The sequence below is a fragment of the Lepeophtheirus salmonis genome, chromosome 5 (genome assembly GCF_016086655.4).
Source record: "Lepeophtheirus salmonis chromosome 5, UVic_Lsal_1.4, whole genome shotgun sequence".
Taxonomy (NCBI): domain Eukaryota; kingdom Metazoa; phylum Arthropoda; class Copepoda; order Siphonostomatoida; family Caligidae; genus Lepeophtheirus; species Lepeophtheirus salmonis.
In genome coordinates this window covers 61,638,526-61,710,614 of record NC_052135.2, presented here as the reverse complement: position 1 = coordinate 61,710,614, position 72,089 = coordinate 61,638,526, and the positions used below count along the sequence as shown (strand labels likewise).

The 72,089-nt window shown below is 31.4% G+C and overlaps 1 protein-coding gene across 1 annotated transcript; it reads left to right on the top strand.

The window, feature by feature from the left end:
- Positions 1-44,764: 44,764 nt before the first annotated feature.
- LOC121117598 (uncharacterized) lies at positions 44,765-66,511 on the top strand. Its single transcript, XM_071888880.1, has 4 exons — positions 44,765-45,471; positions 64,199-64,697; positions 64,758-65,011; positions 65,083-66,511. The coding sequence occupies exons 1-4, from the start codon at positions 45,409-45,411 to the stop codon at positions 65,713-65,715; spliced, it is 1,449 nt and encodes a 482-aa protein (XP_071744981.1). The 5' UTR covers positions 44,765-45,408; the 3' UTR covers positions 65,716-66,511.
- Positions 66,512-72,089: the final 5,578 nt, after the last annotated feature.

The window sequence follows — 72,089 nt, the reverse complement described above, 5'->3', positions numbered from 1 at the left end:
AAATATATTCTTAAAATAGACTATTTTATATTTGTTCATGTCTATAAAGCACAGACAAAAAAAACTGCTAGTGAAAACCATTTTAAATTAGTTTTGTTCCCTACAGAGTGATTTAAAATTTTATTTCTAAATTTGTTTTTGAGTAAAAAAGAAGTTTTGTACAAAAGCATGAAAAATCCGACAATAACCTCATATTTTCAATATGAAGAAATCATTTTATTAAATTTATTCTTCTTAATTTTTATTAATGAAGAAAATTACATTGATAAAACCTATGATTTTAGTAATTTTTTGTGCCTAACTAGCTTTTTTTATCCACTCTCAACCTCGACAGTCAAAAAGGAAAGGAAACATTTGAAAAAACATAAGGTTGTTAGGCTTCTGTATTTTCTTGTTGCCGACTATTAATCATTATTTAAATAATAGTTATTAATTATGTACGTTGATTAGATAATATTTATTACCAATGAATGCGTATTAAATGACACGAATTCTAAACGAAGGCCCTTGATTGATATAAATTAATATAAAAATCCTATCTAATACCTTTCTTTAGTTCATAATACGTAAAGTCAGCTGTTCTAAATAATAGAAGAATCAATTATTTAGAGTTAATAAAAACAGCGAAAAGGGAAATACATTATATCTTTGTTTGTTTCCAAAATGAGCCGTGGAGCTCTATAGTTTATCTAAAGTATGCTATTGGATTTTTTTATGTTTTTGTCCTTACAAAACCTCTTTTGAACTCCAAAGACTAGTTCATCTTTAAATTTTTTGGAATCTTAGTATATTAAAATATGAAGATCTTTAGTGAAATTTTCTTTACTTTATATTAAAGTCTAATGACTTAACTTTACTCCAAATTTTTATACTTAGCAATTAAATTATTCACAAGAAAATGAAAGTCCCATATAATCACCATATTACATCTTGTTCCGAAGTAAATATCAAATAAATCAATTATATTTTTTTTAAATTACAAAATCATCGTAGAAATACTTTTAAGTGTAATTTCATTCTATTTGCTTTGTTAAAAGAACAAATCAAATTTCGTTACTCGAAAAAGGAAGTATTCAATTGAAAAATAATTTTTCCTAGTTCTTGGAGTAACATTATTAAGGAGATAAAAGTTTTTGCCTTCAAAGAAAGAAAATACTTTTTTTGGTTACGCAGCGTAATTAAGAAAGGAAATGTTGATATAGCTAAATATATGCTCGTTAATATACTACAAGTTCCAACAAATCTTTAAGCTATCATTATTAAAATATTAAGAATGAGAAAAAATATTTCATTGAAATCATCTCACCTCCGTTGGTCGATTCGACGAACAAAGGGATGTAATGATTCCCAATTTTCTTTTGAATCTATGAGTAAGGCCACTTTGCAATTAAAAATACATCTCACAGGTCCCCAAAATCTTTTTTTAGGGAAGGAGCTTTGAAGAAAAAATAAAAATATGGAAAGTCTTATCAAGTGGCCAAGAACGGAAGATTCCTTCCGAAACTAATTGAAAGAAGACTTCAGAGACTTGGGCACAATTCAATTGTTTTCTCTTTGGATCTTTCAGTAATAATGAAGAATCCCTTAATGTTGGATCTGTAGCTTAGTCCGACTAAGTTCTTACAGATGTACAAATTAGTATTTTGTTAAATTTTAGCACCTTTCCTAATGGAAGTGGAGAGCTCATTGTGGTCACATAGTTTTTAAAAATATCAACTTGAAAAAAAAATATGTTAGCGTATACAGGATTATTTATTGGTTTTGACATAATAGAACTTATGTCGAGATGAACTTTTTATTGAATTGTGAAAGCTGTTATGAAAGCATTGTCATCATTTGCAACATTGACTTTATCAAAAATGAAAATTTTGGAGCTCCCTTATGAATTTTTAGTAGGTGACCTTGCATCAAGGAATGATAGGGATGATTTCATTCAGGCATAAGAAACAATTGGGTATCTTAATGTTATTAAAGACCTTACCGAAATGGGAAAAATATATTGGGGTTTAATAACGAATGACGAATCACAGCTCTAATTTATATTACTAGAAGCCTGTATGAGGCAAAATTTTATTTCAATTTAGGCTGTGTTTTTGTCCTCTGTGCAGCTATGGGGGAAAAATCGATGCTTTTATGACAGATGCCGTATCAAAAAACTCAGGATAGAAGATTAAGTTCTCTTTCAGCTCAACACCAGTTATATAGCTTTACACTGACTTTGTAAGTTTCATATATGTTAAAGACTAGATGCCCATAACTTGGCAACCTTATATTGTCTATAAAACATACTAAATTTGAAAGAGATGATAATTAAGAGAAAACTTGCACTTAGAGCTATTTAACGCGTAATAAATCGGTTACAAAAACAGCATTTATAGCGCTATTGAAATGGGTCTTCATTGAAGGTGATGGAAATAACAGTTGTAGTATTACTCGGAAAATAAACTTTAAGAATTACAAATAGATATTTTTACTAAGGCAATGTACTAGATGACAATATTACTTTTCCATATTATCACCATATAAATATAATAAAATAAATTAGTTTAATAAAATATTACTCCCTTGTGTGGTCTTTACTTTTTATAAACATCTTAAGGGTCAAAATAACCCGCTTTTAAAAATATCCCACAAAAAAGTCTATGTTTGAGGTTTGAAGTAAATTATATCATACACAATTAGTTAAAACCCTAATAGCTTATTTTTCATTTAAATACGTATTAATTTTAAATGCAAAAATGAGCATCAAAATATTAAACAACACGTGGTTTATAAATCTAAGTCACATGAAGAAATATATTCTCCTATGTGATATAATTGAACTTATTCGAAGAATAATACAAAAAATACCTACTACTCTCTGCCTCCCCTAGGGTAGATGTTGTAGATATCAACAGCGCAAAGTAGATTGAAGGTTAGTCATATACCAGGTTCTCAAATTCTGGCCATATCAGCGAAAAACTTTTGAATTTGTCACTATTATTCTTTGGGGCTGTGAATAAACAAAATATTGAATTGATGTCCGAATGGGCCATGGCATACTTTGAAAAACAAAAAGTAATAGTTCTGAGTGGCACTTCATTTTGTATTCTATCTGACAGTTTTGACAAAAAATGTATTATTCCTTTGAAGGTGAATATAGTAGTGGGATGCATTTTTTAAATTAGTTTTCTTCAGATATATCTTTGTCGAATTCTTGATCCTGAATTATCCTTTATCTATGATATTTTTAGTACGTTTATTCTGATTTCAATTTGTTACCTCAATAGCTTATTAATGATGTATTTTCTCATCACCAAAATATGTCTTTATTTATTTGTCCAAAATGTTACTTATTTTGAAATATTGTGACTTTAGACAAATGCAGATCCATGTTTTCGTCTTATGTAGATCAATAGTTTTAGGTTACCTTTTTGTAAATAAATATTGTGTTTTAAATATCTTCACAGATCTAAATCTACTTTTTCTTAGATTACAGTGATTTTATTCTGGATCCATGTCTACATAGATGGTCGCATTTAGTATACGAAAGAATATGTATTACTATTTCATAAATTATATTTGTGTACCTTGAATTTTTATAATATAATTTATAATAACCGGCTAAAAATGATCGTAAGACGATCTTTGTAGAATTTCATTTTTAGCAAAAATTGAATAACCAAAATAATAATTTTTCATTATCCCATTTGTTCAGATATATTTAAGAAGAGTAAATAAATTTTTGGTCTAAAAAAATCAATTTTTCGTAGTTTAAAATTGAAAACGGGTTAATTTGACCCGTAAGACGAAAAAAAAGGTTGAATGTTCAAAAGTGTTGAATATATCTTGCGGACATGGAGGTATATATCTAAAAAGACACTCATTTGTGTCGTTTTGGATATAAATGAAACTGTAAATCGTCCAGTTTAAGATTTCATTTGTTAAAATGTTTTGACTAATTGTACTCCAAATACAATTCGTGATCATAATCAAATATAAATCGATTTGATGAAAGGAAGTCCTAATTCGAATATTATATTTTATTGTATTCCTTTCAGACAGAACATTTAATCTCAGATGTCCTATGATTATTGTGTATTCAACGTCATAAAAAAAAGTTCAAACAAAAACTTAAATTATTTTAGAAATTAAGTATTTATCTGTATTTTAAATTATGACTTATATTATTGTCATATCAGAGAAGGACATATCACAATGTACATATTATCATTTTCAGAAAAACTGATGAATTGAACAGATCAGTTTCTATTTCTAATTAGTCAGTTCATTCCTGTAAAATATATTATTACGATGTATTTATACATCAACTCTCTAGAACAGACTCCTCCGTCTAATTGCAACCTTTTTTTTAAATGATACAAATTGTAAATTTTTTTTAAAATCAAATTTGGGAAATTCAATTCATAAATAGAATCAGGGATACTTGATTTACATTCTCAATCAATATAGCTACCTTTTTCCTTAGTGATTATCCCTTAAGCTCGTATATGTATGAAACTTCATTGTCCACTTAATGATAAGGAATAGAAGTATAATACTAATTAATTTTAATTTAATATCATACATCACATAAGAATTACACAAAAAAGTAGAAAGCACAACCGTACAAGCTGATAGTGTACAACCTGTGGGCCGGTGATTTGTCATAGCATATTAGAAGAGTTCCTTGGTGCTTAGAAAAGCGGCGACGCACAGTGCTTCATATTAATATTGTTTATTTATATTTTTTTATACATCTAATAAAAATGTGTATATATTTTGTTGTTCAGACATTAAAAAACAATTTAATGAACACTAAAATTGTTTTTTCTATAACTGAATTTGCAAGTATATTATACGTATGAGAATATACCTAAAATATTATATAATCAAGTTCCAGTTTGAAGGCTATTTAGAACTTCATTCACAATTTAAAAAAAAATATGTTTATTCAATAGTTGAAGTAATTTTTTCGTAAGTTTTATATTTATATATTATTTGCAAAAATATTTTTTATCTGCTTTTTGAAAATTTTACTATTTTTATGATTTAAGTACATAAAATTATTTATATACCTGATATTTTAGTATGGAAGAACAAAAGTGCAAAAAAAAATCACTAATGTTACACAGGATACATCATTAATGAAGAGTACGAAAAAAAAATCTGCGCCTATTTGCGCACTCTAAAATAAGGATTGTTTACTGCAAGATTTAACAATCTAGAGAGCATCATCAAAAAAAAGAAAAAAAAAAATTACGAGAGCAAAGATTTAACCCTGACAAATTTGTGTCTTGACAATAGTAATGTATAAATATATTTTTGGGGGACCCCCTCCAGACCTCGACACTCAAATGTCTCCATATGAAGTAAAAAAAATTTTTATGCGTTTTTGGATACTCAGGGAAACGGCAACTGAAGAATTTAACCTACTCCGGGCCCATATGATTATGTACACAACTTATGGGCCTGGATGTATTATAGCATATTCGAAGGGTTCTTTAATAGTTACAATTTTATAGAATTAGAATAGTACTCAACCTAAGGGATGAGGTGCATTTTTTAATATCAAAAATGTTGTTTGATGCCTAAAAATCTGCAGCGATGGAATGTTACCTACCATGGGGCCCAGCTTGCACAGCCTGTGGTTCCGGCTGTGTTATTACATATTATAAAAGGGTCATAAATGTTAAGAAACGCCATGTCGGTGGAGGTTCAAAAAAAAAAAAAAGTAGTTTTTTTTTAGAATTCTGAGTTACGTACCTAAGGCCATATTTCATTCTGATCAGACCATATTCCTGGACTCTGAGGGCCAAGTTTGTAATTTTGCTGATAAGTTGATTTTTTTGATAAAACAAGATGGATTCTCCGTTCTCAAAGCATCTTTATATTATGGATTGTAGATTCGAAAATGCACCAAAAAAGGAAGAAGAAGAATTGTTTTAGAACGGAAAAGGGGAGAACATATATATTGAATACTAATTAAAAAAGGGAATTGAGAAGAGGATTAGTATGTATCTTCAATAGGGTTGAAGGAAGAAGATATTTCTAATTGTTATGTTGTTTATTGACAAGTTTGATTAAATTCTGGAGTTATTTAAAGTATTAATAAAATAATTTGATTTAAAATAAATAATACGGGTACGTCCTAGTGTAATATAAAATAATTTATAATATTAAATCAAAAATTGTCAAATTTTTAAGTTTTGTCAAAAAGTCCTCTCTCTCTCCTTCACAAAGAATAATTTTATTCATAACCCTGTACATCATCTAGAAATTGAAATATCTCAGAACAAACATGGCCTTGCGGTCCCAATATATTTCTTTGAGTTACTTTGCGTATTATTGAAAAATAAGATATGTATGTTTTTACTATAATGTTCACATCCTTCTGAAGAAAGAGAAAATAATTGATTTAAATATATGTACATATTACATTTTTTTACATTTCAAACTATTAAGCGGTATATATTAATACAGGCATAATACTGATGAATAACTAATTAATGATTTAGCTTTGATTAAAAACTTTAAATTGAAATGATCCTTTTAATAAGTAATGATAAAATTATTGTATTTTATCTAAATAATTTTATATATATTATTTTAATACATCAATATAATATTTTTTTGTATATACATTGTACATAATCTCTAAAGAGGGGATGTGTGTAAAGAAAAAACTAAATATAGCAATGTGTTAACATTTCCCTCTTAAATAAGAATATTTGCCTATTTTTACTGTAAATTGATTTAAAAATGCACAATAAAATAAATTTATAAAAATTCCAATATAATTATAATATTTATCCTGCATTAATGCTATTTTAAATGTAAAAAGGTGTCTTCTTTAATGCAGTAATTCATTTTCCCCCTCCCAAATCATAGAACAGGCAGTTGATATAGATAAAGGTCTTCATTCAGCCTTACAGTATGTCTCGCTCCCGCCTTCTCCTCGCGTTCTTACAAAAAAAAAAAAAAAAAACAATCTCAAATAGTCTTTATGAATATGGAATAGAATGTATCTTCATTTGTCACACTCTTTCGTGTAGATTAAACTCCTGTCTGGTAGCTTTTACACTAGTGGCTAAAAATTTGCCACTAAAGAGTTATGAATACTCATAGATGGATATGAATATATATTGAATAATTCATTTGATTGATAATTGCAAAATAAAATGAGTTTTAAATTTTTTAACTCACTTTACTCACACCAAGATGCAAGAGAACAAGCATTTAAGAGAGTCCAAGGAAATTAAACTAGAATAATCAGAGGTGTATAAAATATGTCTAAGAAAGAACGAGCAACTTTTTCTATTTGGCAATCTGAAATGTGTTTTTTTTTAATTTTCTAAGCTGTTATCATTATTATTTAATCTTGGAAGACTGAACTGAATAAAGCAATAAATAGTACATGTATTCATGAAATACGGAGAGTCACAATGCTGGTTTGCTCGGGAGTTATATGTAAGCGTAAGTCCTCATTGGACTCGGAGTAGAATTCAAGATCGACATCGGAGTATTTCCAGCGTTTATGTTCTTTCTATATACAGAGTGAGTTTTTGTTTATTTCCCTCCAGCACGGCAGCTTGCATCTGATCTAATAAAACGAGATGACAGCTAACTTCAAACTGTAAGAATTAACACGTTCATTTTCGATTTATTTTATTTTTACATACCGACAGGACATATTTTATGCATCAATTAGAATAATTATCTTTGGAAATGGGAAAATAGTCCTTCCCAGTGAGTGTTGATTAATTCAAAAGCATGTCAGTTGGTAAATTGCACTGCATTTTTATCTTTTTAATTCTTTCTTAACTCTTATAGAGGTCACTTCTGGTAAATAGAAGTTTCTAAATTACAAATGGGATCAAGCAATGCCTAAATTATATCATTTGTAATGAAAGAATGATATAAACTTTAAAATACACTGAAGGTGATGGGGAAACAGTAAAATTAGTATTAGACTGAAAATGAACTTTAAGAATTACAAAATGCATAGTTTTTGATTTGTTATTAAATTTAAGACAATGCGCTACATTATGGTATAACTTCTCAATATTAAAAATAATTATTTGTATTGGTAAACCCGTCCTTTCCTCAGAGTTTTTTTTTCTTCATAAAATTAGCTCTTGCAAAATTTTCCTTGCAATTTTTTTTAACATAATTTTTTGGTCTATTTAATACAATTTGGCTAAATAAGTAATATATTTTCGAAAGAAGTCATCGAAATTTGCACTTTTTTCTTAATTTATGTAAATTACAAATTTTGGTATGTATTAGTGAAATCGTTTTTCTATGATATAATAATGAATAAACTAATCTGCTAAAGGCTACATTTAAAATTGAAATACTATTATAGTCTTTGAAACAAGTAAATACGGATTTCTCATAAAAATTTAGTAGGAATATTTGACAGCAATTTAAATCTGTTAATTTTACTAAAAACTTGTAATGTTTAGTATCTGGATGATATTAAAGGAAAATCATTTTTTTGTATATTTAAAAATCTAAAATTTCTAAATACTTATAGAAACGATTCAAACTTTGTAATTTTTTTTTGTTTTTATGAAAAGAAACGCATTTGATCCTCCAAATTTTTACTTTTTCATAAAAAGTAAAATAATTGACAACCTAATCTACATATTATGTACATAATTATATGATGTATGTTACATATTGTCCACTTATTCTCATATATAATGCGTTATGTCACATTTCAAAACTATACAGATCAATGCATCTTCATTTATTTTACATAACTTTTGAAAAAAAATAATAATAAGAGTTTAACGTAGAGTTGATATAATTAGCACATAATCCTGCTTCATCAAAAATAATTTTTTTTAATTAAAATATTCTATTTTATTTGACATAAGAATTCCTTGCTGAATATTTATTTTCCAATTATTATTAGTAATAAACAATAAAAAATTAAATAATATATTAAATGATCTCTGAGAGCCTCAAATATATATTCAGTGGTATGTATATGCATATAAGATTTTAAATATTTACTTACTCACACAAAAACTATTTAGCTTATACGTACAAATTTGAATTAAGGAATGTATTTTTTAACTCTTTTTAAATGCATTGATTTTTAAAGACCAAGAATATTCAATCTTCCAATCCATTTCTTTTATTAAATTAGCTTAAATCCTTTAAATAATCCATGATAGAATCATTAATCAAACACAGAATGGAATATCTTTAAAACATAAGTTATCTTGTGAAATAACGGAACTTTAATACTTTATTAATCTCGAAACCTCATTTATTAAGTAACAATTTTGATGTTCCTATAATTTATGAAGGTTATAAATGTTACTAACTATAATGCAAAATCTATAGAATCAGATTGATATTCGAGTGGAATATGACTATTGAAACCATTAAAAAAATACATAGTATAATGTACACGTTCCCTTATCCCTGTTTCTCTTCGAAGGAAGCAAAAAAGTCCTATCAAGATCAGTTCTATTTCCGACATATTCTAACACATAGCATGTATGTACTTACATGATCCTAAAAATAGGGTTAATTCCATTCTATTTATAAAAAAATTCCCGTTCGTAGATTTCTTTTACCTGTAATGATGTTCAGAGCTAGATTGAGTGAGGGGGGAGAATGGAAGCTCTCACATTTACATTTAATGACACTTTTTTTTCTTACCCATATGTTCAACTCACTTGCACATTTATTTGTAATTAACTCTCATGTTTCATGACTCAGATGAAAAATTATAATTGCTGCTCCCCTATAACTCACCTATCATCATTATTAATTTCCCATGGCATGAAATTGTTAATTTTTATTGGACAAGGAATCAAATTTTATGGAAATTTGTTAATATCAATGCTAAGTTAAAAAATAATATACATACACTCCTTATATTATATACAGGACTAAAATAAGTAACTCATAATAAATAAATGATTGTATCATGGATGGATATTGAAAGGGCATCTAGGAAAAACCTCAATAATATATACTAGGAGCCTGAAGGGTCATTAGATTTTATCTTCACCTCAATAAAATGATTTGTCAACGTTTTTTTCCACATAATATTATACTTTCTTCCAAGTTTTTTATTCTTAAAGTCATTTATTAGGGCCGTAGTCACAGTAGTTTGGGACTGATTTTTCCTATAGTAGTATTTAATGGTCCATTAACAAGATTGTGCCCTTATCAGTCTAGCAGTCAAGCGGTTTTGGTTCTTGAACTGCTAGAACCGGAACCGAAAAAATCGAATAGTGACCCGATCTGAGACTGCAATATAACTCTTATCATTGACGGTTCTTGTGCTTCTGTTCTTATATAGAATATATCAAGAAAATACAATATACATTATAAAAAATATATTAGCTTTAATCAATAAGTCAATTTTTTGAGTTTTTATTTTGTTCAATTGCAGCGTTTTCCACTGACTTTTTATGTCGCCTGGGTGATAAAGTTGTATCTGAGCTCCAAATAGCTAAGGGCTTCTTATGGATCCGGAAAAATTGTTTTAGGGACCAAACAGTGTAAATAAAAGAGGGATGGGGTGGGGTAGATTATGGATCCAGGCCAGCTACTGAGCTGGTCAAGCCCCTATAATATGATAACTATAATATATCTTATGCAAGGGTTTCCCAAACTTTACTATACCAAAGCCCCCTATACCTATACATTTTTAGCTGAGGCCCACTTTATACAAAACAGGTTTACTATGTATGTGTAGACTAAACGCAATCCTCATTTTTTCAATCTTCCTGCTCTAAAACCCCCTCCCCAGCCTCACAGCACGGACCGCATTGAAAACCATTTTATGAAGAAAAATAGCTTTTGAGTCCCTGCTAGAACTTGGGCACAATGCACTCTGCGTATAAGTTAGCTGGGCCTGTTTGTATCTAATATCGTTTCCTGGTATCGAAATTTCTTGCGACGCCCCTTGTTTTAAGTGCCTGTTATCAAAATGAGCCTGTATGAACAAGAACTGATACTGATAAACTGAAGCAAGACCCGAACCGTTGAAATAAATGAACCGAGATCGGGACTGATAGAACCGCTGAACCGGGCACAATCTTGCCAATTAATGATAAGTCCTCCAGAGTCAATCTGGCCTTAATAGCCTTTAATAGGAAAACAGTGATTATTGCACTACTGTTTATGATGAGTCCAAGTTAATTATCAAGTCTTAAAAGATTAGCAAAGATCAAGTCTAATATCCCGTATACTAGTCCAAATCAAATTGCGAGTATTTGATTGCATTTCTAAGTCGAATTACGATAGAGAGAACAAATTCAAATCTTACAAACATTGACAGGGGTTGCAGGTGTAGGAATGACAACCCTACCCCTGACCCCATAGCTAGAGATAAAATACCTAAAGTGCTTATGCTGAACATAAGTATGGAACATTTTTTGAAGCCAAAAGTTAGTTGACCAAAACAATGGACAATATAGTTACTTATAACTCAATCAATCCAGTCATATCTTGTAGGGAATCAAACTTATATAAGAATTGAAGGATTCCATTAGGAGAACAATTATCAAATTTAAAATACAGAGAGGAAGATAAAAATATTTGATTAGAGTTCTCTATGTGGTTAACATACTTATATACAACTAACACAATTGCAATATTTTGGTCAACTACAGTCTTTTGTATTGACAGCCTCAACTTCATCTTCACTCACATCATCACTCTATGCTTTTTATCTAAATTCCTGATCCTGAAAATTTATAATATATGCATACATAGGGGTAGCAGGGGCGTCCGCACGGGGTAGGCTGTAGCACTCCCCAAATTAAGAAATTTTTGCTTAATTACAAAAAACTTTTAATATTTGAAATGTGATTTTCTGTGAAAAAACATGGATTTTGAAAAAAATTATTTCTTCAAGACTCCTCAACCCCCCACCCCACAAGAAAAAGAAAAAAATATTATGTATATATAATTCTGTGGACACCCCTGCTTAGGAGGGTGTTTTTTTAAGGGGATTTTTTGTTCAAACCTTTTGTATGTAGATTTTTAGAAGAGATATTCCTTGATCTTTTTTTTTAAATAGAAAAGTCAACTATGTATGCTACATACTAGTGACAAATTTATGTATTACTCTTTTTAGTAAAAAAAAAAACCAATTTCGTGAGACCTTTTAAAATAGTATTTTGTAATCTTTATCAAATGAGGTTTTTTTATATTAGAAAACACTGTCTGATCTTCTTTATTAATCTTCCCCGAACATGAATATTGATAGTTTCCATAGAATAGAATAGGGGTGGGGGGGGGTCAAGGACTCCCATTGCCCACTCCCCCGTTACCAATGCCTATGTAAACACATAAATACTGACCTGGTATGTTTTTATAAATAATCTAGCCCCTGAATACCAATTCCAACTCTTGGTTCTCTCGTATTCATTTTTCAAACTATGTTTTAGTTTCTATATTACTCATATAAACCCATGTAAAGTATAAAAACTCTATGAATGCTAGTAAATTATAACTTGATAATGATATATTGTTACATATTTATCAGTAGTTATAACAATATTGACTTTTTTTTAACTATGTGTCCTCACATAGCTTTTGCATCTATATTGAGACTCCCCTCTTGAAATTAATTATATTAGCCACTATGTCTTAAAATCAAAAATTTAGATTTTGAACAAAAATTGTTTGTAAGTCTCAAGAGGCGAGTCTTCTTCATGTCTAATAATTTAAAACACTAGTGGTTTTGGTAGTCTATTCGCTTTAAGTCCGAGTCGAATATAAAGAAGCCTTTGGATAAGAGTGAAGAGCGACCTGGGGCGTCTGCCGAATTTTAATTTGAGAGGGATTTAATTTTTTAGAAGATACAATATACTTTTTTCAAAAATTAAGCAATATTTTTTTACCTGTGTAGCCATTAAAATTTTTATAACAGTGCAATAATTTGGGGATGGCAACTACGGAAATGTTTTGATTGTGAGGGGGGTTCAACTTCTCCAACTCCCCCGGGGCAGACGACACCAATCTGAGTACCCAGTTCTGATAATTAATCCCTTTACGTATTTATTAATGAAGAAGGGATTTGTGCAAAGAAAAAAGTTAGTATAACGATTAAAAAAGGAAAAACGGTTGATACGTATGCACTTACTTATCTTTTGTATTCAGGTGTACCATATGTCTACCTCCCGCCTTTTTCTCCCGCTCTTACACAAATCATATTTCTATTTATTCATAATGCACAAAGGTAAATTGCATATTTGTGGTGTTTTTAAATGTATCCTTTGTGGTTAAATTTTATGTTTGGTCTATTTCTTTTTATTATTTTGCCTCAAATCCTATTTTTATTTATGTACCTAGATGTACAAATGTATTGATGTATACGTTTAGGTATAGTATGATTGTATGTATGTACTTATTGTATTTTAAAGGATGATGATTCCTAAATCTTCTTTTGTCTTGGATGAAAAGAAATATACAATGAATTCTTTTTATTACGGATGTTTTTCTGAAGGTTTCCATGAAGAAAATACGTATTTTTAATACCATACACATGTGCTTCAAACATTTTTCTGACGGAGAGTGAAAACTCTCCGTCATTTCATCATTTAAATCAAATTTATGTAAGTGCCGACATTGTCACACTCATATATTCAAATTATTATTCAAATCCCTTGGTCTGAAAGACTTGTGACACATGGAGTGATTATCCTCCTTCTTCCCCTAAGATCTCTCAAAAATACGAATACATGATTATTTCATGGTAAAGACTATCAGAAGGTGTTGAAATTGTTTTTCATATTCTTTTCTGCAGACACTTCATTGTTACCTAGGATTACTATTGTCATGTCTTATAAATTACTTTATTAGGTCAGTGAAGTTCTTTCCTTTATACATTCTCTTTTGTCACTTTATAACGATGCTAATATGTACAAACACATACAATATACATATAATAATTATATCAGAGCCTTTTAAATCTATTGATGATTAATTAGTGAGTAGTCTTCTTTACCCCTCTGGAAACAGTACAAACAAATATATATTAAGGCCGATACGGACTTCTGTTTCTATAAAAAAACCATCATCCATCATACAATTTCTTTATTTTTGACTCATTAATGACAATAATATGTTCCCAGTCGTAGATACAGGATACATATTTCAAGAATTGAATTAGGTGAATGTGCGCGTAGAGTCCTCGTAAGTTAAGGATCAATATATGTACAAGAACTCTTAATCCTTTGATTACATCTTTCGACTAGACTCAAAAAGGGTATGGCGCCATCTCATATGTACCTTTTTACTCTATGTACATTAGCTAACGACAGTTGTATCCCTTTTGAGTACTACATAATATATATATAATTGATTCGCTCGTCCATAGTGTCTTACACTCTAGCTTTTTTCTTCTTGCAATCTAATTATGTTTATTTAAAGAATAGTACTTAGTTGTTATGTACATTGAATTGATAATTGAATTAAGAGAAGTATCCATGAGAGAGTATGAAATGACACGAACTCTAAACGAAGGCTTTGAATCGATATAAATTAATATAAAATTCAAATCCTATGTAATACTTTTATTGAGGGCATAAATCCGTCCCCTACTTTAAATCATCTAAGAGTCAACTTATCCAAGGAGTGCTCCTTGACTTCAGAATATTTATAAAAACTGCTTATAAGAAAATACACAAAATCTTTGTTTATTTAAAGAAAGGACCTGTGATAAGGGAGCGTCAGCAAGGAGTAAAATGCTATCGGGATCCCTTGCTTCTGAGCCATCGAGTATCACTCAAACTATTAGAATAAGGGATCTGGATCTTTGTTTACATCCCTGCTCTTCCCATGAGGCTTTATAAGTGATGATGATCATGCATTGTGATATTCAAACTTTCTAATAACGAAGTCTGATCATCAAAAAGGATGTCTTGACCGTTTTGTTAACCGAATTTTTTATTTGCAATTTTTCTTATTTGTACAGTAATTATTAGCTTCCTTTTCCGTCAATGAATAAATCCTAATCATGTCTATATAATATATAAAATGCCGGTTATCATTAATTGAAGCAAGCAAACTTTCGTGGCGTAATTACGTTGATTAAATGCAATGAAGAGGAAACCGTGATTGCGTCGCTAAGCCAACAAAACATGTAATGCATACTGTATCGTCGACGATTCTCTTCATCGACATTACTCCTGCTATTCAAATAACATTTATTCTATTGTCATTTCAATAACAGAAATAATTTATACATCTTATTTTTGAAAAGAAATCTTTTTTTTTAACTGTAAATTCTGAGCTAAAAATAACTCTTTCTTTTATGGAGTCTTTATATTGTCCTATCGACATAAAGGAGAGGAATACAAAAGGAATTAGGGATACTCCGATTGCAAATGCTGAGAAAGAAAATATGTCTATTCACGGATTGGAAACGGAGTGCCGTTGTCTTATATCTTTTTTAATCCTTTAATTTCGTCATCCATGTACATATTATGTGTAGATCATTTATGTATGTGAATTGATTCTTTTTAAAAATATTTAAGATTTAAAAATATTCATAAAAAATATATAAATATAACGAACATAGCAATTACTTTGAATCTACTCAGGCCCTAAAAGTACATACTAACTAAAAATAGTAGACATTGACTAGGTTTACATTATTATCTATCTATGTACATAGCTTTATTTCATTTCATTTAATCAATAAGTTCATTAATAATGTATTAAATTCTTTTGACTTACATATGAAGGGTCGTGAATCATGACATGCCTCGATGGAAAAATAAAGTCATTCCTTGACGCAACATATTAGTATATAATTATGTTTATACAAAAACAAGTGCATTTTGTGTGTTGCTTCAAATAATTCCATGAAGCCCTCTTCCTCATCCCCACTTTACATGCTAAGGGAGTCAAAAAATTTAACTTGGGTGTTGTAAAAATATTGTAAGAGCTCTCATGCATCCCTCGTTTGCTTTCGTGGCAAAATCCAAATGGTTACTATGTACGACTATGTAATATTTTCTCAGTGATGTATCTACACAAATATGTACGATTACTATTTACGAAATCGAATCGTCATTTATGCATGGATTATAGTTTATATCCACCCCTCCTCGCTTAATTCTCCCTCCTTTATAGTCTCACTCCCTTGTGAGTTTCACATCTCTTCCCTCACAAACAACAATTCCTCAATCCCTCCTCAAATCTCTTATGACAAAGTAAATCAATCAAGCTTTGTAAGACAGGTAAAAAGCCCTACATTTCAAATATTATGTATCTACTCAATGAAAATCAATGGAAATCAAAATTGTCTCCAGTTTTTGACATCCTCCACTTACTACCTACTAGCTCTTTGTTTTGTTTTTGCATTGGCTTTTCTGAAGGAGTGAAATTTTATTATTTATGTACATAGGTCTAAAAACAATGACATAACTGAAAAAAACCAAGCCCATACGTACGCTTAACGCGGCCTACCCCCAAAAATATTTTTTTAAGAAAATGTTTGATACTAGTGATGGGGAAATTAATCGGAATCAGGAATGCGGTGTTTTTTTTTCTAAATCAGCATCGAGAAAATAATGTTTAATTTGCGATTCCAATTCTTATGTAATATTGGTATTCAACTATTTGTTACTTTTCTAAGTTATGAAAAAAAATTATTAAATATACCCATCAAGATATAAAAAATGACCTTGTGAATTTTTTTCTTGGGTCTTATAATTGTATAAAAATTGTAATAAAATAATTCATGATAAAAAATGCTCGAAAACTGAGAAGAAACAAATTGAACACTGACTAAACGTGAACATAAGTGTTCTCAACACATGCGGTCGGTGGAGATATTGTTATTTAATGTTTATTATTTATTTTTAGTTATGTAAGGGATCTAGGAAAGCTCGCCTTTGTGAAATTTGCCTATAAAAAGCTTGCCGAGGGATTACTCGCCGTTGGAAAAATTCTCCTTGGAAAAAGCTCGCCGGGCAGAGGAATCGTCTGTCTTTATCAATTTTAATTCTTAGAAATTCGTAGCAAAATGGTATTTCTTAACTAATATTTAAAATATTAAAGAATCGGAATTGACATCGAGATTTTTTTGGAATCTTGCCATTACTATTTGATACTTCAGAGTTCACAACTCAGTTGTTCGAAAAGTCTTGGCATGTAATTAAAATGAAAATTTAAGAGGATTCCTTGGCACTTTTTTTTTTTTTTTTTGTAAATATTTGGTTCGGGCTTTTAGGTGCGATAGAGTTAGAAGTGAGGTCAACTGTTTAGGAAAAATTGAAATACTCTTATGTGGAAAATAGATGGAAAAATAAAGGAATTTGCTGTTCTAGTCCGCACCGGTCACGAATGTCATGAACATACTCTTAGCCTGGAGGGTCAGGAAACAACTTGTGGTTGGAGGTAACATTGAAGAACCTCAAACTTGGTCGACCAACCAAAATAACACTAGAAGCTGGTAGAGAGGCCTTTGAAGCCACTCCAAGAATGAAAATGACTAAGTTGGCCACAAAAAAAGCCATTATTAAGTCCACAGTGTCGAGAGTCGTACAAATTGCTGGTGGTAAGTCCCTAAGGCTCCAGGAACGACATTCACTTGTCAGGTCCAAAAAAACAACTCTCCTCCAGCGCTTTAAAGGAATCCTAAATGATCTTGAAGTTCAACATAATGGAAGCAGGGTCATTTTCTTCAATGATGACAAAACTTTCACTATTGTCCCGGGAACACGGGATTCCGAGAGATAAACTCATTTCCTGACCCTCCGGACCGTCTGCTCATGATGTTGGTCTGACTGGTACGGACTAGAACGGCAATCTTCTTTCTCTGGCCTTCCATTTTCCACTTATTTAAACAGTTGACCTCACTTCCAAAACTATCTTGCCAAAAGTTTAGAACCGGATGTTTAAAAAAAAAAAATGCATACGAAGCCTCTTAAACTGTCATTTTAATAACATTACAAGACTTTTTGAACACTCGGTATTTGCCTCCAATATTGCACTAAATGCTACACTGTTCCCTTACACCACTGTCAAAATATAAAGTAGATTAAAAAAAAAAACAATATGAAGTTTTCCATGATTATGTTAACATTTTTATTAAACAGCCTCCAACCACCCCCACTTATGAATTGGTTTCGGCGTCCCTGCAATGAGAAATTGTAATCTTCGTTACATATTAAGTGCTTTATCATTCACTTTATGTGCTACTATGTAAATGAAAAATAACAAGAAATCATAGGGACTTTTACTGCTCTATAAGGTCCACAAACTATTTATGTATTTTTCTTAAATCATTACTTCATAAACGTATCTTGTTTCCTCCCTAACATTAACTCCTAAAAATTGTTCTCGTAAGGAGCAATTTACATATTATATCCTAATATAATTTATAGTATTCAGTATATTCGAGAATCCACACATTCTTGCAACTCATTAATGAACAAAAAAAATGTTGATCATTATCTGAGGAAATAATTATTCCCTACCTCCAGTCGAGTAACAACTTACTCAATTAAATTTGGAAAATGTGGACACATCGAGTAAAAACATTACACTTTGTGATACATTCTTGAGAAAAGGAATTTTCATACTTTCTTATTATATATATATAAATATATCTTACTTTGAAAATTCAACTCTGAGTATAATAATGATATAACTATGCGATTGACATTGTATTTTTTTATTAAAAAATGGTGAGTTATTGCTGTGTAATGATGAGACAGACAAACATATGGCCTTGAGCCTTTACGGCCACAAAAAATATTACTTTAGTAAACTGTGTAATCCTTTATGAGGATACAATTTCATAGCGATCTTCTAGGTCAGGGGTTCATTTAGGCAACTGTCTTAAAAGTTTGAAACCTAAGCCCATCCTTTCCTTTCCTTATGACTGATTGTGTGTAGCTTCATTTTTACTTTTATTTTCAGTGAAAGACAGGGGAAACACAATTTTTAAAAATACTGTAATTATTTGTTAAGAGTCCCACAAACAGTGGCTCCAGAACCATGGAAGCCAAGGGGCAAATGGCCCCCCTCACTCTTGGAAGATTTTATATTTAACGGGGGAAACAATCGTCGACTAAGTTAGAAAAAATTTTAATTTTAGAAAATAGTTTCCCTCCTTTCCAAAAAATAAATGGCTATGTTCATTTAATCTCTTTCCTAAAAATTTGTTGTTTTCTTCTAAAATTATTTCTCAAATTTGGAATTTTAAAAAAATGAGAACATTTTTCAAAAATGACCAAACCCAAAAGAAAAATCGTAGTCACGATACTATAACCCCTACCCTCCCCCGTCAAATAAAATTCTGCGGCTTGTCCCTGATGACGTCACCATTATATGTATAACTCGCCTCCCCATGGGAATACATTTCTGCGCCAGTGCCCACTAAAGTGATAGCTTTAATAGTCTGAACTGACTAAAATCAACTTTAAAACCCAAATGTATAATCTAATTTGACTTTCCAGTTCGCTTGAAACAAACATTCTTAACCTTTTTGTAAAATAATTAACTATGTTTTCTAAATGATGTAATTTTGGTTTATTATACAATATGTAAAAACATTTTTTTACTCTTAAAGAAGCAGATATGTTTCCATTTCGTGGATTTGTATATATATATATATTATTTTACTTTTAATGTATTAAATATCCTTTTGAAACAAAACTCTTAGTAAAATGAAATTTTGACTCTAAAAGGCTTATTCAATTTTACTATGTACATTGTACACCCATCCATTGATCAAGTTCTTGGCAAATCACAAAAATAAGTAGTCTTATGTAAATTCATTTTCGCTTTAGTATTTTATACCAATGAGTCAGCTTTATTCAATCTACCTAATTCATTTAACTTTCATACCACTTAATTATTAATAGTTGAAAAAAGAAAAAAGAATCTCTCTCAACTTTTGATTATGAAGGAACAATGGTTTAAAACTTCTTTTAAAAGCCATGTGTCCATCACATTTTCCTCATGAGTACATAATATAATAATTCATGAACCAACCATGGGATTTCATAATCCTGTACTGATGAATCATATTACACATAATGTATGGTGTAATTATAATATTTATAACGTCTTTGAAAGATTAATACACGTAAAATAAAGTAACATATTTTTGATGATAATTAATTTTATTTCATTTATTATTTTTTCAAGAGACGACCAGTCTTACTCCCTAGATACTTTGTTAAAGCAAACAATCACGAATCATTTTCGACCTTACAAATAAAAAAACCTGGAGGACAATGTTCTTGTACATACCTACTTATTCATCTCTAAAAGAAATGTCATACATCTTGCTTTGTTGACTGCTACAGACATGTATAAAGTATATTTAGGTGAAATTACGTCTTATTATTTTCGTAAGAGCGTACTGAGATTTAAATGATCTTGTGGGAAAATGCTGCTTTTAAATATAAAAAGAAAAAGAGTCACATACATCTCTATTTAAAGCAGAGGCTCTTAACCTTTTGAAGGTACACTTGTGATAGTCAAAACATTTCTGAGGCAGACGTTCCTAATGAATGAGTAAAAACTTCATAGTTTATACAAAAAAATTATATCGGGGCTGTATATATGTGTTGTCCCAATGTCAGCTGTAATGGCCAAAGTACATATTCTGCTCATTGAGGTGATACACTTGGATTTATAGCTGTAGAAATTATTAGATCAAGTCGTGGTGGTATGAGTAAGAGGCTGACACGCAGAGTAACATTCACAATTGCTTTCAGTTTCTTCCTTGCCTTTGGTTTTTGAGACAGTCACAATGGAAAACCATGACTCGCATAAATAGATAGTGATGAATGGTAACATAAATTATTTAGTTTTAGCTATAATACAAAGTAATTGAAAGAGCAAATTGAAGAAACAAAGCTAAAAAATATTAGCCTCCAAATATGATCTTTCATTTTACTTGTTTTTTCTATGATTAGACACATTTTGTAGGGACCACATTCAAGATAACTTAATAAATATTTTTCTTTTGGAGCTGAAATGTTTTTTTATGATTTTTTATTTACTTTAATTTTCAGTTTTATACACCTATTGGGGCTGAAGGTTTTAATGGTCATTTTTGTATTCTATGTGTCAAATAACATTAATTAATGCCAAAACTATTTACAACTAATTTTTCATGAGTCCGAGTCAAACGTCGAGTCTCGAGTCCTATCACTAATAGGCCATAGTAAAATGAATCTTAACTACCTCTAACTCCCTCTGCATTGCTGAGATTTTTTGAATCTACAAATCAACTCAGGGGTATCCTGGGGGGGAAGAAAAATATTTTTTGCTTTTGTACTAGCAATTTTTTTTACAAAAAATTTAATTTTTTAAAACTTATTTCCAAAATATTTAATTCTTCAAAACTTTTTCCCGAAAAACTTAGTTTTCTGTGTACAGCAATAGATTTAAAGAAAGAAAAAAAATAATATTTGAAATATAATTTACAAGAATTTAATTTTTTTGTGAATAGTTAGATTTTTGAAATTTTTTACAAAAAATTTTAATTTTCAATTTTTTTTCAAAAATATTCTAAAAACCAATAATCCTGGGGATGCCCCTACAACTCTTTGTATTTTGAAAGTTTCTATTAATCAAATCTTTTAATTTTAGAAAAGTTGTGTTGATTCTATGTCTTTACTTATTGAATGTTAACTCTATCCTAATTAAATTCAATTTTTTCTTCGACCAAGTAATACAAAAGATTAAAAAAGTTGTTGATATTGATTGAAATTTAAGTAATTACTCATAGTAATAAACGTTATTTGTTCTTCCCTCTCTGTTGATCGTACTCTCGATTACATCATTGCAAAAGTACTTTTAAAAAAACAACACACATTTTAGTTCAAGTAGTTGTTTATTGAAATAATACAAGTAAAGAAAAAGATGTTCATTGCATTACAAATTGCATTCATAACAAATGAACTTTACATTAGCTATGCATAAAATTAATACAGAAATCGTTTCTAACTGCAATCATGATTTTACCTTTCATCTATATAACTCTTGATAGGATACTTTGATAAAGATCAGACTTTTATTCAACTATTCACATGTTCTACATTACGAACGACGTGACTTCATTATGTGAAGCTGTTGTTTATAAATCATATGTGACTCATTATATGCTTTAATTCCTCATTGTAAGATAAGATTTTATAGCATACCATTAACATTAAACGCTAAATGTATGTTAATACTTTTGTGAATTACAATATATATCTACGATGTGTGCACTAAAAGTAAGTTCACCTTATATTTTCTGAAAAACAAATTTATTTATACGTCAATATTCACATTTGGGCAAACACTTTTTCTAATCATCAGAGCAATTTTCGGTATAACCTTAACAGGGGGTTTTAAGCTCTTCCAGCGATGCGGTCTTTATTTCCTCAATCGTTCCTCTGTCCTTTCATAGGTCCCTTCAGTTTTGGGAACAAGAAAAAGTCACACGGGGCCAAATCCGGCGAATATGGTGGCTAAGGCCTGATTGTGGTTTTTGATTTAAGGCAAAAAATCTTGACGGCTCTTTTGGTCAAAATTAAGCTGTTTTGGAAAAAACTTCGCTGACACTTGTCTCATGCTCAAAATGTTCGAAAAATTTATGGCACGAGTTAACTGTTATACACAGCAAATTCTTTAACAGTGATTTGAAGGTTTTCAATAACAATTTTCTTCATTGCTTCAAGGTTTTCATCTGTTAGTCACATGCTGGGGTGTTCAGAGCGAGGCTCATCATTGGCATCTTCACGGTCATTTTGAAAAAGTTTGTACCACTAGTTAACATTTTTTTTACTTGGAACACTTTCGCCGTATGCCACCATCAACATTTTAAGTGTTTATAAAGGACTTAATTTAATTTCTTACACAAAATTTGATGCAAATTCTTTGATCCATGTTTTTCAATAACAAAAAATCACCAAACACTCAAAATACTTCTAACTTCTATGCCTTTCTCAAACAAACAAATCATATTATTTAGTTGAAACAGTTAGTATATGTTCATAGTGAGTGTACTTACTTTAAAAAATCATAAAAATGGAGCCGCGAAATTTGAAAAGTCATCTTACTTTAAGAACATACCTCATTTATAAGATTTGCGTTGTTAAAGGCTCCAAACATTTTTTAGTCAATTCTTTTCGAATAATTACGAACGCAATATACATGATATAAAATTTCAAAAATATAAAATTTCAATTACTTTAAGGCTTTATGTATGTATAAATAAATAATATTATACTCAGTTTAAATATTTTTAGCTATTCTACCTCTTTGAATCTTAAAGTAATCGTTATTTTAAAACAATGGGGAGGTATTAATGTTCATATTGTGTTTTATAAGGCTGCAATTAATTTGACATGATGAGAAGCAAAGGTATTTTGTGTGAAAATATTTTTTTTCAAATGTAAATTCGAGCTAAGTGGGCTATATAGAGTCCGTTTCGTTTACTTACAGATTGACAAGATTGATAATAATAATAATTATTATTATCCTGCTACAAAAGTATATCTGAAGCTCAAAGGATTCATTGACCTTCCTTGCATCCATAAACTTCTTTGGCTCATGAATAATTATCATTATCTATCCCAACTCCAGTAATTTCTCAGACTATTGACAAGGCTCATAATAACTATCAGCTGTATGCTAATCTCCTATAATAAATAATGTTACAATTTCTTTTTTGACTCTTCAACAGCAGCTTCCTTCAACAATCACCATGTGAGTAGAAGGGCCATAAATCTTTTTTTCAATTTTCCCCCTTTTTGAGTACAAAGATTTAAATGAATTTATTTTAATTACACTACATTTCAACAATAAAATATATATTATACTCACTATATAATAAACGATTTTATATCATCTTAGAACATCTTCATGAAATCCATAGGTATTTGGGTGCTAGGTAATTTTGCCTTAACGCCATTTTGCCTCTAGGGTATTTCGCATTAACATATAAATAAATGAGATTTATAGGTTATTTATCTTATTTTAGGTTAAAATTGATGTTTCTTTCGATTTTTTTCATCAAAATATGTAATGTGTATTACTAAAAATCGCATTAAATGGTTATTTTGGAAAAATGATGGAATCATGCCTCAAAAATTCAATGCAAATGTCCACAAAATCTTACTATGTAATAAATTAGAGCCACGGCAAAGTAAGTAATCAAATTAGTTATGAAAGGAGTTCTGTGGTATCACTCCAAAGATGGATTTTCTCTCCCCCCTAACTATATGAGATGTACTGTAAATGAAAAAAAACTGGGACAAGTACTTCAATGGTTAGACGTTTTCTACACCTTTGCTCAGGGACCTAAAAACGGGGGGTGTCCCCAGAAATTGGGAACGTCTGGTCATCTTTACACATATGAAAGACTTAAAAGTTCATATGACGGATATTCACGATTTGGAAACACACATACATAAGTCATTAACAATTTACCTATAAAATTCAGTTTTAACCAAATTGGATATGATACCGATGAAGAGCGATTTTTTTGTAACACCAATCTAGAAATAACTTTTTTATGCAAAATTATTTAAAAGGTTGAATTAGTTGAATCCAACAAAAATTATAGACTTGTTTAAGATTTAGAGATCCTGTCAGTTTTTATTATATAGAGGGCACCCTAATGGCTATTCTTGTACCACTAACAGTCCTTATATTTATTTATCTATGGGTTATATACCCATCATTGTGGGGCGTCCGCAGGATTATCTTGGGGGGAGTGCACTTCGTTTTTGGAATTTTTTTAACAAAAAATTAAAAATCCATACCTATTCACGAAAATTAAACTTTTTCAAAAAAAATTTCAAATATTAAACTTTGTGTATAAAAAAAATTATAAAAACCAAAGCTATTCACAAAAAATTAAATTTTTTGGAAAAACATTTCAAAAATCATTAATTATTCACAGAAAAAATTAAATTGCTGGATAAAAATTTCAAAAATTTAATTTCAAATATTCATTTTAGTTTCAAATATTCATTTTTTTTTTTCACAAATTTAATTTCAAATATTCATTGTTTTTGTATTTCAAAAATTTAATTTCAAATATTCATTTTTGTTTTTTCCAAAAATCAATATCCCTTCACAAGAATTAAATTTGACGGAAAAAATAAATAAAAAATTTAATTATTTGGAAACAAATTTTTAGAAATTGAATTTCAAATATTCAATTTTTAGGATTTTTTTTGAGAGGCTATACAGCTATTAATACAAAAATTAATTTTTGGAAAAAATTTCAAATATTAATTTTTTGCCTTTCTGCATGATTTGCCAGAATGACGAAATTTTTTCTAGTAACAAGCAAAAAAATCCTTTTTTTTAGTTGGTGGGGGGGAGTGCTATATCCCGTCCATCTCATGACCTGCGGAATCCCCACATTGTCGTCATCTCTATCATTTAATCTGTAGAAAGATTATTATTAATACTATACATGTGACTATCATCATGGTTTTTTGAAGAGAAACGAAATATCTAATTGTTTTTGAATCCCTATAATTTAATCTTTAAAGCAATAAGTCTATGTACAAAATACATAGACTTATACATACATATGTATATAAACTCTTGATGATTCTATGTACATACATGTTAAGATGTATATTATTTTCTTGCTTCTCTCTCTCTCTCTCTTTCTATCAGGAGCATTATCAAATGATTGCACTTATTATTTTAAAAGCTTTGGGCGGAGAACATACTATAAGTCTTCATTACCCACTGCTACTTCTCTGCCACTAAAGGAATAAAATAAAAAGTAACATAACAACTTTTTTTTTCATTCTTAATGTTAATAACATCTTGTAAAGGAATAGACGAATTACTTATATATTATTATTATTATAAACTTTTAATATGATTTTTATCATTTTGAAGGAATGCCGACGATCTTGTTTCGTTTTTCTTGTAGATACATAATAATATGTAGAATAGAAAAGGGTGATGAAATCATTAGTTAAATATCATTCTAAAATGTTATTATTACATCCTGACGAGCGTTTTCACGTGACGTCAGCGTTAATGATGTCGGCCATTTTGTGAGTCTACGTTTTATAATAATAAATACCCCTTTTCATTGATATTTTGAAAATAGCGAACTATTGGATGTCAAAATGGGATTTACAAATAAACGGAGTTAAACCTTTCGGTTTATCAAAAATGTAGCCCTCTACTCCCTAGTTTTATTATATATCTGACCCCAAAATATATTAAAAATATTATATTACATCGTTATACAATCTTACTTCCATAGTGTAGTTACAAATTAATTATTACAATGCAAGAATATGTTGTTTTTGTCTAACTATTCTACTCTTTTTGTCTCTAATCGATCAAAAAAAATAAAAAAAATAATTGTACAAATTTAGACATTTCAAAGGGATTTTCAGTAGATATTACTTTGATTTAATTCAAATATCAATGTTTATCATTGGCATCAAGTATGTAGTATTCAATGCAACTGTTAAGTCTTTTTTATTCATAGTCCTTTGATAGAGTTTTAGGAACCTTTATTGGAAATTTGTCCATTTTATTTAGTTAAAATATCAACTTTAAGCCCCAAAAATGGCAGTCTCCTTCAGTTATAATTCAATTTATGACGTCATATGAAAATGCTCAATAGAAGGTTTTCTCGTGCGACATCATTAATGAAGTAGGCCATTTTGGGGGCCTAAAAAACCAAGTTTGATAAGGATAAAAAACCCTTTGTTATTAATATTTAATTAAATAGTGGATGTCAAAATGGGACCAACAAATAAACTATCAGCAATTTAAACAAATAACTTAAAACTCTATGTCTATCAAAAATTATACATCTATTGCCTAGTTGTATTATATATCTGGTCCTATAATGTATTAAAAGTTATATTATTACATCGTTATACTTTTCTATTTCTATAGTGTAGTTAGAAATTAAATATTAGAATGGAGAGAATAAGATATTTTTCTCTAATTATCATACTTTTCTCATCCCTAATCGATCAAAAAAATGATAATAATTGTACAAATTTATACATTTCAAAAGGATTTTTAGTACCTACCACTTTGATTACATTCAAATATCCGTGTTTATCATTGTCAAAAACTAGTATTCAAAGCAAATGTTATTCTTTAAGCTATTTGATGAAGTTTCATCAATATTTATTTGGAATTTCTTATATAGTATCAACTTTAAGCCTCAAAATGGCGTCTCCTCCAATTATGATGCAATTTATGATGTCAGTGCAAACGCTCTATTATTTGTAGTACGTATTTGTTTGTTTTCTCTTTTATATATAGACATATAATACATAAATGTAGAGAAATAATTAAAAAAAGTAATTTGATACCATCTGAACTCTTGGCAGTTCATCAACGTTTTTTTTAAAGACATCATTTAGCTATTATAATTATTATGGCTCGGACTTACTACCTCCTCAAGAGTTACTTGAGGGATATTAATTATAAGTAATTGAATTCTATACTTTATTATGAATTTTATTCTTTCTTTATTTAATGGCAAAATGTTTGACATATGGTCATTCCCTGTCAAGTCAACACTTCTTGGAAATTTACGCCATCATCATCAACAATTTTATTATTTGTTGATCAGGCTGTTTATCTCACGATATAAACAATATGTGGGAAATTTTAAACTTGTGAGGGTGTAAGAGCTCGTTTGGGAGTCCCTCGAAGTTTGGCCTCCTTCAAAAGACCTTCGAACTTCAATAAGCCATAATTCCATTTAGAATACACTGATTTCACTTTTTTTTTTCTCATTTTAATACTATAAAAAGTGAGAGCATCATCTCAAATTTTATAAAAAAAAATATATTTGCAAAAAAATACTAAAAACATTATTACAAAAATTAAGAAATGGCGCCGCAGCCAAGTTTAATGATTGATTTTGCCTATTTTTTATTGAGTTGAAGTTCGTATTTTTGAAAGTATTTTAATACAAAAAAGGGAGTTCATATACATAAAAATACTTTAAAAAGAGGGACCTTTATCTCAAATTTTTACGTAAATAGTACATGTGCAAAAAATACTATGAACACATTATTGCCGAATATATTAAATGATGCGCCCCATCCAAGTTTCAAGATCGATTTGGCCAATTTTTTTGTTGAGTTGAAGCTCTTACTCTTGAAATCATTTTAATGAAATTTAAAAAAAATGAAATCGATGTATTTTAAATGAAGTTATGACTTAATTAAGTTCGATATATTTTCGACGCGGGTTACACTAGGAGGGAATTCTAAACGTACCCTTGCGCCCCTATAAGTCTACAATTTCACAGATATTGCTTTTTTGTTTGGGGTAGACACCTTGGCCAAAAGTAATCAAAATCGGTGAGGTTGATGTCTTGTACACTTGATATGTAATCCCTCATACATTTTGTTAGGTCGGAGCATTGGTTTTTAAACATACATAATTATTTATTTTAAATATTTATGTCGTATGTTTAAAAAAAATCAAATACATAAATGTTGAATATTTACTAATTGGAATCCATAGGGTTTATATATTTTTAGTTGTGCATTTGTTTGTTGGCATTAATAATTATTCATGAGGGATTTTTTAGACACATATATAAGTAGATAATTTCATAGGAAATTTACACTTCTTTATCCGATTTATACAAAATTTAGTATATTAAATAATAGAATATATTATGAAAGACTCAAAAATAAAATGTCAGATCTGCAACTAAATCCACCTCTGTGTTCTGAGCTTCTTTTCGAGATCAAATTTGATCAAAAATCGTTTTTAAGACCCTTGCATTTTGAATTGTAGTTTGTAAACCCCTCATCTGATCGATAGTTAATATTTGATAGCTATGAAGTGAAGTTAAAAAATATTTAACATTATGTTTTTATTTACTCGAATAAAATAGTATTTTTGACCTAAAATATCAAAAAAATATAATATCCTGTGATTTTGATAAAACTTTTCTCCGAACAAGATAAAATCAATGAAGAAAAATAAAAGTGCAGGTCTAAGGGCTTGGGAGTTGTGCATGAATCTTCAAATTGTACTACCTGAATTGTTTGGCTATTAAAGTGGTAGCTTATTAATGGGGTTTGTACAATTAATAGTCAGTGGTATCAAGGTACTGATGCATTCAAAACTGTACAATATAAAATTGGTATTACAACCATATACCATGAAGCTCCATTATGTTCTAGAAAATTGGTTTGTCGATGATGTACAAATTTCTGAGTTAGCCGTTTTCTGTACAAAATTGTCCTTTATAAAAAGAAAATAAGCCTTATAAATAATATTCATCAAAGTTCTGAAAGATTTATAAATTTATGAAATATGTTCCTTTAAATGGCCTCAACAAATTTTTTGTTTCATATTAATTATAGTCGAAGAATTATCGGAATACCGATACCCAAGCATCATTAGCATCATTAAAACTAGATATGGGCTGATATCAAAATATTTTTGGAATTTGATCACGATATCTCTGAAAGCATTAGTTTCGTTAAAGGAAAAATTGGTTTCTTTCGTCAGCAAAGGGATTGATTCAGTTTTTGCTTAAAAAAAATATCAATGGTAACTTTTCAAAACCGAAAAATCAATGGAAAAAATGAAAAGAGAGGGACAAATTTGTTTTTGCCCAAAAAAATATTAGGATTTTTGAAATTTGTTTTTGGAAATAGATGCTTAAATAAAATAGAAGATAACTCCAGAGTGCACTTTTCTTTTTCCCAAAACATAAAAAGAAATTCAAAAATCCACAGTTATGAATTTGTAGATTTTTTTCCAACATTTTTAAAATTGAAACTTCTTAATCCCTTGGGAAAAAAATGTCGAATAAGAGTGTCAAATCGTCTCTATCTCGTTGAATTTTCGAAAAAAAATTCTAGTACATCATAAGGATACAATATTTTATGTATTAATTTATGTTCTACTTGATCGAAAGGGCTGACGCTTGAGAAACAAATTTGTTTGAATAATAAATATTGTACTTATCAAGTTGATCTTGGTTTTGTAAGGTTAGTGAAACGACCGTTTTATAGAAAGCCATTTTTTATGGAAGACATGCTTGACATGCCTTACTAATAAATAAATCTTATCTTGGATTTTCTGCCCAATGTAATGAACTGGAAGGAAAACTTTGTATAGCACTCTTTTTAAGAAGTATATAATTAGAGATGTAAATCCAGTGAATTTTCTAGCGAGCTCGTTATTTTGGAATTAATAAACTGAAGAATGAATTATATTTTCCTTAACGGTTGTCATTATTCTTCAATTCCTGTCATAACAGATGCATTCATTACTTTGTGTATTAAGCATTCCCTTGCCACAATTTCTTTTTCCCATTCCATCCTTTGTTTCTGATTGCATCATATATAATATTGGAACAAATATCGAAATTTCTACAAATTTTCTTCAATACCAATACGATGCAGATATAGGATAATTTGCCCAATTTATCCGCCCACGTCTTGTTTCAATACTAATACTGGGTACGTTATTTGAATTGGATTTTTAATATTTTTCTATTGATTATAATAGTTGCTAAAAAAAACTATACTTATTTCACGGCCTCACCTCACAAACATTAATATGTACACTGTATTTTATTGTTAGCTGTAGATTTTTCTGCTTCATCCCCTTATCAGTGTTTTAAAAAAGTTGATTGGTTGTTAAAATGTAAACAACAATAATTCCATAGTTGGAACTAATTGAACAACAACCAACTAATCTACATAGGATTCCACAAAGGGTAAGCTGGAGGGCCATAGCCAAGCAAATTATGGAATTTTTTCTACTTCAAATTCATTTTTCCCCCAAGAAAATGTATTTTTTTGTAAATAGATGTGAATTTTCAAAATTTTTGTAATATAATAAATTTTTGTGTGAATAACTGTGGATTAGTCATTTTTTTTCTTCAAAAACTCAATATATAACATGAAATTTTTGAACTTTTTTTCTAAAAATTTAATTTTTTGTGAATAGTTGTGAATGTTTGAAAACATTTATAACAAAAATTAATATTTGAAATTTCATTTTTGAAATTTTTCTCCTAAAAAAATTAACTTTCTGTGAAAAAAACATGGATTTTTGAATTTTTTATCAAAAACCTTATTTTTTCCTATTTTTTATCCAAAAAATTAATTTTCTATAAATAACGATGAATTTTGAAAAAAAAAAATAACAAAATTTAATATTTGAGATTTATTTTTTAAAATTTATTCCCAAAAAATTAATTTTTTGGGAATAGCTTTGAATTTTAGATTTTTTAAAATTAAAAAAAACCAAGCCCCCCTCCCCCCAAAAAATAATAATAATAACATATATATAATCTTACGCACGTCCCTGATTTATGGCTTATCAATTTCTTTTATGAGGGATAGTTTTGAGATCCCATAAGGGTATCGCCGCGATCCATTTATACACAATGTTCGTACATATTATTGAAGATATTTTTATATAATTTCTGTATTTGATTTAAATGAAGCTACAATCCCAGTACGAAGAACCAAATCAAAAAACTTTAAAGAAAGAATGAGGGAAAAAATAAAACTTTGTAAATTCAATTAGTCATGTCAAAAAATAAAAAGTACCAAAAATAAGAAAAGTAGGAAGAAGAATGTAACTTTTGTTACATTTATTTTATTTTTCAATTACGCTTATATAATATAAGTATTTATGTTCTACCAATCTACCTATGGTTGTAACATAAACTTTATTTGTATGGTTGAACCCTTTTTCTCTCTCTTTTTCTATCTACGTACAACTTCATTGCTCAGACGGTTCTGCATTATTATTATTATACCTATATATTAGTGTTGGTTTTGGGTTTGAAAATTCTAGACCAGTCTGATACCATTATGATTTTTATTGTACATAACTGATTCTGTCATTTTAGAATTTATGTCTGGACCAGTCTCAATGAAAAAATCGGTCTCACTTAAAATTCAACTGAGACCGATTTTATAAATGACGTCATGTGTGTTGGATAAATTAAATTTATAAAACTCATGAATCAGGATAGGCAAGTTAATATATTCATAGATTGAAGCAGTAAAAATTGCTATACATATTGAAACTGGACAAATTGATCTATATATATTGAGACTAAAAAAAAAAATAGGTCCATAGTTCGAGTCAGTAAAAAATGGTCTATATATTGATAGAGAAAAAAATAGGTACATAGATTGATGCAGTAAAAAATCAGCCCATAAATGGAGACAAAAAAAATTGGTCTATATATTGAAACCTGATAAAATGGGTCCATATAGTAAAAAATTGGTATATGCAAGCTTTTGCAAATAAATTGGGACTAATTTAACTCCTTCTTCTAGATCAATAAAGGTTGCAAGTAGCAAATAAGTGTAATGATTCAATTTATTCTTTATTTTAGGTTTTATTATCAGGTTCGGAGTCTTCATGCCCATTTGTGCTGGAGCAGAGTCTTATTGAAACAGGAACTGCGTTCCATTAGCCTCCTTGATCATCCACGGAATGACAATAGTTTTCAAAAACTCAAAGTATCAATCTGATCCGACCCGTTCAATTGAGTTTACGAAGAACGGGAGCGTCAATGCCCCATTGCTCCCCAGGACGCCCAAGGTCAAAATGGATGCTGGAGACTTGGTCTCCAAGATGTGAGGAACGGCGGACTTCTCATGGGACAGCCACCTATCATTTTTGTAGTCAGTCGCCTTCATTATAGCAAGAGGGTGGTTTCCCGCGCAGTTGAGTTCGACAACTGTTGACCTTTACCCCTGCTTCATCGTTATATCCTCTGATCACATTCAAAACTGAAACAATCAAAAGATAATAACATCAACTCTCAAGTGGTACATTCAAATGATATATACATGCTCTCTTTATTGATGTAGATGCAGTTATAGTCTGTCCCAATTTATCTGCAAGATCCTGTATGTTGAGACCAGATAAAATATATTGAGACAAAAAAACAAGAAAAAATAGGTTTATAGATCGAGAACAAAAACATTGCTCTTTATATTCAGACCAAAAAATCTATCCATTGATTTATTCAGTAAAGAATCTGTCCACGATTTGAAAGCGATTACATTTCGATCTACGGTCTGAGAAAAAAATCACTATTGACCAAATTAAAAAAATAATAGTAAGTAATTTAGTTTGTACGTGATTGAAAGTCTGAGTCATACTTAAAAAAAAAACAATTAGACATATTGCTCCTTTACTGCTATTTTCCATTTCTAATTTTCTTTCTCTCTCTTTCCCTCAATTATGGGAACAACCTCTTAATTTTCTTATTTTTTACCGAATAGAATGAAATTGCACTTTTTTCTCATTTCTTCTTCTTATTTTTTCTTATTCTTCTTTTACTTCTCTCCAATGTTATGGCATAGTATTATTTTCCCTCTCTGTATAATATATTAATATAAAAACCATTTCTTAACACATTTCAGTTCTCATTTCTTCTTCGTATTATTTTATGAGTAACATACATACATACAATATTCCGTCATCTGTGAATGACATTCATTTATGTACATACATACATATTTAAATAACATTTTATTTATACATATATGGATGTATAATATGTACAAGAAGGCCTCATACATAAATTAATCAAAATATATATGTGCTTATATTTCACTTGCTTGCTTTTCCCTTGCTTTTATCAGTAATTCCGCAGGATTATATATATATATATTTAATAATTTGGGGGGAAGGGCTGGGTTTTTGTAATTAAAAAAAAACCACTAACAACATATATATCAACACAATATCGTCTTACTCGACCTCTATATAAAACAAACTTACATCAAGCACCATTAGCCTGAGGAAATAGTACATATGTTCAATATTTGTCATAATATTTTCGCAAATTCAAAAATTCATAACTATTCACAAAAAGTTAAATTGTGAGGCAAAAGTTTAAATAATAAATTTGATTAATTAAATTTTTAGGGAAAAATTTAAACAAATAAATTTTTTATATTAAATTTTTAGGGAAAAACTTAAAATTCAAATTTAAATTTTTTGGCCATGAATTCATAGATATTCAAAGAAAATTAAATTTTTACCGAAAAAAAAACTCGAAAAATTAAATTTTTGGAAAAAAATTAAACCTTAAATATTAATTTTTTTTTTAACTTTAAATTTATATATTTATTTATTCATAAAAAATTGAATTTTGGAAAAATAACTTTGGAAAAAAATTACATTTTTTTCCAAAAAAATTTCATTTCAAATATTGAATTTTTTTGAAAAAAATTATAAATTCATATCTTTTCAGAGAAAAATTTCGAAAACTAAATTTCAAATATTAAATTTTTTTTGTAAAAAAATTCTTATATAAATCAAAAATTCTATACTTTTTTTGTGGGAGGAGGTACAGCCTCCCTAGCCAACCCCCTTAGGATGCCTCTTTTTATACTTAGAAAAATCAAGTGGCAATACTTTACATAAGTATATTTGTTTATACTTTGCATTTGCATACAATCATGCCTTTCAAATGGACTACATAATAATTTGAATACAAATACATTATTTGGTATAACTTTTGGCACTTGACGGACATATGAGAGGGGCACTGTCCTTACGACCTCAGCTAGTTACGGTAGTTGGTATTCAGACATGGCAAGATTGTACCTAAGTACCTTATAGTATGCCTCCTGGCCGATTTTCTGTTCGGTCTTGAAAAAGAACGGAGGCATATTCTTTCCATCAGAGACCACCAACACAAGGACAATTGTTTGGGCCAGATATTTGGTGTGAGAAACCCTTGGCCTAGTTCTTTTGTTTCTGCAAGCCAGCAGTCGTGCCGGTGGTTTTGGAATTGATCAACTGTAAAAATCTTCATGTCCGAGAAAATTTTAATAATTAACCCATTTGCCTTGATCCATGTGAGGATTTTCTTGCACCTCTCGAGCATCCTGGGGTTCATGCCCTCTGTTAGAAGTTGGATCTTCCTTTATATTCTTCTCCAAACTTAACAAGAACTTTGTATTCCTCTTTAAATGAGTCCCTTCACTTCCTGACATACTGGAGAGGTCTTCTGCATTTTGTTTTGATTTAAGACAACTTAAAAACCAGGCTCCTAGAATATTTAACAATGTCCATAATCTTTTTCACATCAACTCCAGCATCTATGAGATCTGAGATTCACTGCCTTTTTGCTTGTTGCTCGTTGATGAAGATGAAATTACTAAATATTAAGTATAGTTTATTTATTTAAAAAGGGCGGTGGAAACAGAATATCAAAGTATAATCTCAAAATCTTTTCATAGTAATGAGAAAATAAACATTAATAAACAGTCCACGTTTTGCTGCCCTGCCCTGTATATCTATATACCCTAACATTTCAAAGAGATATTTGGGTCTATTATAGGCTTTGTAAACAAATTTCTGGTAGGGCTTAAGATACCAACAAATTGTAGTTGAGGCTTAGAACATTTTTTTGATTTAAGAGATTTATATTGGCCCTAATATGGCCTTTCAAATAAAATCTATCCTTCATTGATTGTGACAATTAATTTAAGTGTTATTTGCAGCTCATTCAAAGGGTTGATAAGAATAAATTCTTGATACAAATTGGTCAAAGTAAACAAATATAATCCATATCCAATTTTGAGAATAATCATTCAAATTTACTTTTGTGCTGATGGGCCGCATATGATATGTAGATTGTCTATATATACCCAAGGCTCGTTTGCTAGCCCGTGGCTAGTGAAAACCCAATCGGGCTAGTGGGGAGTGGCCTGTATCTACGTAATGCCGTACCTCAAATACTTGTATCAACGTCTCATAGGTACGTTTAATAAATATTGAAAAAAAACGATATGGGTGATTTTTAAGCAAAGTATTTTTATGAAAGACAAATTTCAATTCTTAGTTGTACTTTTCATTAAGTATAAATTGTGTTTTGCGTAAAATATATTATTTTATTTTGTATTCCCAAAACTTACCTTAATTTAAAATAAAAGTACCTCTATACTAGTCCCTTGACTAGTATAAAAATAATCCAATATTTTTGTTATTCTAGGCTAGTAAAAAATAAAAGTTAACTAGCCCTGTTGGTTAGTTGCTAATTTTAACGATTATGGAGTCTTGCATATATGTTGTTTGCAAGCTATAACTTCTATAAGAAACTTGTACAATTTGCAATCAAAAAATGAGATAAAACATTTTTTTGAAAATTTGCAGTTCTTGTGATTAAGATAATTATGAAATATTACGAGTGCAATGATGAATGATTGATGTAATGTTTGACTTTTTTGAAATAAAAGCCATTAATTCTGCAACACATTATGTATTTACGAGTACTATTATTATGAACATTTGGACTTTATACTCACCAAGTAATTTTAATACATCAAAATGAAAGGATAGCATCCATTAGTAAATATAAATTAATATTAAATATGTTGTATTTAAATGTAGCGTTAACAGATGTAATATTTGTACGGAATTACAATTAATACTAATAGAAAGGACGTCACATCTAGGAAAAGAGATTTGATCTCATCAAAAGGACTAAAAACTTGCCTGTTTGAAAGATATGATAGCGATATGATAACTACAGAGCCATTAGGGAATACATTTTTACCACTACGATATATACATATCTATACTATAGATATTATTTACACTAATGGTGTCAATTGGGTATAGCAGGTGCCATAATATTTTGGCCTCCAGAAAACATTTAAATAAATTGCCTTGATGGAAAATGTACTTTTACGTCCTTTAAATTAGACGTATACCTTAATTTTTGCAGAATTGACGTATCTGATGTTCACTATTACTAATTAGAGTTGTAACTACCAGGGCCTCCAAATACTTGTATACTTATCAATGTACGTTGAATTTTATTCTACTAAAACTGCAGAATGTTGAATTCTTGTACCCATAAATCTTGCATTTTTAAATGCGCCTTCCCTACTTGTGATTCTTGTCGTCTAAATCCTTATTTATTCGGTCTAGTTTAGTCCAGTCTTAAGATAAATCTTATCAGTCCCCGGGATCGGTCCGTTGGACGGTCAGTAATGGAACTGATTTAAAAAAGAATAATTAAAGTTGAGTGACAGCATCAAGGACTGTACTTTACTTTACTTTACAACTTTTTAGGACTGATATGAAGGGCTGAATTAGACTGGACCAAGACTGAACTGGACTGCAGTCTTCAGTCCTAAATAAGAATCGACACTACACTAACTTATGACTACTGAGGGGTGTAATAATAACAGATATCAAATAAATGGTTATTTCTACATGAATAATAATATCAAATTGAAAGATTTTATGAAAAAATTGTCATTAAAAATTTTTAAGAATAAATATTTTAAAAAGTCATTTCCGTTTAGTCAACCCTGGATTAAAAATCCTAGTCATGGCCATATCTCCTCCCCTAACATTTGTAATGCCCTCCTTGGGTATATGTCTGGCAATGGGACTGATTATTACTACTACTAATACTATGCAACCATTTGCCAATTTGTTGGTTTGGATTGAGTAGAGAAAAAAGTAATTTATATCTTGAAAGTTTTCTAAGTTTGCCTACTGACGAAGAAAATAATGGTATATAACTATAATGGTAGGTTTATTTTAACAGTGAAACATATTAAAAGAACAAAAAAACTGTTTGGAGGAAGAAAAATGATGAGTAAATCCCAAAAACAATATCCCCACGGTCAAGCATGGGATTCGTAACATTATGATTTGTGGGTGTTTCTGTGCTAAGGGGAAAGGGCCACTTCACCACATCGAAGGGTGAGTGGACGAGTCCATCTAGCGGAAATATTGCGCAGAAACTTCTTTACCTCAGAGCAAAACACTAAAAATGGGTCATGTAATGGGTCTTCTAGCACGACAGTGACCCAAAACATACAACCATAGCAAATAAAGAGTGACCCATTAAGGGCGTGCAGTGACCTACCACATGACGACACAACACTAATATTACTATTACAATTCTCAAGGTTATTGGCTGGCTGAGCCCTATGGGGTTTGGCGCCAAAGCCATGGCAACAAAGGAGTGTCTTATTAAAAAGCAATTAAAACTCAATCCCATTTAAAGTCTTTATCAGTAGGCCAAACTTACAAAATGAGCAAGGGATCAAATACTTATTTCCTCGAATGTATGTAATCATTAATCAGGAAGGATTCATTCCCCAAGAGGTCATTGACCAGAAGTGCATAAAATAATCTAGATAATAAAACAAGGGATCAAAAATATCATAAAAAACTGTAGCATTGTTACATTTCTGCAAATCTCAATCATGAACGTGTCATATATACAAACATAAATATATTTAACGGTCCATGAGAAATGGATGATATTTCACTCACTTAAATACATTGATGAGGATTTGAATTTACATACATATGTATTTGAATGTTTATTTATTTGTTGGTGAATGCAAATAACCACCATAGCATCACTACATATTCTTCTTTCAAATTGACAATTTTACAATATAATTGCCTCAAGACATATCTTCCCTTTTACGAGATTTAGAGTTTGTATGTAGTATATATCTATGTATATAATATCCATTTATTATATATATGATTCACTTTGAAATATCGTCGTTAACATCTTCAAATATTGTTTTACGAGTCAGATTTATGAGGGGATGAGAAAAAGAGAGAGAGAAAGAGAGAAAACTTGATTATCAATAGAGTGTACATCAACATAATATCTAGTAATACTAATATACATATTATTTGCATACATACATTAACAGTTTTCTCTTGGTTCCTTTAATCCGCTGTACGTACAATTTATAAGTATTTGATTCCTTGCCGATTTTGTTAGTTTGTCCACTGATAAAGATTTGGTATGGGATTGAGGTACGGAGACTGGATTGACCACTCCATGGCCTTTATGTACTTCTTCTTGAGCCACTACTTTGTTGCGTTTGCCGTATGTTTAGGGGTGATTAGTATGCTAGAAGACCCATTACATGCCCCATTTTCATCCTGAGGAAATGAATTTGTTGGACAAGATTTCACGGTATCAGGTGATCCATTGAAATATGAACACTTACTAATTCAATAAATAATGAAAGTTGAGTGGATAAAAATTAATTCATATATCGATTTATTAATTTATAAGCAATTAATTACAAAACAAATCAAACCTGAACTCTCTAGCTTACGTATAAGTCGTGAAAAGGACACTTGAACTTGATCGACAAATTTCCATTTCTGCACTTCAAGCAATTGGTCGTCTCCAGGACAACCGTCTACGTCGTCAGCAAGTACGAAACGTTGGAGAGGAAGAAGGGATCTGTCAAAAAAGCCAAACTAGATCCAGAGGAGTCAAAGAAAACAGACCAAGCCAATACCCTCAAATCCACGAGGCCCCATGCAAGAGATCTCGGGGTTTCACATCCATCAAAAACTATGATAGAAGTTTGCGGAAAGAGTCTTGTGAGGATAGAGAGGCCCCTTTTAACAAGAACTATGAAAGAGACGCATCTCCTACGACGCAAGACTCTCTTTTGAACTCTTTTTTTGACACGTTTGGCTGTTCCACAGCCCCGATGCAAACCACATCGACTTCACCTTTTGGGTGGATTCCGAATAGAAGGCCTGTAGTGCCTGTCATCCAAACATTGAGGCTCTTAAAGTCACTTTCAGCCAGTACTGCGACGCCATGACAGAGGGATACATCCACAGCAGGTGCCAAGCCTTCTGCTTCCACCTGGAAGCCATTATTGTTGTATTGTCGTTACCCCAATGGTCATTGCTAGATTTCATCATTTGGTGGACTTAGTCCAGAAAATTATCAACACCGTTATATAGTTACTTATATAAAATGACTTATTATTTATATATATGATAACATTTTTGGGGTGCCCCTTCCTAAATGGGCTAGAAACCCGATTAGTCATCACTATATAAAATTATTGTTTTTTATAAAAATTTCAACTTCTGTTTGCTAAAAAAATAGATAATTTGGTTCAATTTACACGCTTGCAAATTTTTTTTGAAGTGAAACTATTTCAATAAAGTGTTTTTGTTTTTTTAAGTCCCCCTCCCCCCCAAAATATGTTTTTTTTGTTCATATAATACCTCTCACTGTTGTAATAAACCTACCATCACAATTATAGATCGATCTTTTTTGTATCAGTAAGCAAACTTACTAAATCGACAAGGGATCAAATACTTATTTCCTCAACTTTATTTACAGCTGTTATTGCAAAGAGGGATCATATTTTTGAGTCGCATAATAGTCAGGGGTTATTTCTTTTTTTGCAATCATTGTCATGATAATAGTAACAATAACAATAATGAAGATGTCAAACCATAACAAGGAGTAGACAAAATATTAAATGTACATGTAATGCAAATAAAAAAAAATATGAGAGGTAATGAAGTGTCTAAATAAGATGTATAAAAACAAAGCATGAGACGGCATGAGAAAATGCCAATAGTAGTCAAACCTGAGAAAAACTCGGCGTTTGCATGCATGCAATGAGGAAGAAAGAACGAACGAACAAATGATAAAAGAGTTATAATAATATGATTTTAATTATGAAGAATATTTAAAGTACTTACAATGTATATAATTTGTGGGATCCAAGACCTAGAAAATATATTATATTTCTAGTCTTGTGATTTAAAGACATTTTAAAATACATGTATATTACATACACATCCCAGAACCCTCGAGAAGATTGGAGCCTGGGATTGAATCTTTGAAACGATTTTCATATCTTTGTATTAAAAACAAGTCTATCAAGCCTATCCCTGTACCTTCAAAGTTTTGTCAAGGCATGGTCGGATTTTCAATTAGGATTGGGACTCATCACGATAATTAATCGTTAGAAAATAGCTTACAGAATGGATGACATAATCAATTTAGTTTGTACGTCATCAATGGTGATTTTTTACGAGTAAGAGTGTTAAGGGAAATTCTGGATTTGAGTAAGAAACTGAAAATCAACATGGTAACCCAGACAATTTGAAGAATGTTTAGAAGGAAAGTAGCTTAGCCTTTATGATGTTTCATTAGATCAGCTACAAGCAGCTATATTGAGGGAGGAGGGGAAAGGAAATAAACAATGACATTGGCAATAATTATTCCAATGTCGATCCTCAATTATACTCTTAAATTTGAGAGCTTGTTTAACAAACAACTTTTAGTTTGAATCTGCATTCAAGTGTCTTATTTTTATTCCGGGATATATTTTATGTTAATTATTATATTTGATTACTTTTTCTTCTTAGATTTCCTTCTGTCATATATTTTATCTCATGACATCATTTTAGGTATGTTGGAAATTGGGGCGGGGTACTATCAAGCACCTTCAATCCACTGTAGCACTCCTATTAATTAATACCCATTAATTTGTATCCCCTAGCATTATGGGATCTAGGGTTTGAATTATCAAAACTTGATAATATAACATGTATTCAGTCTGGTGATTTTAAAGGACTTTGAAAAAGTCATTCTATGAGTCAATTACATGTAGCAAAGACATATCGGCTGGAATTATTCTGATATTAATTCTCAATTATTCTTCGATTCCAACACGGACTTACTCTTATAACTCCCGATCAAACCCTCATGATTACTCTGTGTATCCCATGAGCACACACACTAGTTTTTACTTTATACATAGATGTTCTGTCTTTAAGAATTTAATAATAATGAAAACAGCTTTGAAAACAAAAAAATCCTCTTTAGATTGCCAAAATAAAAAGCCAGGAGGGGCTTTCTAGGACATGTTTTATACACTTATATGGATCATACAAAAAACTATACTCTGCTCACTATTATGCATAACGAGAAATCATTATTAAGTAGTGCTGGATCACCCTACAAAAATAAAGAGACTGTATGATTTTCAGTCCACTCCTAATTAAATTTTATCAGTCCTAAGAGCGTTCCTTATGGATCTTTTATGCTAGCTACAACAGCAGAAACGACATAGTTACTAACTATGTCATTTCAACTGTTCAACATAACCTCTTTCAAGAGACAATAAGATACCTGGAGTTTAAAGAAAGAGGTGTGTGGCTTGAACTGATTATTTTACATTCCAGCTATCATTTATTATTTTCTTCGTTTTTATATGATTTAATCCTAGCTATGAGTGAAGAAGAGCTATAGAGATAGCTAGGACCGTTGGAATGAAAGAGCGAGTTATGGTTTTTAGGACCGTTGAATAGCAAAAAAGATCGAGTAAAAAAAAAAAAAAAAAAAAAAAAAAAAAAAAAAAAAGACCTATTAGACATTCAGTCCTAGATCTGATCCAACACTATTAATAAGATAATTAATTTTCTTGTAGGTTACCCAAATAAACTCTTTTTTTTTATATTAACAAATGAAAAATTGGACAATTTTTGCATCTCTAAACATGTTCATTCCCAGAGAGGTCATCATTTTGATTGAGGAGTAGGTACTACGTCTACGATACGAGGGGGTGAAAAAGTATTGAATTGCTTCTGCTCTTCTTTGATTTTTTTTTCTCTCTTGCTGTTTCTCTTTCAATGCTGGTATATGTACTTAACTAGAGTGTTACGAGAAGTAGTACATCGACAAAGTACATACATATTCTTAGCTACAATATATATGTAGAAGAAAATTAGCAAAGTCATGGAATGAAATCACAATACACTCTATCCATCCATCTCTATGCATGTACCATCAACTCAACTCTTTCTTAGTAGTATACAATATGTACATATAATAAGAAAGAATTAAAGAATAAGAGAGAGAGAGAACCGTCTTATGATTATTCCTCCTATGGGATTTACAGGGTGAATCAATCTACTAAATAATATGTACATTATAAATTATAATCATAGTCATTCTTGGAAAAAAAAAAAAAAAAAAGATGAAGACGTCTTTAAAATCATACAGAGTAAAGGCTGTAATTAAGCACTCATAATCATGTGATATAAAATACACGTACCTAGTCTTTTATATTTAGTCAATTATATAGTTCAATTTATTTATTATTAGGAGAAGTTAACATTAAATATATATATATATTGTGTAGAATTCGTAGCTTCTATAAGCAACTTGTACAAGTTACAAACAAAAATGAGTCGAATAATTTTAAATGTAGGATTTCGAGTCCTTGGGTTGAGGAAAGGTCATTAACTGAACACTCCATGGATGCTTCATATATGAATGCTGTAAATTTTGTCTATTGGAATACAAATGACTAAAATAAAACTTCTCTGTTTGGACATTAAAAAGTTGTAATGCCTAGAGTTATATTACTTATAACTACATTCATAATAACCACCTAATTTGAATAGATCAAATTAAAATGATAGTGTCATCTAATAGTTTGTATTGAGACTGACTAATTTCGTAATTAAATCATGCATTTTAAACGAAGAAATTGAAGCTAGTAAAATTTGCTTATATAAGTTGCAACATGTACATAAGATATATATAGGATTTTTTTCTCTTCCAACTCAACTAAACTGTTTTTGCAATTTGAGACCCTATCCTCCTTTTTCTGACATCATTAGTCAATGTCATACTTAAGAAAGTGAGAGAGATGGAAAGAAGAGAAGACACGACAAGGGAACGCGAATAGCCTAACCCTTTTGGTCAAATATTCATACAAATCTATTAACCCATGCACAAATACATATTCAAACTCTTTATTTTGGATAAGCACTATAAATATCCTCACATAATAATTGGAGATGTGACAATTCTCAACATCTTTGTGAGTATACATTTAGAAAACAAAAGAGGTATCAGTTGATAATAAGTAAGATATTAATGTTCATGTCTTATTTGCGAGCAAGGAGCACTCTATTAAGTCCATAGAAGTTGCACTCACGAAGATTTATACATTTTTCACATCCCTACTCACAACCCTTCTTCCATGCCCAAACCGTATGTAATGTAAACTAACATACTGAAGAAAAAAAGCAGTTTACCACACAAGTAACTCCTTTTCTCAATGTATGATATATTTCTTTCTTTCTTTCTCTTGACTGCATGAAAATAAAAAAAATAATAAAAATGAGGCATGATCCAATAAAAGATTTTCCGCCATTTCTCCGTCGTTTACATCGCCGGCGGAAATACAGTTCTAAGAGAGAGAGAGGCATAAAGAAGAGCTGCTCTTATTTCTTCTCTGAGCTGAGTACTCTACACATACATATATAGAAATTTAAAGAGTAAGTGAGGAAACGAACGAAACGCCCGTCAGTAACGCCAATTTTTCTTTATTTCTCCCCCCCCCTCTCTTCTTTCTCTTTCTTTTACTCTTTTTTTTTATTTTGCATTTTAAAACCCTTAAGAAGAAGAAGAAGAAGAAGAAGAATCTTAACGAGCGCACGCTAAACTCCGCGGACTTTTTTTCCCATCATCTTCTTTTCCCAACACGGGTAACTCAGTTGTTAAGGAATTCCTATCGTAGAACCCAATAGCATACATAACAAGATATTCGATCTTTTATTTAGTCATAGGAAATTTGTGTTGATTTTTTGTTCATTCTTCATTTTCTGAAGGTTGACTCTCAATAAACGACGACGACAACAACAGCAAGAAAGTCAGTGCATGAAACTAAAACTGTGATTACAAAGTCTTTTTTTGTTCCATATATTACCTTATAATAATTGTTATTACACCAATCAGTTGAGTTGAGTTGAGTTCAAGATATTGTTGCTGTGCATATTATAAAGTACATATTAAGATGTGTGCGTGAATCTTTTGGAGGATGAGAAGTAGTTATCGTGGTTGTAGTATGTGAGAGAGTCTTCTTCTCTCATCGCCTCTCTTCTCGTCTCATCACATCGCAAGACTCACCTTAGCCCTGGAGAGTAGTGACAAATCCATTTTTCTACCCTGGGGACTTTCAGGAGGAACGCACCAAATCATGATGATGCAGCCCCAACAACAACACCTGTTGGACATGAATGCAATGACTGGTGGACAGGCTGGAACTCCCCCTCAGCCCTCTTATCTAGGACATTCGCCCAAGTCTCCAGGGCCACCGCCCCCACCACCGCCACCTCCTCCTCCTCCGGGAGCATGGGGGCTCCATCTATCAGAACTCGAAAAGGCCTATCACACCCATCCCTTCAGTAGTGCAGCAGGACTTCATTTTCATCACGCAGCAGCTGCTGCAGCTGCGCATCACGGAGCTCATCTTCCATCTCCTCTAAGTAATGGAGGAGCTGGGGAGGAGGGAGTAGAGTATCCTGGTCTCACATCCAGAGGACCAGAAGATCCCTCTCTCGAACAGCAACAACAGGTACACAATTCATCAGCAGTCCCTGTTAATAACAGCTCCAACTCCTCTGGAAATAACTCCCTTCACCCCCTTCAACACCCACCTCCAAATAGCTCATCCTCTTCAAACTCCTCATCCAATTCCACTTCCGCCTCCAAAAAAAAGCCAGTCTCGACGAAATGCCTGGGGAAATCTTTCATATGCGGACTTAATTACTCAGGCCATCAATAGTGCCCCAGAGAAAAGACTCACTCTAAGCCAAGTCTACGAATGGATGGTACAAAATATCCCTTACTTTAAGGATAAAGGAGATTCCAATAGCTCTGCTGGTTGGAAGGTAAGAGTTCTTCTACTTGTTTATTTACTCTTTTTTTTTATATAGATAAATCATTTGCAAAATGATTTGATTTATGGTAAACCCTAATAGTGATGAATTGCCTGCTTTTTCTACTTATTATGATATGTACTTTGAAATGTGTGTTGTTTATACATATGTGTGTATCTATCTGAATAATTGACACACAAAATAAGAGAAAATACTAAATAACATGTACGTATAAAAAGAAAGAACCTTTCCCTATCAGTAAAAGGACAGGCGTTCGTGAATTAATTAAATCTTAAGAGATTAATTAACTTCATCCTCCACCACGATACCTACTCATCATCATATTCTCTGTTCTTTTCCTTTTCATCTTATAATTATTATTATAAGTTTAAAGAAGACGTAAACAAAGTCGTTTTGACCTCCGCCACCCCTCTCTCCCTCTCCTATATATTTCTTCCTTCTTAGAATGTGCATACATAATAAATAACATCTCCTAAATGTGTTGATTTCATATTCAATTGAAGTTATAAAAAAAGGATTTATTAGTAACTCCAATAACTTTATATTATTCATCTGTGTGTCCCTTCTTTGAAGTCCCTTCCCTTGGTCACCTGATAGTATTCCATCAGGTAGACAACTCCTCAGGATAAGGCTAAAGTTTCCTTACTACGTATATATTTTTTACAACAATTTCTCTGAAGCATAACCACTACTACTACCAGCAAGAACACAGGGTGGTGGTTATCATCCATTTTCTCTACTCCCTCAGTTTCCTGAAGCGAGCAAACAAGCAAGCACCCTGAGGTAAACAAGTAAACAACTTTCACTATGGGGGCACCCTGTGATTTTCACCCTCCACCTCCACCTTCTTCTTCTACTTCTTCATCCTCGTCGTTTCTCTACCTCCTTATGTATAATATACATAAATGCTGCCCCTACTCAGCCCGTCCACCCCCGCATTATTTCTTTATCTTTGCTTCAGGGTACGTACCTCTCTTCGCCGCCTCCTTCTGTTATCTCTAATTCCATCTATCCCTATTCGCCAGCTAGAGCAGGACTAATGCACCTATAATAATAATTGCATTTCCTTCACGCTGCGAGACAAGGGGTTAAAAAGTGTGGAGGGGAAAGAACGCGGAGGGATAAAGAAATTCTTTTTTTAGAACCCTTACTAACAAATGTACCGTTAGGATGTATGTTGCTAAAAATAGAAGAAAGAGCGTTGACCCGTTTGGAAAAGCATTAGTTACTATCATCATTATGAGTGACCGACCGGCGAGCAACAATCCCTCCCTTTTTTAAAAAAAGGGTCACACATTTTTTAAATTAGACACAGGTGAATGGATAATAGCACATCTTCTATGACCCAGGTTATATATAAATATACACATACAAAATGGGTAATGGGAAACTCAATTTGAAACCCTTTCTCTCCCCCCCCCCTTCCTCTCTGTGAATGTAATTCAACGGGGTTTTTTATATGTCGGTAATTTTTTATTTATTTTTTCCATTCTTTCCTTTTCTTTCTCTATATATATAAAATGATATTTAATTCTTTTCCGCCAGTTGATGAAAGACGTAAAAACCTTCATACCGGCAAGAAATATGTAGTGTAGAGTCTTTATATGTAGGGCTTACATAAATATATGGTTTTAAGGAGTCAGTCATGAATTATTATGAGATATATTTTTTAAAGTTGGTAGGATCGAAAAGTGCAAGGATTACATGTCTGTTATCTACTTTCACTTTTTGCTGCACCAGTTTCTTGAAAAAAAGTCAAGTAACAAACACAGTCTGTATATATATGTATATGCAACACCATGGTACATATACCAAAATAAAAACAAAATCTGGATAAAAACATGTTTACTATTTTTATATAAAATAAAAATTGTTAAAGTCTGTTATTTCCCCTTTTATAAGTGGAGAGAACCAGAGAATAGCAACCCTACTTGAAAGAGTCCAAGGGGAGCTCTTATATATACCTACATATATACAGGGTGGGGATTTTAAAACTGGAACAGTTTTAATTCTCAATATCTTTGAAGTCCAGAGATCTATGTTTATAAAATGTACTCATGAGATTCAAATGACGAAACTGTATAAGAAATACATATATACAATTTCTTTGAGATGTTCTCCAAATACGAACGCTGTGATGGCATTATTGTGTGCCTCCATGCAGGGTGCACACCCACAGATATCATTGAGCTTACAAAGCTGCCCAAACCATCTGTTTACGATATTTCTAAGGCTTTCAAGGAGTCTGATGGGTTTAGAAGAATCATGATCGTTATGAGAGCAACAAATGCACTCCAAACTGTGGCTCCTAGCTCGCTGGACCCCTTGAACTACTCTGTGACTCGGAGAGAGAGTACAATAAACGGTCACATAACACTGTGGACTCTTTGTGGGATTCTATTCTCGAGGTAGTGGCCATCATGGAAAGGAGATCCATAAAAAGACCTGTGTCAGGTTGAGGCTGAAGGTGGTTGGTTTGAGTGATTGACTTCACTATTGATCCCTAACTGTAAGATTTGTGAGTTGCTGAATTATTTTTGGAAAAATAATTGGAATATAAGTTCTACTTAAATTTTCCGTCTTTAAACTTTTCATACTATATATATATTTGTAGTCTTATTGTATGTTATGCTTTATAGTCTACACACAAATAACACATGGATCTGCAAAAAAAAAAAAAAGATTACATACATTTGCGTATGACGATGAGTGCCCTTAGACAGACAAAACTTGGAATGCGTCAAAACATGTTGTTATGTGTTATTATTACTGTGTATTTTGGCAAACAAAATAATACATATTTGCTAAAGAAACTTTGTCTCTGGTCTCTCTTCCTGCGAGGTAGGATCAACAAGCAGTAGGTCCCCTCTTCTTATAAGAAAATAAAATAAAATAAGTACTCGTATAATGACCGCTCCAGCGCCTATTATGGGTATAAAATAGAAAAAAAAGAAAGAAAAAAGAAGAGAGAAAGAAAGAAAAGAAACTTGGGCGAAAAAAAAGCATTTTGGTTAGGGAGGAGTTTAAGGCATATACACTTGTATATTTAAAAAAAAGTAAAGTAAAAATATATAAACTATTATTGTATACCCCACGCCTACTTTTGAACTTTTTTTTTCTTTTTCTTTTTCTCCATTTTATTTTATTTATAGGGTACCAATATATAAATGGTGTCTAACTGTTGCCATGTCTGCAAAAGTCGCAACTTGTATAAACACACTCTAGAAGTTGCAATTTCTTCATCTTATAATGCATTATTTAATTGTAGAAAATTGGTTACTCTAATTACAAACAAGGGATACAAATATTTCATTTTGATCTTCTCAAATTACATAGATATTATGCTTTTAAAAGCAGAGTTGCATCGGTTCTCATTTAAAAGTCTAGTGTCCCTTCCAGTTCAGTCCTAAAACTTATAAAGTTTGGTACTTGAAGTCGTCATGCAACTTTATTTTTTCATATCGGTTATAGAATACTGATAGTCCAAAGGAGTGGGTATAATTGTCTGTATTTTAGGGATGTTTAAAAAACTCCAAAATCAACATGATAAGCCTGAAAATTTGAAGAATGTTTTGGAGAAGAGCAGCTAAAATCAGCTGTTACCTGGGGTGGTGAGGAAAATTAACAAAAACATTGGTAATAATTATTTTGATGGCAATCCCTTATTCAAGTCTGAGTCCAACAAGGACTGGACTGACAATTATAACACTGTAACAAATACTTAGTCATTATGAGCTTACACGAATGTTCAATCAGGTTTTGAATATAATTGAATCCAGTAGGAAATGAAGTTCACAACGCAGGAGTTAAATACTTATTCTTCTGATTACCAATTCCAAAAACAAAACAAAAAACGGTACAGCTAAAAAATACTCACGACTTACATCGTTAGTCCGAAGGACCGTTCCTAAGACTGCACTTGACCAAATAAATAAGAACTGATACATGACTATATATGAGTAATATAACTTTTGGTCTTGCAATTTTATCTTGTGCCACAGAGTACTTATCTTATCGTAATTTGTATTATCATATTATAAAATTACATCATTTATATACGGAACATACATGGAATATTCAATCATTGTATGATCCTAACAATTAGAATTTGCTTATACTATTTGCAACTTGTACAAAATTGCAATTTGTACACACATCAAATAAGAAATTCAAAATAACTTCCAAACCATTTTGCAATTAAACTCTTTTTCTTCTTTGTCTGACCTCATTTAGATATTTATTTTTATATGAAAAGGGGGTTTAATTTATTTTTTTGTTCATTTAATTGCTTTTTAAAGTATATTTATACTTTATAAATATACCTAAAATATATAGTGTGTGGATGGTGGTGGGTATGAAATCAATTCAAAAACTTTTATTTTCTCGTCTTTATTATTCTTCTTTTTATGTATATAATTAGATTTTTGTCGTCTTTTGACAAATTTCTTACTTACTAAAAAAAGAGTAAAAAATAAAACATGGTTTTCTTTAGTTGTTTTTGGAGAGAAATAGAGTTAGTAATTGGATCTATGAGTATGATTAATTAAAAAAAAGAAAATTCAATTTGAGAGAAAGGGGGTGAAAGAAGCATCATCATTTAAAAGACGTGGAGGGGCTGCGGGGGAGGAAGGAATATGTACATAGAATATACTTGTTAATTTCATTATCCTTTTTTTTTTGTTAGATTTATTCCTTGGACAAACTGTAGAGGATAGCAGCATGGATACAAAAAAGTTTGTCTTCTTGAGTCCTTACTTTAATATTTCTTTTCTTTTCCACTCCCCCCTTGTTGTGTATGTATTTTAAGAACAACCGATTAAAGAAAAGTAGTGTGTTCTCATGTTTCATCAATTTGCTCTTTCTCGCTCGCTCTTTGGAAGTTAGCCAGAAGTCTGGTTAAAGAGACTTGAAGAGCCTTTTGGGAGAAATTATTATTATTATTATTAATATTGGGACTACTTAGTAAAAAGAATTATTTCTTTATAAAGGATGGATGATAAATCTTTTTCCTTCTTTTTCTGATGTATAAGTATTAGTGAGGATGCCGCTTCTACTATGGTTGTACTACTACTTTTTAATCAATCATGAATGTTTTGATAGGAAAAAACACACAGCCACACTGTGTGGCTACCATTAGAAGGAGAAAAAAAGGATAAAAAATATGTATACATAATAAAAAGGAAGAAGTCAAAAGAATCGAGAAAAAAAAAGTATTGATGCAAGTCCTTTATGTTTGTATATATATATATATGATTTGTAATCAAAGATGTTTTAGGTATCTATATACTAGTATTGGGGTTCGGGTTGGAAGTTCTGGACTGTTATAATTCGGTTTGAAGTGTGTTCTGAATCAAACGCCTAGTTAAATTCAATCTACATCAAAATGATGTGTGTTTTTTTTTATAGAAAAGAAAGAAATTTTGTTACACATTGGTAGAAATGTATAAAGTATAATTTAGAACAATCCTGTCAAAAATTTTGTAGCTTGCAATTTGCAATAAGTTGTTTTTATTATTATTGAGGATATAACATCTACATATAAAGTAATGATCACTGGTGTCTGCTCTCATGAATGATGAGTGTCATACTGAGGATTTGTTGTGGAGTTTTTATTAGCTATATAATTGTGGGTACAGTTGTCAGTCCTTATTAATTCAGTCCAGTCTTCGGGCCGGTCCTTTGGACTATCTGTACTAGAACTGATTTAAAAAGAATGCATAAAGTTGAGTGACGTCATCAAGGACCAAACTTTATGACTGATATGCAGGAATGAACTGGACCGAACCGTGACTGAACTAGAAGGGACTGTAGTCTTCAGTCTTAAAGAAGGACCGATACACCACTAGTCACTTGTGTGTGTGCTTATAAATAAAAGTGATAGCAGCACAGATGATTTCCTGAGGAGTTGTAGGGGTACCACATCTATCCTCCTTGTACCCCTAATAAATGTTGGATTGTTATAATATAGACGGATATCAGGGGAAGGGTTGCCCTTACAAAGACTTCCTTTAATCAATTAACAAGAGTTAATTTATATACATACACGTATACGTGTACACGCACGATAGATGTGGTAACCCGCCTTTAGTACTTGTTAGACTCTGAGTAGAATTAAGGCTCAATATCGGAGTCATTCCTACCAATCTTTTTGTTGGATACGGAATGCCATTTGTATTTCCCCCCTTTTTCATAGCTGCTTGGAGTAAATTTGATGAAACGTCATGACAGCTAAGCTGCCCTCGTACAAAACATTCTTCAAATTGTTAGTATTATCATATTTTATACAACTCTACGTATGAACATCTTTTTAGGTCCACGATTTGAGACAGAGATATTAGTCTATAAAGAAATCACTTACGATCTAACAACCGTTAAAAAATCCAGTCTCGGACCGGTGCTCAACACTAGTAATTAAGTATATATATATATATATATGATATGACAAAATCATCATTTCATCGTATCTCACCCCAACAGAGAGAATAAATTGGAGGGGAGATATTTCAAAAGTCACAATAAGTGGTGGATCCTTTATTTAGTTGTTACACACTCTTTGCCTTGCAATAGAAGAAGCCTATCCCAGAATTTTGATGATCTTCTTTGTTTCAGGTCCCTTTTTCTTTGTATATATATATATATATAATATGGACTCTTCTCCTTATCCATTTCAAAAGGGGTCAGGTTTGTGTCTTCTTTTTTCTTCCCCTCTTCCTTTTTTGGTTGTGCGTATATTTTAGCACATCATTGAACTTGTATTTCTGGTTCATCATCCTGCTGCATGCATGAACTTGGTAGAGTGGTGGTGATGTTGTGATGATGATAATGATTTTACGCCGATCCCTCATGTCCGTTATGTTGTTGTGCCTTCCGGCAAATGTGCATCATACTTTGCACATATAGGCAGACTCACTTTTGTACAAACATATTTTGTAAATATGTATAAAAAGTGTTGTGTCAGGCCTTATTTATTCCGTCCAGTCCAGTTGATTCTTAAGGCCAGTTCTATCTGTCTTTGGGACGGCCCTTAAGGATGTCTGCCCTTCGGACTGTCAGTGTACTAGAACTGATTAAAAACAAAAAGAACAAAAAAAAAGTGTGACGTCATCAAAGACCGAACTTCATAAGCTTTTATGACTGATATGCAGGACTGAATTAGACAGAACTTCAGTTTTTGGTCCTTCATAAGGACTGATGTAACAACATGAGTTAGTATTGAGACTCTGTCCAAGACATAATTTTTTTTCGGCTCTGTGATTTTTTCTCGAGCGATTTGTGGAAATATTTTCTCCCTAAGCCGCGATCTCAGACCATAGACCAAAATTGTATTATTTTACAAATAGTGTACAAATATTTTTTCCGGTCCTCAATCTATGAAACAATTTTGTCTCCTATACTGATAATGATTTGTACAAATATGATTTATGCCTACAGAATTAACTTCCTATGACGTTATTGTAATACAACTGAGGTCATGCCCAATTCATCTAATGAATTGGTCTTTTCCTTTGGGATCGATCTGAAGTGATTTTTTCTTTGAAACCGGTACAGCGCGAACTTTTTTGAAGGCCCGAATTGGTTCCTTCCAATAAATGACTCAGACTAAACCAAACACGAATAGATATATGAAGGAATGGAGAAAAAGTGACTGTCCTCTTTTTTTTTTTTTTTTTGTGTGTATGTGTGAGAGGCTGAATTGGTGGCTCCCCATTCAAGTCAAGTGTACCTATAATTATTTTTGAGTATTTTTTTTTGCAAAAGACTCTTCTACTTATTATTCAAGGACATCTTGAAATGCATGGAAGTATTAGTGATGGTAGTTGCTTTTAGTTGGAATGTATTAGTATAATATTTCGGGCTCTTCTCTTCTGGCTCATCCCTCATTAGACAAACGAAGTTAACCGTTTATTTGCAATATGAAAACTTGTTTCTTTGAGCCTACTGCGTGCGTTTTTTTCTTCTTCTTTTAAAATAGCATCTGACCTTCAAGAATATTATTATGTATATAGAATGATTATTGCGTTTATTTCAACCAAAAAAAAAGCGCATCTTCACACAAGTGAACTTTGATGAAGATGCTCATACAGTGTGTGTTCTGTACTCAAATGCATATTATATACAATACACACACATAGCATCATTGTTCATAATCTCACACTCACTAACTCATGAAAAAACAGGTCTTTTTTAAAAGGGAAAAAAATTATGAATCCTCACGAACAGAGGTCTCAGTCTCTTAGCCCCTCACCGAATAATTGTTAGTTATAATAGCAGGCCAATCCAAAGGGAGAGGGGAAGAAGAAGGAAGGAAAATAGGACACCACCACCTATAAGAGGGGGGATGTAAGCTGAGAGGAAAAAAACAGTCAGTCATTTGCATAAAATCATCATCATCACTCGAGTAGTTGATGTAGTAGTATGATGATTTGAAATCTCCCGAGAATTAAAAGTAACAATATAAGTGAAACAGACTTTTATCATTTTCCTCTACTCTTTTTTTTTTTTTTCTTCTTGTCAATCACAAGTTACTTTTTATCATAATATATATTTTTTAATATGTATGTATGTTGTAGGTATATGAATTTTGACAGGGAAACGGTTGATTTATTCATACAATCATATTCAATAATCATGTATGTAGGGAGTTTTGTTCTACAAAATATGTACATAGAGACCCAGTAGTACCACTCGTTATTATTATTATTCTTAATGGCGGATAATTTTATAGCATTATGTCCCCCTTTTTTTTATTTTATGTAAAGTTGTCTAACGTGTAATATCTATAATTTCCTGAGTATATGAATATTTTAAAGACTCTTTCGTCTTTAGCCCTATGTATATGGTGTATGTACACCTTATAAAGACGTCTCGTTTGATAGGTTTATTAACTATCTTACCAACTTCTATTTTTGCTTATTTTGACCCCCAGTTACTCTGCTCAAATACATTGATGTAATAAAAAAAAGCAACAATAAATCATCTCTTCCTTGTACTTAGTATATATGTAGTAGTTAGATAGGTGTTAAAAGGATCCTGGGCTCTTAGCCAAGACCTTCTGTCTTTAATTACTGAGGAGGACACACAAACAGATATACATTAGTGAACAAACAAAACATTGACTAAGACAATACATATAATAATGATTATAATTTGTTAGAAATAAAAATCCCTGAGATGATTTATGTAGATATGGGGTTCGAAATTTTATCAGACTTTTCTTATAGTTTGGTGTGAGGTTTCTCATTTCCCGGGGAATTATTCTCCAGCAAGATCCCGGAGCAGAGGTGTCGAAATATTAGGGCTCAAAGGCTCACCCCCACTTTTGTAAAACTTTTATAGACACCGCATTAAAAAAGTTTAAAAAGATGACTATTTCTTCATATTTAGTCGTCTAAAATTTAAAAAAAAAAAAAAAGTTTTTTGTCAAATTTAGCATTTATAAAAAAAACTTGTATCCAAATTGTTAACAATGTACAATGCAATCCCTCCATACTATTCTGGTGAGGTCACCATTACTTGCAAATATATTCTGCCACCGGTTTCCCGGAATTTCTGGAATGAAAATGTAACTAATTAATTCTGTGAAATGTATTTTTCCTTTGTTTGTCGATGCAAATAATTTGCATTGTCGTATACATTTTTTAAACATGTATCTTAAGTGGTGTTGTATCGGTCCGAAGACGAATTTCCTAATTAGTTCCTCCCTTCCCCCTTTCAGTCTTTTTTTCCGATATTTTTTTATGAGTCAACGGTCCGTAGGACCGATTAGTCGATCCTACAGTCCTAGCTATCTTTAGATTTTCTTCACTCCTTTCTAGGATTGAATCATATAAAAACAAAGACAATAATGAATGATAGTTGAATCTATAATAAAACGTTCGCGCCAACCAGCTCCTACTTTAAATTTCAGGTATTTTGTCTCCTTGAAAGAGGTTATAATACAACTTCTACAGACTATTCAGCTGTGGACGTTACCAAAATACTATAGTGTTTAATTATATTTCCTTAAATACAAATCTACCGGAAATTTTTTGATAATTCTTATATATTATTAGATATTTAAATAATGGTATTTAAAAAAAAGAAAAACGATCTAGGACTCACAAAATCTTTTATGAGGAGCAAACTGCAGTCTTTTTAGAGCAGTCCAAAACTAATCCTTAATGAATCTTGAACATTTCTTTATTTAACTTTTTATTGAGTAAATTACAACATAAGAAAGATGAAGCTCATGTTATGAAATAATTAGGTGCAAATATTTACCGGGAAATATTTTTTTATCGGTAATTGCTCGTAGGTATACAGCTCCGAGGAAAACTCTAGTAGAAATTAGTCTTAGTTAATGGTAAAGATCTTACTCTAAGGAAGTAAAAAAGCAATGACTGACTTTTTACCCAAGCCATAGTATACCTACAATTAATATACTATGTAATCCTCTTTTATGCTGTTTGGGAAAGTAGCCGTATCATTCTCAGTAATTTGAAATTGAGGGGTGTTGTTCGTTCCTATTGTTTGCTGGCTCCCATTCTCTCCTTCGTTCCTTCGTTGTTATCTCTAATTACTTACTTTTAACTCTCTCTTTATCAGGTTGACACACGTAGGTAAACTTTAGGTACGTGCTCTGGCCTCTAAAATAACCTTAGTCATAGTCATAATTATCACTAATCAGGATATTTGATTGTTAGGTGCTGTTCCTCTCCCCATGAGCTGCTTTTTTTATTTTATATTTTGCTACGTGAGGTTATTGCAGAAGGAAGAAAAAAAAAACTGCAATGATTTTAATATAATATATATAAAATAATACAACAGCTGTGAGGAGAGAGAGAGAGAGTTGGTTAGTAGTATTTCTATGATGATCAAGTTTGATAATCATATTATACTATACATATATATTTGTTGGTTGTACTCAGTATTAGTAGCTGTGCTATTTGCCAGGGAGGAAAAAAAAGGACGACTTTTTTTACATTTATGTATATATACAAACACTGAATTGACTATAATATATTATTTATAATATCTTACATTAGAGGAACTGAGTAAAGAAGAAATGCGGGGGGGGGGATAAAGTAAGTAAAATGAAGAAATAATAACAATAAAAGACACAAGAAATGATGATTTATTAATCATATCTTATACTTATTATCTAAAAATACAAACTACAAAAAGTAGCAAAGCATTATGTTGGGGTTTTTTTTTTCTTTCTCGTTTGTTTGTTTTTGCAAGTTGTTTCTTTTAATAACAGTTCACATCTCTTATGACTAAGTACCTACCCAAGTACATTTTTTGTACATTCATACAATGAAAATTGGGGTTTTTTGTACCCTCTCTTCGTATTGAATGTGAGTCCTTTTTTTTTCTCTCTCTCTCTGCATGGAGTTAAAAAGTTTTTGATGTTTTGCTATGATTATATTGTATTATGATTATTATTACGACTATATATATATATTGAGTAGAGAACGTAAAAGAGAGTGAATAAAAATAAACTCAATAAAACTCTGCATGACTGGCAAGATTTCCTTCATTTTTTATATACATATTTTAGACACACTCAGAGTAGTTGTAGCATATTTAGATGTGGATGAAGTGGTTCTGCTAGTGGTATGATCCATTTCATTTGGTAGACTCCCCTATATATGTACATGTATATACTCACTCCTCCATTCAAAAAGGGAATTAGAGTCTTTTTATTTATTCGCCAATATTTCAATTCCCCAATTTGAGTCATCCTCCACCACTACAGCGTGCGTAAGCAAATCCTACTGTTTTTGATTGTAGGATTTAAATAAAGTTCATTTAAAACAACAAGTACATAGTATCAAGAGTATTTTTGTATTATAGTTAAACCTTAAAATATCAACAATTATTTCTCAAAATCATTGGATATATCAGCCAACTCCTTCTCAATGGAGGCCTTTTGGGAATCAAGATTGCAGTGGGTACTTTGCAGGTCTTTGTTCTCCACGAAACCGCATATTAAATAGTCCAGTAGCGAGCAGCCAGGTGATGAGGGGCCCCAAAAGTTCCGAGGACACAAATCTGTGTGAGTTTCTTTGCACCAAGCTTGAGTTTTATGGCCTTATGGCCAAGTGCTCCTTGGTCCCAACGTCAAAGGCTACACTGTCCAAGAAGCCTTCAGCGATAACCTTGTTGTGTCCTCAAGCTTTAGTAATTATTAATGAGTTTCTGACCTTATCGACACGCTAAACAAATCAATTCACTATGTCTGTAACCACTTTTACTGAGTGATGTGCGCGGCGAAGATCTGTAATCCGTTGCTTTTTGACTCCATTGTTGACGCATTGGAACCAATAATATAGCGTATGAACGTTGATAAATTTAGGGACATTTTCTTTTTAATAACCCGGCATCGACTGCAAGTAATAATGGCTTTATTGAGCTCCAATTGGTGAGGCACGATTTGCTAACAGATTCTGTATAAACAACCAACCAACCAACCTCCCTTCATCTCTGCTTCCTTCCTCTCTTTTTTCCATTATTATCATTCTCAATTACATCATATTAAAAGAAAGGAATAATATCTAGTCGTCGTCTTAATCTAATTTGAAATCCGGGGTTGAATGTTTTTTTTTTTTTTTTTTTAATTCAAGGAAATCCTATTAGTTTAATCAAAACTCCTCTCTTTCTCCCTAATTGAGTACATTTATGGTTGTCGTTTATGATACTTATATGTACCTACGTCACGGAGGACTACTTTTCTTGAAACGGCCTACATCTAATGGATAGGACTTGTACCTATAAGATTTTAATTCCCTATTTTGTTCTTTGCACAAATTATAATTAAGACCAGTAGTTCCCAGCCTTTCGGTTGCCGTGCCCCCTTGATAACATTTACCAAGTTGCATTGACCACAAGCAAGCAAAACTAGTTGAGTTGATTCTCGTTCACTGCATTTTTGTAGCTGACGGTGTTATTAGACAAGGATATTGTATTCAATTTGTTTGCATATTCAGCTCCAAGCATAACTCGAACAAGGTCGTAGGCTGCTTGTTGTAGCAACTCATCGGCATTGGTGTGAGGATTCTTCGCTTTGGCTATTCTGAGAGGCATCAAAGATGAAATTTTTGTCTGTTAAATTTTGATGTTGGTATTTGTAGCCAAAATAAAGTCTGTTTTTATTTTTTTCTTACTTTTACACAATCAGCTTTATTCTTAAAATAATGGACATCTGTGCCTGTAAAGTTAGAACGTTTGGCCTCATTATTGAAATAATTTCTTTGCAAATGACACATTATAGCTTTTCAATGCCTGCTTCATCTATAAAAGTAAATCCATATTTATAAAATGTCTTACTATTTTTCTTTTAGTAATACTTGCCTCTCCATTCATCATCTGCAATCTGAAACTTTAGTTTGGTTGACTATTATAATTAGGTCATATTGATATTAATACAATAATAAACAACAAGGACATTCAGCCGATAGTTTTTTTTTTTTTTTTGCATATCATACAACCACTTTTTAGAAGGCCTTAGGATACCCCACACAAATTGTCAGGCGAATCCACAGGTTAGAAACCACTGACCCAGACTATCAGTCACCCACGCCTTTCCCTAGACTACAACCATATATGTATACAGGGTCGTGTATCAAGTCTCACATACTTACATGTGTGTATATATTTCATACGAAACTCAGTACGTGTGTTGTACCGTGTTAACTCCTTATATAAAAAAAGAATAAAAGTATAAAAAAATGACCCTATTTTTCAAGAAATAAAAAAAAAAGTTTTATTTATTATTTTTTTTTATTATTCTTCTTATTATTTTCTCTCATTGACAAAAGTTCGATAAAACATTAACATGCAATCTTTTTAAAGAGAGTAACGTAGATATATATATTACTTTGACTTGTAAGACTAATAATCTTCTAATCTCTTTTTCTATCTGAAGAAACGTTAATTAATCAAATAAGTCCGTCGTCATTTGAAATAAAGAGAGAGAAGCCAACATGTTGTCATACAAAGCCCTTATAATAACATAAGAATATTCACCTGACTATTTTATTACAACAGAAGAGGCAGAATTATATGTGAAAATAGGGAAAAAGAAAGATGAGTTTTGCGATAAGAGAGGGATTAAAAAGAAAGAAGGGGATTATTGAAGGACAATCGGACAAACGATCATCATGGTACTTACCTATCGGTCATTGATCTTTCCTGGGCATTTAGTGCGTTTTTATGATTATTATTCTTTTAAATAAATAGAAATGTCTCTCCTTGTTGTAAAGGTGATGAAGAACAAAGTTGATTCTTCTTTTTAAGAATGTGCAAATGGGGGAGAAGTGCAGAGAGGGAAAATAAGCACTTAAGAAATTTATCCCATTTTTCAATTAGCCTGACCTCTCTCAGTCCTTTTTGTTCATCTTCTTCTCCTTGGTGTGGAAGATGGAAAAGAAAAAAAAAAACTTTCTCCCTAGTTGTTGTTATTTAATCACAACAAATAATGCACTTTTCTTCCTGCCCGCCCCTTCTTCATATACATACACATTATTCATCATCAACCACCCAAGGAACCGTGCCCAAATGACACTTTGAGAATGAAATTATTACACAGCATTTTTTATAACATCATCTCCTCCTGTTGTCTCTTTTTTTTTTTATTCTTCTCTAAATGCAAATGAGATGTGGATTTAAATTTAAATCCCCATATATATCTTCTATCTATAATAACCTGATGACAATTCCATATTTAATAATATTATATAGATAGATATTATAAGGAATGAATTTACCTACATAATATAAATATATATAAAAGGGAATAAAAAACCGGGGATTCATTTCATTTCCGCTTCTTTTTGAATAATTAATGATGCAAAGGAATGGGACAAAATCAATAGCTCCTCTTTCTTTCTATATTATACCTACATATGTATCTACTATAAAGATGTTTGATTAAGTCGCTATTCAAGAGGAAACAATCCTTTTTAATCATCATATTATTCACACTTATTCCCTTCTAATTAGGTAGTTTTTTGTCCAGGTTTTCTGATGGTGTATTCGTCACTTTTTTGAGTGAGTTTCATCATGAGTACTACTTAATTAGAGTGGGTTTTCTTTTGATTAGTATGATGATGGTATAGCTATATACATAGATAAAGAGTAGAATCTTATGTATATAGTATATACATGTGTATACAGAGACCAGGTTTCACGAAGAGGAACAACAACATAAAAAAAGTGTAAAGAGAAGGTGGAGGGGGAGGATTAAAGGGAAGAAAATTATCTACCTGTTCTCTCAAGTGAAGAATAACCAACCAACCAACCAACCAACTAGTCAGTCATATATACACTTCTATAAGTCAAGGCTCAGGTTGAAATAATAATAATAATAAATTCCACCCCCAACTCCAGGTGAAAAATGATGATTTTCTCCACTTTTCGTCTTCTATTTTACATGTGTACATGTATATGTATGTTTAATGTACAATAGGCTGTCCTGTTTTGGGGTTAATATCCCCTTTTTCCCCTTAATTGCTGGAAACAATCAAATAACTAACTTTAGGAAAGTTTGAAGCCTCTTAAGCACCGAAAAATGCCGAAATTGCCCATCTTTAAGGCCTTTTGTACCCCTGTTCTAAATATGATGTTATGTGGCAAAAATTGTACTTTTAGTATATATTATTATTTCGTTAATCAGTAAAAAAAATATAAATAAAAAGTCCTTTTCTGCTGCACACAATAAAAAAATAATTGGATGTAGTACGGTTAATTAATAAAATTTTTTTGGGTTAATATCATCTTCTCTGTAGAAAGACTTTTTTTCTACTCAAATCAATCAGAAAAACTGTTTTTGGGGACGTGTGATGCCTTTTAAACTATTTTCGACGTGATAAAAGACATTATAAATTGAAAAAAGATAATTTTGTAGGTCAAAACTGTCCGTTTTAAGGCTTGTTGCACACCTTCGTTCCAAATATGATATTATGAGTCAAAAGTTTTACTTTTTAAATATGGGTTAGTTGTTGGTTTATCCGTCAAAGTATTGCCTACTTAGTTTTTATCAGTGTAAGGAGTCTCAGACGTGCTCAATGATTAGCGGTGTCAGTTAGCTCAAAAAGAGAAGTAATAGAGAAGTATTTAACCCTAGTTGAAGTGATGGATGTTGAAGATTGAGCAAAGAAAAGAGGAAAATGAAGAAGCTTTCCAAATTAAAAATGCTTAAAGAGGTCTCAAACTGTATCATTGTCTATTTTTTGATTGTTCACAGTAGAAAATATGCAGAAGGGGGTGAGTTTATTAACTTAAAACGGAACACTGTATACGATTTTTGATCTACCTATGTAATAACAGAGTTGTTGCTAAGAGATGTACTTCCCTATTTGAACTATTACAATTTCAATGTTGACAAGTCATTTATAAAGAAGAAAATATATAAATATCTAGACAAATTGTATTTAACTCTCAAAGTAGATATTATAAAGCTACGTCTCTCCACTACATATTATTATATACAAAAAGAAGAAAAGCAGCAAGAAGTTTTTAAACTCCTGTCACGAATCCATATCATACACTATAATAAGGTTTTTTTTTTTGTTCTCCTTCTAATTAATTATTTATCAAGTTTCTTAATAGACACGGAAAATTGATCGATTTCGTTGTTCCTTTTCTTTCATGTTCTCTTTTTTTTCTTGCTTCTTCTTCCTAGTTTGTAGACAGTAGTCATGGATTACATAATCCATGTATCCATAAAATACATTAAGATCATATTATATCCATTGTTATGTTTTTTTATTTTTTATTTAAAGGATAGAAAATTAAAAATCACTTTTTGTGGGTTTATCCCTGCAATTCATTTATACATATATATATATATCTATTAAGCATTGCTTGGAAAGAAGAAAAAAAAACGGGAAGAGAGGCCTTTCTCTTTTGAAATATACATACATATGAATGTATATATATTCCCTTACTCCGCCTACTTTTTCTCTCTCCTAGGCCTCTCATGTATGTACGTTATAGCTTATATGTAATTGACGGTGATGCAATAATAGGTGGGAGCAGATGCGTTGCCAGCTTTCATCCTTTGGGAGGCTTATCCCCAAAAATTATCATTAGAGTTATAGAATTACTCATATAAATAGGTTTATTTTATGTATATACACGGAGAAGGGCCGGCGTCGTAGGGGTTAGTAGAGGGGAATAGAAGCAAAGAATGAAGGTAGATCAAAAGAGACAGAGGGATAAGCGAAGAGATGGGAGAAATGGTTTTTGTTTCGGTCAAAAAGAGCCTCTTAATAACATGAGAGGCCCCAAAAAATATCATGGAAACATGCTATTTTATTTTAAACGTCTACTTGGTAAATTTCAGATTGATTTTCGACCCTATATTCGGGTTAATACCCCTCCTTCTACATAAAATACTTTTTTTCGGCTAGACACAGTAAAAAAAAAACTGCTTTTGGGAAAGTGTGAGGCCTCTTTGACCATTTTTGAGGTATTATAAACTATTTTAATTTGAAATAAATAAGGAAATTTTAGGTCAAAATTGCCCCTTTTAAGGATTCCTACACCCTCATTCCAAATATGATGTTATGAATCAAAAATTGTACTTTTTATATTGATTAGCATTTGGTTTATCTGTAAAAAATACTGTTTACCTTTCTTTTTAATAATTTAAGGGCCTAAGATGTGCTGCATGATTTGCAGTGACTCTGTAAGATCAAAAAGAGAAGTCATAGGGTAAAATTTACTGCCAGTCGAAGAAATGGATGTGGAACAAGAATAAAGGAGATAATTATCTTTTCAAGGCCTCAAACTTTATCATATTCAGTTAGTCTATTGTCCCTAGTAGAAGTGACTTTCCAGTGGATAATGAAAGAAATCAACTCTGTTTGAACAATCTAATGATGCCTTAGATTTAATTATAATAAAAATAATCATCATTTCTTAATTAAAATAATGAATATTGAAAGGTTTCGTGTGTTAGTCAAGGTCTTCTTCTTCTCTTGTCTTTCAATATCCCCCTCTCTGAACGAACCACCAAGGAACGAGGGTTGAATATTAAAGAAGAAAAAGTCTTCGTCTTAACTAACATTGAACAAGGATGATTGTATTATTATTATTATTTTTTTTTTTGCTTATTATTATCATGAACAAAACAAACAAACTCTACGCAATCTACTTGTTATGACGCTTGTGTGTGTGTCTTTTTTTCTCTCTAAACTTCTCCCCCCTCTTTCTTTGGTTAGTTGACCCCAATGTTGATTATTTTTATAATAAGAAGTTTGGGAATTTCTTTATCTTATCATTTTATATTACTGCACTTTTCAAAAAGAACAAAAAAGAAGAGAAACTCATATTATGTACGAACATATTGTTGTTTTTTGAGGGAGGATTATAACTCCCTCCCTGTGCTGCAGAAGACAGAAAAAAAAAAAAAAAAAAAAAAAGATGCAACCCACTACCAACAACCAACCAGCCAACCACCTTCCTGAATGATTTTCACCTTTGATAACGTCAAAATCTCTTATTAGAATGTGTCCTGATTTTTTATAGTCTTTTTCTTTGCAAGATTTTTATCTAATACTGTACAGTGTACATACATTTACAATGTGTGTTCGACTTTTTCTTCTTTCCCTCTTGAGTTGTAATTCATCATCATCGCTCCCATTATATAGTTATATATCTATCTATCTATGTACAATCATTTATGGATGTTTACCTCCTCATAGTTATAATAATATATTTCTTTTCTTTTCAGAATTCAATTCGTCATAACCTCTCATTACACAATCGTTTCGTCCGTGTTCAGAATGAAGGGACTGGAAAATCCTCTTGGTGGATGATCAATCCTGATGCCAAACATAGTGGGGGTAAATCCTCTCGAAGAAGACCATCCTCTGCTCTTGTCGATGGAAAAACTGTTGGGGGAGAAACAACAAAACGGAGAGGAAGAAAGCAAAAACCTGGATTTGTGACAGATCTCATTGCAGCTCAAGCAGCTCATCGCAATTCCTCTGCCTCTTCTCCAAGTCCAAATGTAGACCTATATGGGAGTACTGGAGGAAACGGCGGGGGACCTCCAGAGAGTCCTGGATATCAATATTCACCATTCAGTAATCTCTCAGCTACTGATCTAAGAACGGGAAGATCTGACTACGGAGCAGATCTCTCATCTCCGCCCGTTCGGCATGATCCCTATCCATCTTACAATGATTGGTCTCCTGAGTACTCTACCGTTCAAGGTGGATACTTTGGAAGTAAGAAATATTGGCTGAAGTCTTTTTATTTTGTATTTTATTCTTCTTCTTATTTAACAGATAATATGGGCAGAGGTAACTACTGTGAGGGACCCACGAGTGTCGAGAGAGATCTTCCAAGATCAATGTCACCCATTAGAAGCACAGGATTCCCTTATAGGGGAGAAGGATTCTCTAATGGAAGTAACGGAAATGAAAACTTTAGAATCAAGAACTTTTTCGATAAGGATACGGGGCAGCAATCCAGTCCTCATCATCTTCATTCACTCCACGATAGTGCAAACGGAGCTCCACAAAATTATTCAAATCTTCAAGTAAGTTCCTTTCTTTTTGAAGCCTTAAGCCTGTACTAATTTCCCCTTACGTTTATCCTGAACACTTTTAGGTAATGTCACCTGCAGAGCATCCTCCTCCTTCGTCCCCCTCCTCAGCTAGGCATCAATTCACCTCTTCATCCTCCACAGATCATATACCTCCTCCCCTTCCTCCACCCTCCAACTCTGAACCCCTTTTAAGCCCACAAAACATGGCATATTACTCACAACCGCCTCATCATGCCTCACCAGAATCTCCAGTTGGTGGTGTCAGAGTCCCAAGTACAGGCTCATCATCAACAACGGGATCCATTTTGGAGAGAGCACTCGCATCCACAGTGAAATCTGAGATACAGCCAGGGAGTCCGCATCCGACCCATCTTCACCACTCTATGGAACCCCCTCCAGCTCATGGAGGGGGCAATTCAGATTGGGGTAATTCACTCTCCGGAGGAGGAGGACCACCCCCTCCATCAGGGAATCCTCATTTTGGAGACGTAGACGATTTTATGAAGCATGAATATGGGACTGGGCCTGGGAGCCATGACTATGGACCTCCTGGCTATCCACCACCCCCTCCACCCTCTTCTCACACCCCTGATGGAGATTCACCTCCTTCTTCTTCCTCTTCTTCAGTGACTCCGTCATCTGCTGCTAGCCAATATCAACAACCCGTTACAATTAATCCCTCATGGGTCCGATAGACATTGCTGAACCTTTCCATCGAAGATGAAAATATATTATTTAATGATACACTTTTGATTAAATAATATAATATTAGTAAAAGATAACAGGGAAGAAAGGAAGACAAAGAATTTAATAATTTTCGGGCTTCTTTTTGGTCGACAAATAATTTGTATGCCCCTTCTTCTTTTTCTATGTCTTCACCAACATAATTTTTTGGAGTGAAACAAAAAAAAAAAAAAAAGATATAAAGGAGGGAAAAAATAGAAAATAAATTCAATGTTTAGACATTAATTTTCTACATCGACGTTATTCTGTCATAAAGATTATGTATTTTTCATGTTACGCGCACATCATCTTCGTCATTCTACAAGAAAAGAAGAAGGAGGAAGAAAACAAAATGGTTTATATACTATTTATAATATATATTTATGAAAAAAATGGAAAAAATGATTATTATGATTTTATTCATGACAGTTTCCCGCGTTTTAATATGTATTATTATATTTTGTATGTGTGTGATTGTGTATTTCAAGTAGGTTGATGATTTTCATTCTTTTTATTTCCACCACACCTTTTACTACTTACTACGTACAAAAAATAGATGAGACAACAGAGAGACAGACAAACACAACCAGCGAAACAAATAAAAGTATCCCCAAATGATTATTATTATTGCTATACTTAATATTATAATTATTATTGAACGATTGTCACTATACTATTTTTGAATGTTTTAAAATTTTTATGAACCTTTACTTCTTATAACCTAAGATAAACAACTTAAAAAAATATATAAATATATCTGCTACTCAACATACGAAACATCTTTCCAATTCCAGAACATTATAATAATAAAAGAATAAAAAAAAGTACATATACAAAATTGAGTGTTATATTATGTATCAAGTACTTATGTACATAATATTTATTCACTTGGGAAGGGATTTTCTGTTCAATTAAAAACAACAAACCCCTAATCCCTCTACCTTCATCTTATTATTCTGCTGCTCAGAAATCCCAGACATGTTTCAATCAGATCCATAACAACTGGATTACCTTCATATGTATACATTATACCTTTCGAATATTCTCTCATTCGTATTTGATAGCACTAAGCACATATTATACTATGTGCTTAGTGTTGAGACTGTCCAAGACCGAACTTTTTTTCGGGTTCCGTTTGAATAATTTATTTTCTACACTGATTTTTTGAGCTCTATATTTTATGGTCCAGACCAGGATTGCAGACTGTAGACGGAAATTTAATCGTTGGCAAACCCTTGTCCAAATTTTTGGTCGTCCATTCGTCAGGGGCGTCCACAGGGTTATATTAGGGAGGGGGGCTTTGATTTTTAAAATTCAAACTTTTTCTCCACTGCATAACTTCATCGAATGAATTTATTTTAGAAATTAAATCATTTTAAAAATACTTTTTCCTCACTAAATTTTTTCTTCCAGATCGATAATTTTTACTAGTCAAAGACAAAAATCCCCCCTTTTTTACAAGGGAGCACAACCCCTCCAAACAGCCCAGCCCCTACGGACACCCCTGTCTAGGGACCGATTTTCTCCCTACTCTTCCCCCTTAAAATGTTTTTTTATTCACTATTGCATATCACTACAGTTAATAATTGGAGAAATTGCATTGTAAAAATATAAATACATATTTTACTTTAAAATTACACCTCCATAGGTAAACTTGTTCTTTCATTCTCTTTGTTATGTCTCAATTATAGAAAATTCTAATAAAGTATGAACTGAAGGTTATTGAAATAAAAATAAAAATGACAAGAATACATTATAACATTCAAAGAAATAATTATTCGCAGAAATATTTAAAAAATGGATACAAGTACTCGGAAAACGTCAAAAATATAACCAATACACAGTAATAAAATCTCTCTGTAGCACAAACATTTTTGAAGGAGAATGATGCTTTCTAAAAATTTGTCAAATGACGTTTTGATTCAGAGGCTATGAAGCTAACGATGTTCTGATTTATGAGTTGTACCAGTCTGACTTATGACACACATTTAAAAGACGACTTTTACCATGTTGAAGTGTAATTACATCATCAACATTGCATCTATTGAATCGGTCTTGGCCCAAGAAAATACATACACAACTAGCAACGGGTCAGTTTAATAAAAGGAGCTGGTTCATTGGCTGGTTCTATATGTATACTCTTTAGTCTAGAACGATTGTTTCTTTGGGATCGGTGGCAGAGATTAAACTACTTTAAAGGACAGAATGAATTATGCCCACCAAAAAGTATAACGGTTTCAAACCTGTGGAGGATTTTCAAACAGAGACCCAACACTAATACATATCTTCGATTATTCTCTTATTTGATATTACATATTATACTATGTATATGAAAATAATTGTAAAGAAAAAAAAATACAGTGAAAAACACATCCAATTGGCCTCTATTCTTCATCCTCTTTTCCATTTAATTAATTCATTCTGCACTCGGAGACATTAAAAAAGAAGAATTGAGAAAAAAAAAAAAATATATTATATACATATTAAAAAGTAATTAAAGAATGATGATTTATGGAATCGAAATAATATGTAGAACAATAATATATTCTTTGAAATAGGGTTCAAGTCACTAACCATGTAGAGTGTCAAAAAAAAACACAAAGGAAAACAGGAAAGAAAGCCCCACTTTTGGCTTAAATAACTATGTATGTATTTCATATTTTCTGTAACAGATGTAAGCTCTGCAAAATCAGTGCGTTAACACATTTTTGTTCTTCTTCATTTCATATCAACTCTACCTTCATACATAAATTGTTTAGTCAATGAACAAAAATTCTTCACCCTGTTTAGTTTTTTTTTTCACGGAAGGAAACAACATGCTTTTTTTAGTCTTTTGCGTGACTAAAAAAGAACAAAAAAAATCTCTTTTCTTACTCTTTTCTCTCTCTAATTTAATTGACATTGACACCCTGTAAACATACAAAATTATTCCAATACACAAGTAGTTGGAGCAAAGTTAGGATTTGGATCATATAATCTTTTTAAGGGTATATTTTCTATGTAATTGTTTGATTGATTTGGGAGTTATAAGGGATAAAGTTAAATATATTTTCCATAAATAAATATTTATTAACTCTTTTATAACATTTTTATTACTAATTATATCGGTACAAATGAAGACATAGGCCCTTAATTTATTTACAAAAAACAAAAACAAAAAATGTTAAATAGCGGAGCTCTCTTCTTATTTTACCGTCAATTTTATTTCTTCTACTGACTTTCTAATAAAAGGAAGGAGAAAGCTATACTCATACTTGACTCTTTTTATTTTAAAAGGAAAGTAATAATGATAAAAACATTTTAAATTAAATAATTGTAACATGTATTATATTTTATTTTTAAGTGGGCTGCTTTTGTAGTCACTTTTTCTCAAATGTTATTCATCTACAGTTTATGCTGTATATATAGTGGGACATCAAATTTACAGTAGCATGAATAAATTACAAACAGTATGATTTTTATGGAATCAAGAAAAGACAACTCGAAACCAATTTATGATATGTTTAAATAATTTACTTCGTTACATTTAAAAAAAGCATATGTTCTCCTTCACATGCAATAATAACCTCTACCCGCCGGCAATCAGATTGGCAACTCTTGACAATGAATCCCGTGTCCATGGCATACCACGCTTTCATGATGGCAGCTCGGAGCGAATCCAAATTTAGATGAGAGGTACATCAGACATTCTTCTCCAATACGCACCAAATTGAAAAGCCCAGGGATAGAGGAGAGCCACAGGAAAGCAGAGGAGAAGCCGGCCATATTGTTGCTGAAGAAATTGACGGGTTTTTTTAGCTGAATGGGGATGAACTGCACTTCTGGATTCTGTAGGCAGTCCGAATGGAGATGCAAATGATCTCTGTGGCCTTGTTGTCACTGACACCGCTGCGGAGGAATTTGAACACGCCTTACCTTTGTTGTGGTACCGACATTTTACACTTAGAGACATGGTAGAGAACCAAAAATTGCTTGTTTTACTTTTTGGTCGTTGTTTGTTTGCGCAATGAAGTCTATTTATTCCAAATAATGGGTTTAAATAGTAATTAAATGCTACTGCAAGTTTTGAGTTACCACTCTGTATGTAAACAAGAATAATGTGAAGAAAACGGCAAAATAAACATATTAGGGTTTTTTTTTATAACAAGATAACATTTTCGAGTGAAATTGTTTTAGTTTCAAATTCGTAGTGAATCAGAAATAACCGATTTCAATAAATATTTAAAAAAGAAAGGATAATAAATATATTTAAAAAATAAAAATAAGAATAATACATACATTTTGACTAGTTTTTATTTCTTTTCAATACAAATTCAAATTGTAAAACGAAAGAAGAGAACATAATTGGTAATTAAACTTTTTTAAAGTAATATTTTTATTTAATTATGACTTGTCAACAGCTCTCCTCAGATGGTAGGAAATGACACTCAAATGCTCATGTCCTCCATTTTCTAAGGCTTCAGTTCCCAAACGTTGTTTACATTTAATTTAATTTTGTTTTGTTATTTTAATTTGAAAATATATATAGTGGATAAAGCAAAGGGGATTACTTCTGTGAGTAGCTTAGATAAATTAATATATGCACATTTGTCCACTTATTGTGCTTTGATGTAGAAAAAGGATGAATAAATTTTTTATCACTCCATTGCAAGTAAATGCACTTTTTCTATTTTTGCAATAATAATAATAATAGTAAGTCTAATTCATTCCCTGACTCAGCATTAATACATATGTACATTGTTGTCACTACACATCAGCGCCACCTTTTTGTCAATTTCTTTTTTAGCAACCAGGCAACTTTTAGTAGTTAAAAAAATATCCTTTAAAACCACAACTTCCTATATTTTACTTCAAGCTTTATTCTTCTAATCAGAGAAAGAAAAAATGTGCAAAATTAACTAATACATAGTTATCCAACGACGTCCTATATCTTCAACTGTGTGACATTCTTTATTTAAAAGTAAGGATATGTTTTCATTAAAACCGTGTTGAATTATAGTTCTGTAAATAAACTATCGGAACATTTTTATAGCCAAGAAAAGTAAAGTTTCTCAATAGAACAGTTTGCTCATCATGATATCTTCATCAGTGATTATAATCGGGAGCATTTTAGTCATGTTAAAAAAGAAACCGAAAATAAAAATGGCTACCCTGACAATTTGAAGAATGTTTTGGAGGAGAACAGCTGTCTGTTATGTCGTTTTATTACAACAAGTAGCTGTGACAAGGAGGGAAGGGGAGAAGTAAATTAACAAGGACATTCGCAAAAATTACTCCGACGTCGATCCTCAATTCTAACACAAGTACAACAAGGACTTACAATTATAACTCGTCAACAAATCCTCAGGTTTACTTATTTTATGAGCTCATGCTCATGTTCCATACGGTTTCATATACAACAATAATATGTTGTATGTAGTGGAAAAGGAAGTTTACTAATCCAGAAATAAATAATAATGACAACAGCTTAGAAAAATAAAAAGTAGTTAAAATTGACCAAATTTCAGGAGAAAAGTAATCTAACTTTGAGATACCACCCTGGGAGCTATGGCAAAAAAAACAACACAATTTTTGGCACAGTGATGCCCCTATTTATGTAGAACATGTTGCTAAAGTTTCATTTTCATAAGAGTGTGGATTTTTTATTATTGTTGATCAAGTACTTACTAGTGTATTTCTGAATTTAAAAGAAATAAAAAATTGAGATCATAAGAAATTTAAATATTCTAATTTTGACTTCAGTTTTGGAGTTTTCGCACTTCAAAATAGTTAAGTACCAAATTTCAAGAGGTTAGCTCTTTTGGATAAAAAAATATACAAGAAAAAGGAGCGTCCGGTAAAAAGACATTAAAGCGACGTCGAAAATTTTGACCTAAGACGATTATTTATATCTCAGAAATGACCCAGAATTGTGTGCTGAAATTTGGTATACTTAATTTATTCATAAATTTGAGCTTGTGTGTAAAAATCATCCAAATTTGAGGGGTCGGTTTACATTTTAAATTTATTTTCGTTCATTTGACATGGAATGACCCGTATGTTATAGAAAAAGAAGTTCACTCCTCAATAAATAAATAATAATTACAACAGTTAGGAAAATAAAATTTACCCTTCCGATTGCCAACTCAAACAAAAAAAAAAAACAAACAACGGGCAGGCTTAGAAATAAACCCCATTTTAATCACTGATCTTCATTATATCTCACAACATTTTCTACTCCAAATAGGGAAATAAACAGATCCAAAATTAGCTGGTAATTTGCTAATGCCGCCTATATGTATTTTCCAACTGTTAGTAGTAAGTAGTAATATTCACATCTGACCGAGATTAAATTTGAGCTCAGCCA

What these genes read in the sequence shown, in the direction of transcription:
- LOC121117598 (XM_071888880.1), top strand. Translation starts at nt 45,409, where the DNA reads ATGGTACAAAATATCCCTTACTTTAAGGATAAAGGAGATTCCAATAGC. An exon ending in TCAAGGTGGATACTTTGGAA is followed by an intron (nt 64,698 to 64,757) that starts GTAAGAAATATT and finishes CTTATTTAACAG; the next exon opens with ATAATATGGGCAGAGGTAAC. An exon ending in AAAATTATTCAAATCTTCAA is followed by an intron (nt 65,012 to 65,082) that starts GTAAGTTCCTTT and finishes GAACACTTTTAG; the next exon opens with GTAATGTCACCTGCAGAGCA.